The sequence below is a fragment of the Microtus pennsylvanicus genome, chromosome 2 (genome assembly GCF_037038515.1).
Source record: "Microtus pennsylvanicus isolate mMicPen1 chromosome 2, mMicPen1.hap1, whole genome shotgun sequence".
Taxonomy (NCBI): domain Eukaryota; kingdom Metazoa; phylum Chordata; class Mammalia; order Rodentia; family Cricetidae; genus Microtus; species Microtus pennsylvanicus.
The window spans coordinates 8,820,956-8,890,736 of NC_134580.1; the positions used below are offsets into that span (position 1 = coordinate 8,820,956).

General features: G+C 54.9%; 1 protein-coding gene across 7 annotated transcripts; it reads left to right on the top strand.

The window, feature by feature from the left end:
• The first annotated feature begins 4,217 nt into the window (after window positions 1-4,217).
• Window positions 4,218-54,824, top strand: Elfn2 (extracellular leucine rich repeat and fibronectin type III domain containing 2). Of its 7 annotated transcripts, none has more exons than XM_075959947.1 (3): window positions 4,218-4,753; window positions 36,810-41,171; window positions 47,636-54,824. In XM_075959947.1, exon 3 carries the CDS (start codon window positions 48,034-48,036, stop codon window positions 50,494-50,496), a length of 2,463 nt encoding a protein of 820 aa, XP_075816062.1. In that variant the 5' UTR covers window positions 4,218-4,753; window positions 36,810-41,171; window positions 47,636-48,033; the 3' UTR covers window positions 50,497-54,824. The 7 variants fall into 7 exon arrangements, with proteins under 7 accessions (XP_075816062.1, XP_075816065.1, XP_075816063.1 ...); XM_075959948.1 differs by lacking the exon at window positions 4,218-4,753 and adding an exon at window positions 4,981-5,174; XM_075959949.1 differs by lacking the exon at window positions 4,218-4,753 and adding an exon at window positions 12,432-12,557.
• Window positions 54,825-69,781: the final 14,957 nt, after the last annotated feature.

Consider the following 69,781-nt stretch of genomic DNA (forward strand, 5'->3'; position numbering starts at 1 on the left):
CCCCAACACCTGAGTGGCAAGCTTGATTTTTGTTTTTTGCTGATTTGGCTATGGAGTTGGGAGGTGATTCATTACACAACACCAGATGATGGATATGGCAAACATGCAGGCTTTCCTGAAGGAAGTAGGGCAGAGAAGGTGGGGAGCGGGTAGGAGAGGGTGGGAATGGAGAGGGCCTTAACTTCCTGGGGGGCTCCCATCTTTATTCTCTTCCTCCTAGTGACTCTCCCCAGCCCACCCTCAAGGTCTCTCACCCTTCTTAGGACCCAGAAGCATTTGATACCTGACCCTGGTCTTCAATCTTGCTTCCTGGACCAGCTACAGTATCCAGGAAAACAAGACAGCTCTGATCTGAAGGCCCCTTGCTGAGAAGGCTTTCCTGTCCCCTGGACTCACCTCCTTCTGCTCTGTGACTCTTGCGGGAGGGCACCCATGTTGGGCACAGGGCAGGTAGTCTCCTACGCTCACACGTGCTCCCTAGACTCCACCCCTCATGGTGGGTCCGTCTTCAGTGAGCGAAGCGTTCTGCCCCAGCACCGGAACAGAGGCCCGGCAGGACTGTGACACCTTCTGCTCTGTGTACACGTATCTGTGATTTGAGAATCTCCTAACCTAATTTCTCAACCCAAAATGGCATGAAGACCAGTGACAGAAAAGTCATATATGTCTAAAGGATGTATCTTGTGATGCAACTAAGTGCACCTGGCCATTGGCATTCCCGTGATTCCCTTCCCACTGTTTCCCAGGCTCCCAAAAGAAGACCTTCTGGGGGAAAATGGCCTCATGATATGGCTAAGCTAGTGGGGTCATTAGAATGTGAGCCACATTCAGTCAGCTCAGGAATGGAGGGCACTTTGCTGGTGGGCTGTGGGGACCACTCCTCAGCGTCTTGAGAAGACCCCAAGGTGGGTGGAGGTCTGGGATGTAAGACAGGGATCCAGGTAGCTGGAAGTGTCCACCGTGTTATCTCGGACATTGGGATTTTGGGATGATTCTCGTACAGCTGTTCCTTCTGCCCACATATCACTCCACCTGTGAGCTATTAGCTCAGCTTGGGGAAGGGGCGCCTTTATTCATATCCCATTAAGACTGCCCATGGCTGTGAGAAGAGAAGGAATGAGGGTGTTTTGGGAAGCGGGAGAGAGGCTGGTTGCCTAAAAGATGAGCCCTTAATGGCTATTTTTATAGCCTGTTAAACGCAGTGACATATAAAAGAGTGTTGGGCTCCTGGAGAGAAGTGAATTGGGGAAGGGCCACGGACGATGATCATAACAGGGAAGGCCTCTCCAGTGGGCACAACAGGAGCGAATGACAGCATGGTGTGCTGTGTGCTGTCACTATGGCCTCCGGAACGTTCTGGGACCTGAAGAAGGGGGAAGTAGCAGAGTCGGCTCAGTAGAGGCTATCAGGGTTCCTGGGGGAGGTGGGCCTTGACAGTCTGGCAGGAGGCAGGGAGGAAGGCTTCTAGGGGGAGGGAAGTTCTCTCAGGCAAAGAAGAAGTCTGGAATGAGAGATTCCTGGCGTGTTCTGGGAAGGGCTGACCTTGTGCTGCTGGCTTCTAGAGCATGTGCGGGTGTTGGGAGAGATGCTGAAGGGTTGCCAGGGTCAACTGCGAAGGACCAATGAGGATATCTTAGTTAGGGCTTCTATTGCTGGGATGAAACACCATGACCAAAAGAAAGTTGGGGAGGGAAGCGTTTATTATTTTGATCACATTTCAACAAAACAATCCAGCAGCAGCAGCAGCAGTGAGGGCAGGACCTAGAGGCAGGAACTGAAGCAGAGGCCATGGAGGGGTGCTGCTTACTGACTTGCTCCACATGGCTTGTTCAGCCTGCTTTCCAGAACCCTGATCACCAGCCCAGGGGTGGCTCCCGCCCACAATGGGCTGGGCCTGCCCCCAACAACCACTAAAGAAATTGCTAATGGATCTTATGGAGCACCTAGGCAGCTGATGCCACCTCCTGACCTTGCTGTGAGAAGTCAGTCCCACACCTGCCTGGGCTCCGGGCCACCTCTGGAGGGTGTAAACAGATAGGAGAAGGGGCCGTTACAGGAGACCAGGTGTAGAATGGAAAGGCCTGGCCTAGACCGGGACATGCTGAGGTCCACCTTTGCCTCACCCCATCCCCATGTCCCAGTATTCAGGATCCTAGTGTGCACACACGCACTGAGCTAGGAGGTTGCTGTGTACCCAGATCTTCACTAACATGGTAGCCACAAGCCACACGTGGCCGTTTAAGCCTAGATCAATCAAAATAAAACAGTTAAGTCTGCACTTGTAGAAGGCCTGGTTTTAACCACACAATAGCCACATGAGGTTAGCGGCTCCTTAAATCATTCCCACGATGGCAGAAAGGTAGAGTGGAACAGTGCTGGTGTAGAGAAAGCCCAGTCAAGGGGCCAGCTGGTGTGGTCTTCAGGGACCCCCCCAGTCCAGGCCAACACCATCATCTGCTGTGTGGGGCAGCACCTGAGCTCAGCGAGGGAAACCAGCCACCATTTCTCTGCTCTGCAGCGGGCGGTCTTCAAGGGGAATATGGGAATAATAAAAGCTCAAAACTACCGCTGAGTGAGTCTAGCCGGTTCTGCAGCCTCAGGAAAGAAGGGAGTGTCCAAGTTAAGGACGCATTGCCTTCAGGACTGGCCAGGACTTATCCGTTTCCTACAGGAGGAAACTGAGGCGGCGGGGGAGGGGTGGCTCTCACTCTGGGAAATTCAAACAGATGGAACCAGAAATGTTACTTTGCCGTTCGATGCCTGGTGCTCCCTGGTGCATTGCTCAGTCTCTTGGGCCAGAGCGGATTTAGTAGGCCTCTCCCAGGGCCCACCCCAGAGCACACGTGTTCTCGGCAGTTGCGCGTGAGATCCGCCAGAGGGCGCAGGGGCAGCTGTCTCTGCCAGAAGCCGGGCTGGCGTCGGGGACCGCTCTACTGGAGCTGGACTCAGCTTGGCGCCCAGTCCCCCGGTGGTGGGGGACCCTGACTGAGCTCTTCAGCTCCCTCTTCGGGGAAGGGATTTGGTTAGAGGGTGGAGGCAGCATAATGACTTCCTTGGTATGCAAGGAGGGACCTGAGGATAGGTGGGTAGGAGTGTGCCTGTCAACCAAAGATACAGATTTGGAGACCCAGAGGTGAGACATCCAACAGTTTCTCTGTACCATAATAAACAGGTGGCCTGTATCTCAGCGCTTGCCTCCCTTTCTGGTCCTATCCTATCCTGAGCCGCTTTCCTGTCCTCAGATGGCAAGAGGGAGGTGTTTCTGAGAAGCAATTTTTTCTGCTCTAGTAATACCCAACTCCGTGGGTCCCTGCGTACTTAATACTCCAGAATGCTTTCCGCCTCTGCGACGTTTGCACGTGCTGTTCCCGCAGCCTGGGATACCCTTCTCCATTTCTTCAGCTGAGCAACTCCTATCCATCAATCTCCATTCAACCACTCAGACTCAGCCCAGGCCTGCATGAGATGCCCTTGTTAGGAGTTCCAGCCGCCAAGATGAGCCGCTGTGCACCACCTGAGGACAGGCACTGGGAAATGCGGCCGGAAAAGTGATTGCGAAGCACAAAGCCTGGCGGCGGCGGTAGAACTCAACTGTCTGGGTTTGCCGGTCACAGCGGCTGGAGGAGGCTCCTGACACCAGCCCAGACTCCCCATCAGCTACTCATGTACCCAGTTCTGGGCGCAGAGCCCCACCCCCCTCAGCCTTGCAGGGAGACCCTTTGCAGGTGGTGTGTGTGTGTGTGTGTGTGTGTGTGTGTGTTTGTGTGTGTGCGTAGGAAGCACAGCTTGAAATGGGGCCAGGAAGGCTTTAAGAAGTTTCTTAGGGTAGCCGCAGAGTTCAGTATCCTCCAGGGAATATGGGGTAAGGCACACACACACACACACACAGAGAGAGAGAGAGAGAGAGAGACAGTCAGTGCCCTGGTTGGAGGCAGAGAGAATTGGAGACTTTGCGAACTCGCTGGGTTACCTTGGGGCAAGCACTCTGCTGTCCGGCCTGCAAAATGGGAACGCAGAAGCCCCACCGCAGGGCTCGCCAGCAGTTACGCACGAGACCCCAGATCAGGGCGCAGGCAGAAAGGGGTGCACCTGGGGGAGGTGGGTCAAGGATGGGATTGTCCTCTAACGGGCGCTGCACCCGGGGCAACTTTGCCTCCAGCTGTTGAATGAGCTGGCGGAGGCGGTGGTGGGGTGGACCGAGACACAGCCGGGTGCGAGGTGCCGGGGCGGGGCGGGGCCGGGGGGCGCGCTCGGCGGGTGCCCGGGGCTTGGCGGTCCGCGGTGCCGCCGCCTCACAGGGCGCCACAGCTGCAGCAGCGCCGGAGCCCAGCGCGGCCCCCGCCCGGTGGCGTGTGTCTGGGAGCGCGCTTGTGGCCGTGGAAGCAGCCGGCGGAGGGGCTGGAGGGTCTGCAGCGGAAAGGCCTGTGAAGGGAGCCGGGGAGCCGGCTGAAGGGCCGGACCGACAGACAGACACAGTGATCTCCAGCCCCTGAGGCACCCCGCCCCGTGTCCGGGCCCTCTGCGGGCGGCAGCCCTGCGCGGCGGGAGGCGGGGGTGGCAGTGTCTGCGCGCACACGCACGTTCACAGACACACACGCCCGGGCCACGCCACAGACACACGACACGCACAGAGCCACGGCCGGCCGCTGCGCACACTCGCACCCGCGCTCACGCTCGCTCTCCGGCGCAGGCCCCGCAGCAGCCGCTGCCCGGAGGCGGTGGCATCCTGCTCGGATCCCAGCCGGGACTGGAGGTGAGTGAATTCCTCTAGATCCGAGAGCTGCCCAAGGCTGGCGGAGACCCCGGGAATTCGGGCTGAGCTGAGAGTGCCCTGGCCGCCAGCGGGGGTGGGGCTTGAAAAGGGACTCGGGAGGGGAGGATGAGCCAGGGAGAGTCACTCCGGGTTCCTCCTGGTCTGGGGATCCCTGTGAGACCCCCAGGGGACCACCCTGCATGAGGTGGTGGGGGTGAGGCTGGGCGGAGGCGTGGTGAGAGGGCAGGGAGGACCAGCGTCGAGGTGAGCATTTTCGGAGTGGTGGTGCAGAAGCTTGATGGAAGATGGTTTTGCTAGCCAGTGCCACACCGCACCTCTCTGGCCCCCATTTTGGCAAATCAGAGGCTCTGATCTCCCTTTCACTGAGTCCTGGCGGGTCAAGGAATTCATTTTCTCACTGGTAAGGGGGGTTGACGGGGTGGCTAGGTGGCTGGCTCAGGGTGAGGGGGCCTGGGTGCGGCTTGTCCCCCTTCCCCTTGGGAGCACTATGAATTTAGTAGGTGGACCAGAGTTAGGTACGTGGGGGGACCCTTGCAGGGGGCTGGATTTTTTCCTCAGAAGGGCTGGTGTGGGACAAGCCTGGAGGCACCAGCATAAACCGACATACTGCAGCTCTGACTGGGCTCCGCCACTGCCGGATGATGTGTGTGTGTGTGTGTGTGTGTGTGTGTGTGTGTTCGCGTGTTTGTGTGTGTGTATGTTCAGACTGCAACTGGCTAGGAGGGGGCAGAGGGTGGGTGTGTTGGCTGGTGGGGTGGTATATGCACGTGGGAAGGGGTGTGTATTGACTCAGGATAGACCCCCCACCACACACACACACACACACACACACACACACACACACACAGTCTGTGGCCCAGCAGGGCCTCCTCCGAATGTTTGGAGAACTGGGATGTGTGTGTGTCTGCATGTCTCCCTGTGTGTGAATCTGCGCACTTGGGGAGACTGTATGGAGGATGTAGGCTGCCAGGCCTCGGTGTGTCAGGCATGACCAAGGAGAATGAGCCGGGAACATTGCTGGGAATCTCAGTCAGTTTTGGAGATATGTGGTACTAAGGGCACTTTCCAGGGCTCTGGACTCTTCCTGCCTTGCAGTTGCTGCAGAGGCACTGATCCCTTGTTGAGTTGTTGAGAGATACAGGTGTTGAACTGATTGTGTGTGTGTGTGTGTATGTGTGTGTGTGTGTGTTTGGGTGTTTGAATGCTCATGCATGTTTGTGTGCATGCGTGCTCTTGTGTCCGGCTGCGGATGTCACTGTCAGCAGGCCAGGCTGTGGGAGGAGAAGCTGGGGGGAAGGAGCAGCTGCTGGCGGTACCTGGAGGAATGTGGTGGAAGCTGCAGCCCTGGCTGTTGGCTTCAGTGAGGGAGGAGGGGCATCTCAACACCAGGAGCTGCACCGTGGGGGCTGGGCATGTTTGCATGTGTATGTGTTGCTTGGCTCATGCTGTTTCTGTAGCCTATGGACACCTGTGGGACATGGCATGTCTAGATCAACAGCAGGGCATGTGGGCTTGCACATGCCTGTACATGTTGTCTGGTATGTGGGTGAAAGCACACTGGGGGAACACACGGTCTCAGCTACCTATGGGCACTACTGTGATACATGGTGAATAGGGGGACCTCTGGACCAATATCCCTTCAGCAGGAAAAGAAGAGTAGGAAGACACTGGGGAGAAAGAAGTGTGTGTGATGTCAGTGAGAACCTTGGGCTATGACATCAGCTTCTGGCTGTTGGTGACGTCACTGGGACAGCAGTGTGAGGGCTACCCTCATGGGCCTGGGCATTTGATATCACTGTGTATGTGGGGCTGAGTGTAGTCCTGTCCCCTGGGAGGGGGAATAAGAAAGGAAGGGGATGGAGCCTCAGAGGAAGCAGTCTTTCTCAAGGAGCCCCCATTTCCCGGTGGTCCTCCTTTTCTTAAGACCCCTCCCAGCTCTCGGGAGGCAGAGGCAGGAGGATCTCCATGCCACTTGCTATCCTCTGAGCCTCTCAGGTCTGTGTTGGCCTTGTCCCAGAAGCTCAGGCACTGTGGGCACCTATGTTTGTATTTGTCCATGTAGGTGCATGGGCATATGTTGAAGGTGCCTGGGGCCTTGGGTTCTATCAGTTGGCCAGTTTCTGACTTTTGGGATTTGGGCAGTCTCTCCCCACTTCCCTGTCAGGTCTTTCACCTGTCACTTGTGGAGGAGGCTGGAGGTGAAGGATAGGGTCACAGGAACTACAGTGGGCCCTTTGGTGCCTGGCAGTGGGGTGGAGCTCAACCACGCCAACTCTATCTTCCATTTCCTAGACTAGCCCTCCTTCTCCCCCCACACCACCCACCTCCGGCAACTCCTGCTTGAACTTTGCAAAGAATTTTATTCTTTTCTTTCCCAGGGTCCTTGCTACCTTCCCATAGGTGGGTGGACTACTGGCTGCTGGTCACAGGGCTGCGCTTAGGCAAACTGAGGTCAATGAATTCTTTCCTCCGCAGGGTGGCTGCAGGGACACATCAGATCAGCAGGGAAGGGGACCTTTTGTGCCACAGGGGGTGAGGTGAGTCAGGGTGAAAGGTTGAAAGGTTACTGGCTATAGTGGAGCTTGCCTGTGGCTTTCACAGATTTGCATAAAGACAGGCACACCCAGCTGATGATCCTTCTCTGGTGGGGAGGGCCTAGGGTCTTTGATACCCTATGCTTTCTCCTCCACATGGCCTCCTTGTCACCCCAGTACTGTTCTGGAAGCAGATTGGAGTGCTAGGACCACCTCTGCCTGGTTGTGTGGCATTCTGTAAGTAGGAAGGACTGACTGCTTAACCTTAGGATTTGACAAGTGAGGTCAGGTCCTGCACATCACTTTCCTCTGCTAAGATTCTAGAGTCCAGGTCCTTCCCTTGCCCCAAACCTCTCCCTTCCCCCTGCGCTGTGCTAGCCAAGTCCACTGCTTCTAAGTTTGACACTCCGTACCCATCAGGCTGCTTGGGTGAGAACAGTTAAGAAGGCTAACACAGTTGTCTGCCTCCAGCTGTCCCAGCTGATCCCTGATCAAATTAACCTCCTCCTGGCTCAATGAACACCCAGGGCAGAGGCTCTGACACCATTCCTGGGCATCATGTCTGGGCTTGGGATAACAGAGCTCCCTTTCCTTCAGCCCAGCCCTGCACACAGTTCCTGGGGAAGCCCTCGAGGGGCCCTGAGGACTGGAGAGCCACCTAGGCAGGCCAGAGGAAGGGGTTGGCTTCAGAGAGCATTGACCAACACAGTGGTAATTCAGAGAAGTCTATCAGTGAAGGTCTTTCCAGCCCCTGCCTAGGCCCTGGTTTGAGATACAATCTATAACTCGTAGATATAATCTATGGCTCTTGCTTCATCCCACAGAATCCTTGTGTAGTAAGAGCAACTGTTATTCCTCATTTCACAGACAGGACACAGGGAGATTGCAGACCAGCTCAGGGCCACAAAGCAGTGGAATCCAGACTGGAACTTTACAGGTAGACTCTGAAACCAGGTTCTATTCATTGCTAAACACCTTTGCCAAGTGGGCCTGGGTCCTTTCATCTTGGCCTGTTACTAGCGCCCTCTCTGGGCCTTGTGGCATTCAGTTGTAAATGGGCACCGGGATCTGGCCGTATGGGAAGCAGTAGGTGGAGGGACCTTGTGTGATGGTTGTAGGGACAGTGGGGCCAGCCCCCAGGTCTTAACTCTTTCAACATTTCTTTCTCTATCTCCACCCCAGGCCTGTGACATTCCTGAAGGCTGTTCTTTGATTCTGGCCTTCTACGATGTCTCCAGCATTGTGTTAGTGGGTACTTGGTGGTGTGTGTGTGTGTGTGTGTGTGTGTACATCCTACCCTTTCCAGCCTGTACTTCTCATCCCCTGAACTGCGCAGGAACCAGTTCAGGAAGTGGAGAAGGGTCTGGGAGTTACGTTCTACCCCTCAGGGTTATGTCGTGAGCTGGGAGAGGGTAAGGCACATCCTCCCTGTCACCCCCTCTCTCTAGGGTATGTGGGAAGTGACTCCCAAGGGTTGCTGGTCTGTCTGTTCTAAGCCAGCTCCAAGACTCAGACTTGACTCAGTTTCCCTCTTGACTGTTGTCTCTTTCCCACTACAGTCTTCGTGGGGTCTTGGAGACACAGATGCGGGGCCCATTTGCCTGTCCTCTCTGCCCTTTTCACCACCCGGCAGGGATTTCACAGGCTTGCTTACTTGCTGTCTGTCTCCCACTGCCTGCCAAACTCCGTAGGTTCTCAGAAAACACTCATCAAACTCACATTGCTTTCATCTCTCTGAGGATGGTTGATGTTGTTCTCATTCAGACAGTGCACACATCTGTGCACTGTTCACCCAGGGAGAGCAGCAGGCCCCAGGGCTCAGACAAGCGCCTCTGGGGACGAGGTCTAAGCCTCTGGCACACAGTAGGTCTTGCTTGACAGACAGTTTTCATTAGTGAGTCTTCTGACCAGGAAGGGCTGGAGCTGCAGGCTGGGGGCAGGTGTTGTGCAGTCCCTGGCTGGCTGGGGGAGGCTGGGTTGCCTTCTGTTCTGGGCAACATGGAACTCCCTTGAGCCAGCACCTGCTCTATGCCAGAGAGGCATGAGAGACTCTTTTGCTTGTTTAATTTTGGCTGCCGACGTCTGGTGGTGGAAGCTGGGGGCTCGGCCAGGTGGAGAGAGCAGTGTAGGCCAGGGCCGTAGAGGCAGGGAAGCCGGGAGCGGATTTTGAGAAGGCAAGCCTAGACTTGTGGTTTGCCGCACAGGCCTGTGGGTGCCGGGTGGAGAAACCGGGAATCATGCATAGTCCATGTGGTTTGGAGCATGCAGATCTCTCGGGCCTGTTAAAATGCAAGTTTTGAATGCTTGGTGTGAGTTCAGTTCACATGGGGTAAGGTGAGGGTTCAGGAACCTCACTTCAACACTTTCCTTGATGATCAACTCATTCATGTTTGTGGTTGGATGACAGTGAAGTGAATGGGGGGTATGTTACATATTCCTTCGGGTTTCTGAGACTCTTCCCACACTATGAGGAGGCAGAAAGGCTATCCTGGTCTTCCTGAGGGACCTGAACTAAGAGCAGAACCCTGCCACGTGTGACGCAGGTGGATATGGACCGGCGATCTTTAGCGTGCTTTGGTTGCTATCCTGCATGGATTCTGAGAGCCCCTTACACAGCCCCTAGATGCCACTTGGTAGCACTCCTTGGCACAAATGATCAAGAGGAGACAGTCTGCAGTCCCGATTTGAGGTGAGCACAGCTGGTAAGGCTAGGTCTCAGAGGCAAAGAGCTGGAGAGGAACTGCCCAGCACCTTGGACAGAGTACCAGTTCCTCCACGGAGCTGGGCCTGAGGCTGCGCATCGGAGGGTGCTGAGCCAGGAAGGCATCCCAGAGGAGGCACGTATTCGGTGGGCCCGGGCTGGTCCCACGGGTCGACGCCGCCCCAGACACATCCTGCCGTTCTCGTCCCCGCCTGGCGTCGCCCGCCCCCGACTCGGCCGCCGCTTTCCGCCTTACTTCCCTGTGCTTAGAATTTGCAGCCACAGCCGCTGACGCTCTCGCAGCCAATTTCACGGGCTCTGGGCTCGGTTCGGTGCGCAGGATGGATAGCAGCCGGCGGGGGCGGGTCGGAGTGGGGGTGGGGACACAGTGAGGCCCGCAAGGTGGTGGGGCAGGAGCGTGCCCTAGTCAGACTGGGATCCAATGCGCATATCCTGGGAGCACTGCAGAGAGTGCAGGCATGGTCGTGAGTCCTGGGGTTGGGTGGCAGGAGTGCTTTGGTCCCCGCGCCTGGGAGGGGTTCCCTGTGTAGGCAGGCTTGTGGACATGTATGTGTTGGCGTGTGAAACTCTGTAGGGTGTTCTGTGTACGGGGGCGTGTTTGTCTGGGTGCCTTTGGCAAGTTTGAATGTGCGAGCAGTCCACAGTAGGGGGCTAGTGTGTGTGTCTGTTGGTGTGCTGATGTGTGTCTCTGCAGTGTTCCCGGGAGTGTTGACACAGCTGTGGGGCTGTGTGTTAGGACTTGTGCCTATATAGCCCCCTCCCCCCCAGTCCAGGCTCTGTGGGCGTGTTGGTTCTGTCTGGGTGCACTGTGTGGGTGTGTGTCTAGAGTGTGTTCCATGGGATGCAGCCCTGCTAGCCAAGGGTCTCAGTGGGCTCTCCGCTAGGACTGGGAGCCATTCTGTAAACCCCCAGTCTTGCTCACCCTCCCTGACTCTGGGTGGGGGTGAAGGAACCCAGGCAGGCAGGGCCTCAGTGTTTATGTTCTGGGTGCACTGGCTGCCAGTGCTGGGTGGGTCTACATATGTTTGTGAATGGCACTGGCGAGGGGGTGAGGTGTGAGCCCCTGCCTGCGGGGGAGGTCTGGGAGTGCCATCTGGGCTGATGGAGGATGTAGGACCAGACAGGCGAGGGGCCCGTGTGTGTGCACAGCACGTGTGTATACATTCGGAGACTGAGCTTGGCCTCTGTCATCCCTGTCCCAAGTATGTCTGCGCAGGTGAAGGGCAGACAGGTATGTCAGCCTGTGGTGAGAGGCTGGCAGGGCAGGACTGGGCAAAGGGTGTGTGTCAGTCATGTGAAGTTCTGAATGAGAGGGGGCATGCAGGGTCAGGGGGCTTGTCCTTACTGGCTGCAGTCCATGAGAGGAGCTAGGCATTGCTGGTGATTTGGATGGCTGACAGGAAGGAGACACAGGTGGGCACTGAGATGAGGTGAAGGCTGGATGTGTGGGCAGTGGGCATTAGGTGAGTATGTCCAGTGTGCGGCCGCAACTGTGGATGAGGGGATTTGAGAGGTCCATTCAGACTCGGGTGCCTATCGGGAGTCAGGAATTGAGCAGCAGAGTTGGAGACCCTCTGTTCTCAGAAAATCTTCCCATCTGTTGATCACTCTTCTGCCACGGGGCTTCGGAAATGTCTGGGGGCTCCTGGACTCTGGCTGCATTCCTGAACCCCGTGGTATGCCTTGGGGAGTCCCCAGCCGCCTTCTGTGTTTCGAGGCCCTTCCCCTCCGGTGCTTCCCCCCTCCACTGGCACTCTTTCTACTTCTGTCTCTAACCAGTTTGCCATATGATCCAGCTTTAATCCCCCATCTCTTGTCCCTGCTCTCGCCCCCTTTCCTGTCTTCCGTGTGATCTCTCAGTATCTCTCCATCTCTCTCCCCATGCCTCTATCTCTGTCTCTTGCCATCTCTTCCCATATGTCTCTTGTCTTCATCCCTTCATCTTTCTCATCTCTGACTTCTCTCTTTATCTTACTATCTCACCCATCTCTCCTCATATCTCTTCATCTCTTTCTCCTCTCCCCATCCTCCCCAGTCCCTTTCCCTCCCCGCCTCTCTCCATCTCTCTCCTCATCTGTCTCTCTCCGCATCTCTCTATCTCTGTCTCTCCCCGCGTCTCAGCCGCCACCTTCCTCCAGATCTGTCTCTAGATCTGTCTCCATCTCTCTCCCTTTCCCTCCACCCCTCCCTTCCCTCGGCCTCTTCTCTCTCACACTGATATCATTTGTGGTATATGCTGTTGCCATGGGAAACCTAAGAAAGAAGTGAGTGTACCCTTCAAGACTTCAGCATTTTCCCTCCTCCCTCCTCCTGCTGTCCCCTCCCTCTCTTCCTCCTCTCCTCCCTCCTTCTCTCCCCCTCGCCTCCTGGCAGAGCCGAGGACTGAGGAGCTGCTGCTGCACTGGGCCAGGACCCAAGACCCTATTGCCACCGCTGCTGCTGGGGCTGCCTAGGGGACCTCCTTGAGACCCGGGTCAGGGACAAAGCCTCACTGGCTGCAGGGGCCCCCTTTGCCGGCAGACATCTGGTAAGGACAGGGTCCTTATGACTGTGAGTGTGTGGCTGTTTGTGAGCACAGCTCACATGACCTGGCCTTGCAAACCTGTGATGTAGCCCAGCTTCAGCCTGCTGAGGTCCCTTCCTGCCAGTCCCAGGCCCTGCCCCCAGCCATGGGCACCCCAACCTTGCCTCTTCCTGGCTCCCTTTCCCTAAGGCCTCAGAGGCTCCTGGCAAAGTGGCAGGCTGTTGGGGGCTGGGACAGTCCTTCACTGTGGGTGAGAAGGAAACCCCCGCTTCCATCCTCTTTGCCTAGCTTAGAGGCTGACACTCCCTGGCCTGTACAGGGGATGTCTACATTTGCTAGGAGTGGGGGGCCAGCCTGGGAGAACACAGCCCCGTTTCCCTCCAATGGGGGCTTTTTACCAAAGAGCAGGCTTACGGAGGGTCTAGGTGAGAGCTGACTGCAGAAGATGCTTCCTGTATGTATGTGGGGTCTGATCCCCCTCGTCATTGAATTTTAGAGGTGGCAGGGAGAGCAGCCCGACTCCAGGAGCCTGCAGGCAGGCAGGCAGCCTGCACTGTTCCAGTTGAGCTATGGTTGGTGGCTGCCCCAGAGAGGAGAGGCTGTCACTGTCAGCAAGACTGTGTTGGTGGTGGCCACGTGGAGGGAGCTGTTGTCCAGGCAAGCGGGCGGGCGCTGAGTGATGGCAGTTGCTGTGGCATTGTGGTCTCCATGGAGAGAGGAGGAGACAGTGAGGAGGCTGGTTGGCTGGGCTCAGTGTTGGTGGTTGCTAAGCAGAGAGAGATGCTGTCTCTAAGGTGTGGTGGTCTCCACGTGGAGGGCTGAGGCTACTGAGATGTGCAGGTCCCAGAAGGGGCTTCCGCAGAGGGAAGGTGTGGTGGAGGGTAGCAGGGAGGAGGCTTCAGGGAACTCAACGTTGTTGTTATGGGGTGAAGTGGATGTTTTTTTGGGGGGGGTGCTTTCCCGTGGGTAGGCCTGAGCTTCTTGTCCCTTCTACTGCCCTTTCAAAGCTTTCTTTTGTTTTCTGAGGGGACCATGGTCTGTCTGGGACTCTCTTAACCCTCTCCCCTCAGGGCCTTTTCTCTTCCAGGTCCCCATCTTGACACATGTTCATTTTCTGTTCCTGTGCATACTGGAGACCCGCCAACCCAGTGCAGTGCTCTGGGCATCTGGCATTATTTCTGCCTTTGAGGTCCGAGCTGAGGCAGTTCGTTGTCTGAGATCACCCGAGAAGTCCAGGCCCCTGGCTGCTGAACACCCAGTTTTCCAGCACCCTCTTTCCCTGAGGAATCTGCCTTTGTCTCTCCTACTCCCTGGAATTCCCTGGAAGCAACATTTTCTTGAAATAATAACAGGAAGTAGTTGAGAAAAATGCTGAACTTCTGGGTTTGAGTCCTGTGACCCTGTGCCTTGGTTTCCTGCTCTGTACAATGGGAAAGAGGTTTCTGTCTCCCAGGGTGGCTGTGTTTGGGACACGACATGGATACCTAGCATGTTTCTGGGTCATAGCTGACTCACAGCAGGTGACACCATTACTGTCCTCTTAAAGGTGACTTCAATGTGATTTCCTGCTATTCGTAGGAGGCCAGTGGTCTTGTCCCTAGAGATCTGCCTCCTTGTGTCCTTTTCCCCAGTTCTCTAGGAATGGGAGCAAGGTTTCTTGGTGGCCAATCAGCATGGAACTCTGTGTGTTTGTAGGCTCTGCAATCGGGTCTTCTGCTGCCTGCTTCATGTGCACTGTCCCCAAGGGGTCCCAGCTATTGCCCAAATCCCTGTTTTCTGCCTTCCTTCTTGGGGTTCTGTGTTCTTAGACTTCTAAACCAGTCATGGCCTGGGGCACTGCCCACCTAACTCACTTAAGGAATGTCTATCCTGTCTACTTTTGTGGCACCACAGGGGTACTAAGGTAAGGGACTGCGAGGGGGTACTAAAGGCGACACTGGACATACTTGAGGAACAGGCAAGATGACTGTCTTCAAGGAACAAGGATCTTGGTTCAGGCTCTGGTCTAGAAGGGTGACCTCGACAGTGAAGAGTCCCTTGCCCCTTACCTCTCACCCTTTCAGACTTCTTTGCATTGCCTGGGGGAGGGGACAGAGGACTATTGTGGGTGACCTTAGCTGGTTTTAAGAGGTCAAAGCACCCCTCGACTTTAGCTGGGCACAATACCAGACAGGGTTCAGCAGATGTGAGGTGGGCAGGGGGGCCTGCAGGAGCCCAGAGCTGGGGACAGTCAGGCTCACGTGGTCCCCCTCTGTAGAATTTTGGGAGCTGCAGTTTTCTTGCCTGTAAAACAGGAGCCAGGATAGTGCAATGTGGAGAACTTTAAATGAACTAGGGTACAAGGAAGACATTCCCAACTGATGGGGCCGGTGACCTAGCTCCTGGGTGTTGAGCACCTACTGTCCCCATGTCTCTGGGTTCTGAGTCTCATCTCATTCCTGGACTTTAATGGCTGGTCCTTTTGTCATTGCTGCTTCCTGGCTGGCTATTCCAGTTGTCACTTCTATGGGAAAGGTCTCCCTACAGCCTGGTTTGTCTCTCTGAACCTCCTCACTCTCTTTCTACTCATGGCTTTGATCACAACTAATAGTGCTTTTTTATTTGTCTTTCTTTCTTTCTTTTTTTTTTCGAGACAGGGTTTCTCTGTAGCTTTGGAGCCTGTCCTGGAACTAGCTCTTGTAGACCAGGCTGGCCTTGAACTCACAGAGATCCGCCTGCCTCTGCCTCCTGTGGTGCTTTTTTATTTTTTAAAGTCCTTATTACATGTGTATGTCTGCGTGTATGTATGTGTACCATATGTGTGCCTGATGCCTGAGGAGGCCAGAAGGGGGTGTTGAATCACTTGGAACTGGAATTATAGATGGTTGTGAGCCACCATCGATAATTGGTGGTGCTGAGAATTAATCCCTGCTTCTCTGGAAGGGCAGCTGGTACCCAACTGCGGACTCATCCCTCTAGTGCCTATTAATTTGTCTTTTTGTGTGTGTGTGTGTGAATGTGCCTGTTCGTGTGTGTGTGTGTGTGTGCATGCGCACTGCACACACGTGTGTTCTGGTGTGGGCATATGTGTGGAGAACAGAGGATATCCTTGGTTGTCATTTCTCAGACACTGTTCAATTTCTCCCTCCCTCCCCCCTCCCCCCTCCTTCCCTCCCCCCTCCTTCCCTCCCCCTCCCTCTCTTCCTTCCTTCCTTTCTTTCTTCCTTCCTTCCTTTCTTTCTTCCTTCCTTCCTTCCTTCCTTCCTTCCTTCCTTCCTTCCTTCCTTCCTTCCTTCTTTCCTTCCTTTTTCTTTCAAGACGTGGTCTCTCACTGGCCTAGAACTCACCATGTAGGCTAAACTGGCTGTCCCGTGAAGTCCAGGCTCCATCTATCTTTACTTCAATAGCAGTGAGATTGCAATTAAGCACCTTTTAATCTGAAATTTTAAAGAAATGTATGTCCTGGGGGTTGAACTTAGGTCTTCCTGCTTGGAGGCAAATGTCTCCCTGTGAGTTGTCTCTCTAGCCTGAGACACTGACTGTGGCAGGGTCTTGTGTAGCTCAGGTTTACCATGAAGGTGAGGATGACCTTGAACTCCAAATCCCCCTGCCATCATCTCCTTAGTACTGGGGTCATGGGTGTGTGCTGCCCAGCTTTGATACCTTTTTTTTTTCTTAAAAAATGATTTATTTATTCTTATTTTATGTCCATTAGTATTTTGCCCACATGTATGTCCACGTTAGGGTGTCTCCTGTAACTGGAGTTACAGAAAGTTGTGAGCTGCCATGTGCGTGCTTAGAATTGAACCTGGGTCCTCTAGGAAGAGCAGCCAGTGGTCTTAGCCACTGAGCCATCTCTCCAGTACCCTTTGATACCTTTTTATTTATCTGTTTACTCTCAGACCTACTAACCCTGTGGTGTATGGGCTCCCCAGAACAAGTTACTGCCCTGTCCCAGGGCCTGTGGGGGATCTGGCACACAGAACACCATTAACTATGTGATGAATACATGGGAAGGCAGCTCAGTCTTTCCAATCCCATTTTACACAGGGCAGGAGTGACTCTGACTGGGCCTGGGCAGTTGGTGACGGGTCCTGTGTTTGAGCCCTGGGTTGATGGGCTTTTGTCTGCTACACTGCAGCAGGGTCTTGCTGAGAACCTTTATGTCCCAGGGTTAGGACTTGATCCAAGCTCCAGAGGCAAGATCACAGAAAGCTCTTGGATGAAGAAGGCTTAAGATGAGAGGGAGAGTTGGTGGTAGCAATTGGAACAGTCAAAAGCAGTCAAGTCAGCAGTCCATTAGCTGGGTGACTGTAGGCAAATTATGGAACCATTCTGTGCCCTCAGCCTATGTGACTGTAAAATGGGAATCCTCCCTCAAAATCTTCAGGGCACAACTACTTTTGGCTTTAATCTTTAATGTGCAGGTTTGGCTTTGAGACCACCTCCCCAAAGCGAAAAGATAGTATCTGTGAGCCACCCAGTCTAGCCGCCCTCACAGTTAGCTTGCATGGAACTGAAGCTTTGATTTCTTTTGTGTGCACGTGTGTGTGTGTGTGTGTGTGTGTGTGTGTGTGAGAGAGAGAGAGAGAGAGAGAGAGCGAGAGAGAGAGAGAGCATGCGTGTGCACATGCGGGTGCCAGAAGGCAATATCATGTATCATTCCTCAGGTACCATCCACCTTGGTTTTTAGAAGGGTTCTCTCACTTGTACCTGGAGTCCCACTACTTTAACTAGGTTAGACAGAAAGGAGCCCCAGAGATCTGCCTGTCTCCTCATTCCCAGCCCCGAAATCATAAGCCAGAGCCACCATGCTTGGCTTTTTGTGAGGGTTCTGGGCATTGAATGCAGATCCTCCGGCAGCAAGCATGTTACCAGATGAACTATTCCCCCAGCCCAAGGTGTTGACTTCTGAAAAGGGACATTGTAAGTGTACGGGACAGGCCACACTCTCCCCTGCCAGCTTGTGCTTAGTTGCACCTCATCACATCATGATGGGGAGGAGGTGAGAGAATTTTAAAGAAGAGAAAGAAGGAGGCGGGTTAATTTTATTTTAATTATTATTGTTTTGTCTTCTGAGACATGGTTTCTCTGTGCATCCCTGGCTGTCCCAGAACTTGTAGAGATCCATCTGCCTCTGCCTCCTGAGTGCTGGGATTAAAGGTGTGCAGACCACCACCGTCCAGTAGGAGGCTGGTTTAACTGAGCTGCTGCTGTGTGCCAGGGACCTTCCCCTGAGTCCCTCCCATGGCTATCACAGCCCAAACAGCACAGGGGAAGCATCTGAGCCACTGAGGTCTGAGCACTTCTTTACTAGGGCATGGAGTTGAACAATGCTCAGAGCTTCTATAGGAAGAGGAGAGAACAACCCAGGTATGGGAAAGGCCTTTCCTGCTCACCTAGGCCATGGAGAAGTCTATCCTGCTCACCTGGGCCATGGGATGTGAGGTTAGTGCTGTTAGTATGGGTTGTTGAGCATCTAGCCCCATTTTAGAGCCGGACAAGGGGTGCTGAGACAGACAGATGGCTCCCTGGCTTGGCTGCCCACCCCACTGGCAGCCACGCCGGGCAGGGAATAGATCTGGCCTTGTGTGCAGCATCCTAGTGTCTTGCTCAAGACCCCATTTGTTTGGGGAGGAGAAAGGGGGGTCTGTGGTACCCAACAGAGGTGGGATTCATGGATGGGGCCTGGCAAGGAGGGTGGCCTGCCTGGTACTGGCCGGCCTGGAGGAACGCCAGTAGGGAGGCCGAGAGACGAGGGAACTGGGTGTGGCATACTGCACTCAAGGAGGGGGCCATGTGCACAGAGGGCCCAGGCAAGAGGTGGGCGTCCCACTCTGGCTTTCTCGTCTGAGGAAAGGGAGTTCCCAGTGTGAGGGGGTAGGGCTTCCTCTTCTAGGATCCCTAGTCTGAAGGCGGAGGTGCTGGGGGTGTTCTGAGCTAGGCCGCTCTCTGTGTGTAGGAGAGGCTGGCCCCCTTGCCTGTAGGCTTGCTGGATTCTGGGAAGATTCCTTGCAAGAAGTGGGTCCTAGGGACCGGAAGGGGTGGTGGAAGAAAGGCCACGGGTAGGTTTTCTGCATTAGGAATAAGACACCATACATTAGGTCCACTTTAGAGATGTCACATGCCTTAGTTTGCTCATCTGGGAAATAGGGGCCTGAAGGGATAAACAGAGGTAGAGTTGGAGGGAGACCACACACACACACACACACACACACACACACACACACACACACACACACGGTCCACAGGGCTGCCAGGGCCTGCATCTGGCAGCTTCTAGAAGCTGCTGCAGCTCTACCCTCCCACCTACCTGGTGGCCACACTGAGTCACAGCCCAGTTAATTCTGCTTTAATAGGCATCGAGAGAGTGGGGAGGGACTGTAGGCCTCCTCTTCCACCTTGTGGTGTGGCCCTGGCTAGCCCCAGTGTCTCCGGACCTCAGCATGAGACCCAGCTCCTGCCCTTGAGAACAGGGGCTGAAGTGAATGGGTAGACATGGACCTTCCCCTCTTACCCAAGGGCTGGGCTTTGGGGATTGGGTGGGGAGGCAGAGCTCTCCCGGAACAGCCCCATCGCAGATGATTGACAGTAGATGAGGGATGATGGCTCGGGAGCCCCGGATACAAGCAGAGCCGCCACGGGTGAGCCTTTTCTGTCCTGCCAGACACTCAGAAGGGCTGGCAGGGGTGACAGATTAGAGCTGAGAAACTCCTGGGCTATGACGTGCGATGATGCAGGAGGAGTTAAGCACGTGGGCCCACAAGTCAATTTCCTGTTCTACCCGTAGCAGGCTGCCCGGTTCCGTTCCTCGCTAGCCCGAGGGGATGCTCTTCAGTGCCCAGCCCCACCCCTGACCCAATAAGTCCTCCCAAATGCCAGCTCTGTACCCAGATTCCTGTTGGGGGGAGTAAGTAAGGCTCTGAGGTTGTTGGAGATGGGCATAGTCTCTGGTGGCCAGGGCCGGGAAATGTGGGCGGGCATGTCTGCCTCTGTAGCTCCTCCCACCCGCCTCACTGCCTTTGGAACAGGGCCTACAAAGGTTCTGCCTTTGGAATAGACGTGGGGGTCTGTTCTAGCTTTGTGCCCCTCTGTGGCTCAGGGAAGATCAAGCTCCCAGCCTCAGTTTCTCCACTTGTAAAGGGGATTAGTGTTGTTTGGACTGATGGCCTCTGCTTTGTCCGCTGGGCACATGCTGGACACTCACCTGCCATTCCCTGTGACTGCCTGCTTCTCCCCTTTCTGATTTGGTGATGGAAGAGGCCTTGAGCAGTGTCTGAGCTGGGCTACGGGGGCCTGAGCAGAACTTCTCTCCTGGGTTCTCCTTCCTGCTATATCTGGTCTCCAGCTCTCTGCCTCAGCCCCTCTGGGCCCCACAACCTTCTCTCTGGCTCTTGGCCTGGAGGAAGCTGGGTTGATCTGTGATGCAAGTGTGGCCTGGGCAGTTTTGTCATGGGGCAGGCTTGGGTTGGAGGGTATCCTGACCAAAGAATGTATGGGTTTGCAACCCCGTTTAAGGGTTGACACCTGCTCATGGTATGTGAATAGAAAGGACCAGGCTGCTGTCCCCAAGACCCACCTGTCTTCAGTCCCTCCAAACACGTGCACAACAGCCTTTTCTCTGGCTGCGACACACCACAAAGCTGGCTGGGTACCTGCACAGCGAGTCTGGCAGGGTTCCTGTTCCCCTCAGGCATAGCAAGAGCTTCCGCACCCCCAACTTTCGTGGGCCTGTTTCTCTCTCTGCAGCAGGTAGCCAGGCATTGCTTCCTTCATAGAGCAGGCTTCCTGGGTGCACCCTGAGACCAAGGTGGTGGTTTGTGGAGATCGGCTTCCAGGTCTGAGTGTGGGCATCTGGGCTCCCTGGTACCTTTGGCTGAGCATATGCAGGAGCCCATTCTAGATGGGGTTCCAACCTGTCTGCTTAGGCAGAAGGGTAGCTGCGTAGAAGCAGAGAGCTCCCGAGTGCTGGATGTCCCTTGCAGTCCCTGCCTGCCTGACATAGGCTCATGGGTGCCCAGGGGAGCTTTTGTGTGGTGGCAACAGGGTGTGCCTAGAAATGTGTTGTGGTCTTCCACAGTTGAGGTGGGATTAGGGAAGGTGAGTGACAGTCCAGAGGAGGGAGTGCAGGAGGCTGGAGAGGGTCTAGGGACTTTAGCCCCATGCTGTTCCCTGCCTTGTCTACCACAACTGTCCTCAGGTTTTCCTTTCTTCTTGGGGTCTGAATGGGTGGGTTCCTGGGAATTTTCTCTGGGCAGGGAAGCCAGAGCCAGGATTTGAGTTGTCACACTGGCTCTCACCCCCTGTGGGACCCAGTCCTCGGGTCACCCAAGAGTCAGAGGGGATCTATTATTATTAAAACCTCTTCAGGGCTGGAGAGATGGCTCAGTGGTTAAGAGCACTGCCTGCTCTTCCAAAGGTCCTGAGTTCAATTCCCAGCAACCACATGGTGGCTCACAACCATCTGTAATGAGATCTGGTGCCCTCTTCTGGCCTGCAGGCAGAGTACTGAGAATACTGTATACATAATAAATAAATAAATCTTTAAAAAAATAAAAAAAATAAAACCTCTTCAATAATACCTGTGCCAGGCGCTAATCTAAGAAGGTCCCAGGTGTTCATTAAGCCTTCAATATCCCAACAAAATAGATACTATTATAGCCCTACTTTACAGGAGGGGAAGCCAAGGCACAGAGAGGTTAAGGATCCTGCCCATCACCACACAGTGAATGAATGAATGGTGGAATTAGGATTTTAACAACCTAATCTCCAGCTGCTGCCTAACTACCTTCTGTTCTAAGTACCCTTGGTGATCTTGAGAGCTGAGAGGCCAGCCCAGGCCATGACCCAAGCTTTAAATGTCTGGGAAGAAGGCCCTACCATGGGTGGGAATGGCCACTTGCAACCAGGTTGTGTTTGAGTCCTTAGCTTACCATTTACCAACTTAGTGGAGCCTGAGTTTCCCCGTGTGTAAAATGGGGTAACAGTGGTCCTTTAGTAGGGCTGTTATGTAAATCTGGCACAAAGAGGCCTGCCGCCCCCCAGGCACACAGTAGGTGCTCAGCGCATAGTGGGCACTGTGCTGGTTCTGTGACAGGGTGAGGTGCACACGGCAGAATTGAGCATGCGCTGCAGTATTAGACATAGGGCTGCAGCTAGGAGTAGGGGGAGGCTAGTGGACACACTGGCAACTCCTCCTCAGGGCTGCCCACCTGCCCACCTGTGCCTCTGCCGAGGCTTGGCCTGGAGCAGAGCCTGCTGTTTGTGATGTAGGTATTCCACCAGCAGTTGTAGATAAAGAAGTGACCCAGGGTTGGGGATATCGCTCAGCTGGTAGAACAGTTGCCGAGAACACAGCAAGTCCCGAGTTCTGCCTGCAGCACTGCATAGACCAGATACGGTGGGGGAGGACTCTAACTCCAGAACTTGGGAGGTTAGGCAGGAAGATCAAAAGTTCAAGGTCACTCTCAGCTACATAGACAGTTCCAGGCTAGCCTGGGGTACATGTGACCCTGTCTCTAAATAAGTAAGCGAACAAACGGTACTCTTAAGGCCACATGTCAAGTGATTTTACCTTCAACTCCCTCCTGGCAGAGCTGGTTTAGAAGAGCAGGGGCTTCCCAGAGTGCCAGCAGGGGTTGACCTGGGACATGTCCCTCATCTTTGTCCAGTACAAACGTGAATGTGCATGCAGAAGAGAATGCTCACACACTGTGCTGACGGGAGGGCTTCCCTCGTTTTATTAGCCTAAAAGGATTCATCTCTCTGCCAAGTCCATGGGCTGGGTACCAGCTGTGGTACCTGCCTCCCCTGCGGCCTGTGACTTTCTGGGGATGGGGCAGGAATCCTGGGGGGGGGGTCTGGGAAGGTGGAGCAGAGGAACCCTCACCCTCACCCATAATCTGTTGGGTGCCTGACAGCTTCTGTCTTTGTCCTGGCCACGTTATCCAGAAATCCCACTGGCCCAGACTCACTGCTTGTTTCTCATCTCTACCCTGCCACCTCTGCCCCTCATAAGCATTTTTTTCAGGGGGGGGGGCGATGATATTCCCCAGGACCAGTGCCCCTTCACCATGCCCTAGGACAGCATTTCTGATGCCAGGGAGGAAATTAATAAACATGGAAGGCAGAAATCAAGTCTTTGTTTCTCTCTCCCTCCCATCCCCTGAGCAGATGCAGAGGGGAGAAGGGGAACTGTGGTTGGTCCCTGAGGTAGGGAACTGGGCTGGGGGTGTGGCTGAGTGTGTCTGAAGGTAGTCAGGGGAGGGCAGGCATGGATGGGAGCGTGATCCCAGGACCCTGAGCAATCTGCCCTGTTCCTGGTGGTGAGATCCTGAGTCAGGTGCTTCTGGGGGGCACCATCAGCCCCACGATTGTGCATTCATTTGTTCCTGTCTCCATGGCCTATTATTGATTATAACTGCTATCACTTATTGAGTTCTTACTGTGTGTACTGAGAAGGGTTTTGGGTATCACCCAGTCTTCAGGACGATGGTGTGGGACTCAGAGAGGGAAGGTGACCTGTCCAAGTCACACAGCTAAGAGGCAGGGCAGAGCTCAGATCTCTGCAGCCTTGTAGCCTCATCCTGTGAGCTGCCAGGAGGAGACATCAAGGTGAAACTCGCGACTGTAGAGTGAGTTAGCGCTTGCTGTGTACAAGACAGGGGACAGGCTTTTTTGAGACCATGGTCTGGAACTCACTGTGTAGCCCAGGCTGGCCTTAAATTTACAGCCCCCCTCTTGCTTCTTCCTCCTGAGTGCTGAGGCCACCAGCGTGCACCACCGCTTGTGACTCGCATGCTTTATTTCATGCTCGCAGTGACCCTGTGAGCCCTGTGCGCCACGCCTTTGCTTTCTCCACCTGGTGTTTACCAAGTGGCGAGTGGTTCAGGGAGGTGAGGGAGGTTATTGATGAGCTCTGGCCATTTTTTCCTCTATGCTTCCTGTGGTCAGGTCTGGGACACAGGCGAGGGGCCTGGCACAGAGTAGGTGTTCAGGACATGGCAGGTGCCTGGTATACAGTAGGTGTTCAGGACATGGCAGGTGCCTGGCACACAGTAGGTGTTCAGCACATGGCAGGTGCCTGGCACACAGTAGGTGTTCAGCACATGGCAGGTGCCTGGCACACAGTAGGTGTTCAGCACATGGCAGGTGCCTGGTACACAGTAGGTGTTCAGCACATGGCAGGTGCCTGGTACACAGTAGGTGTTCAGGACATGGCAGGTGCCTGGTACACAGTAGGTGCTCAGCACATGGCAGGTGCCTGGTACACAGTAGGTGCTCAGCACATGGCAGGTGCCTGGTACACAGTAGGTGCTCAGCACATGGCAGGTGCCTGGTACACAGTAGGTGTTCAGCACATGGCAGGTGCCTGGTACACAGTAGGTGTTCAGGACATGGCAGGTGCCTGGTACACAGTAGGTGCTCAGCACATGGCAGGTGCCTGGCACACAGTAGGCGCTCACCGAAGTTTAGTATCTTGCCTTTTCACTGATCACGAGGCACCTGGAGCTGCCTGGGGAACTGCGATAGAGCCTGTGAGCCATCCCAGCCCCCAGTGCCACTTTTCCTTGCTTGTGACACTGGGGAAGGCAGAGCTCAACATCAGGACGCTCCACAAGGGTTGGGGGAGGCTGGGAACGCGAGCAGGAGGGGTCTGGCTCGAAGAACTGTTACATAACAGGCGCGAGGACACCAGTGTGCTCTGTTGCTGTGCCTGTCTCTAAGAGCCCTCCCCTAGCCTAGTCCCCATCCTCAGCCACTGCCTAGGCACTGCTCCATGCTGTATCCCTAGAGTTTCTTACAGCAGAGTGTTGGGGACGCCCAAATCTCCATTCTTTATCCGGAATCTGCCTCTGGCTGTCAGGCAAACTTGTGGCCACCTGCTGATTGAAAGTGACCTCTGGGGAGGTGTCTCTGACACCCCCACACATCAACACATCCCTTGCTGGCCTTTCCCTCTGCACCCTGTCCTTTGCCCCTTCCTGAGGCCTGTGACTCCAGGGTGGGCACTGCAGCTTCTAGCCTGCACCCTGGCAAACATCCAATCCCTGCCCTCACATCCTCTCCGCTGCCTTTGCTGGCATTTCACCCCATCTTTCCTGTATCTTCACAGCAGCCCCCACACCCCCCTGCACCCTTCCTCAGTGCCTACTCGCCAGCATCTCACTGGGTTTTGACTGCTTCTGGGCCAAGACCCAGATGTCTAGCTGCAGCTTCTGAGACCTGCCAGGGTTTGGCTCAGCCTGTGTCTTTCTCCTCTCATATGCGCTATCTAGTATGGCCTACTAGCTCGCCCAAACTCTCACCTTCTGGGTACTATGATAGCCATGGTTCCCGGGCCGGATTCCTCCTGGGTGACATCCTCCCTGACCCTAGGGTGGACAATGCTCACAAGTGACCCTGAAGAGGCTTCTTTTGGCAGGCTGTATCTGCCCACTCTGCAGATGGAGAAACTGAGGCTCAGGTATCTGAGCACAGGGACGCAAGCCTTTGCCGTTTTGTCCTGAGTTCTCCTTGGGTACGTGTACACGTGTGCATTCGTGTGGTGGTGGGGGGGGAGGTTCGGGCTGCAGTCTACACAAGGCCATGTTTGGGCTGGATTGCTGAGCCTCCTCCAGGAAAGGAGGATTGGGGCTGTCTCTGGGGACCCAGCCTGCCTTTCCTGTGGTTGGTGGGGATGCTGTGTGAGAACCTGGGGGAGTGTCACAGCCCCCCAGGAGCCCTTGGGACCACAGCCTCCCAGCTTCTCTCGCTTTTCCCCTTCTCTTCAAAACAAACACCCGCCAGCCCAAACCGCCCATCCAGCCAAGGCACAGATGGAGCCCAAGTTGGAATTAATTAGTCCTGTTGCCAAGGCAACAGGGACCTGGACTGGGATCCAGTCTTCTCCCTGGGCCCGCCCCTCCCTCCCCAGACCCTTCTCATGTTTCCACCCCTTGTAGCCCTGGCTCTGGTCCTCAGCCCTGCAGTAACTGGGGTGACCTAGGGACCTCTTCCAAAGTCATGGAGGCAATGGTGAGGGTGTCTATGAACAGTCTTGGAGTCCCTGCTTGGAGTTGCTCTTGGTTTGGTGGGACCTTGGGCAGATTCATGGACAGCTGTCAGCCATATTTGGTTTGGTAGGGAATATGATGAAAAAGCTGAGTCTGCTTGGGGGAGGCAAGTGTCATGGCACCGACTGATGGATGGGAATAGTGGAAGTGGCCTACGTTTGAGGTATCACGGGATACAGTAGGTTCTACAGTGACACCCAGGCAGCAGGCCATGATGGGTACTTCTCAGGGGCTAGCATCTTCGTGGTCTGTGACAATTCTGGGATGCCCTTATCCCTACCTACTGGCTCTCACTATGTTCGTCTATCCAGACCTCGCTCCTTCTCCGTGGGGGAGCCCACCTCCTTCCTCTTTCCCTGCTTCTCCTGGAACCTCTCTGGACTCTAGTCCTCAGGCTGTATTCTTCATCTCTTCCCATGGTGTGCCCAGCTCTGATTCTCCCTCTGGTCACCTTGCAGGGTCGCAGTGAGTCACCCAGTCCTGACCTTAGTCCCTACTAAGGACAATGGATATTTCTTGTGCCCAATCAAGGAGTGGGTATTCCAGGAGAGGGGCCCTGGAGAAGCTGAGACATATCGTAGTCAGCTACCCCTCATCCACTGTTCCCCTTGCTGGAAGGTGCAGGTTCGAAGTACCCAGCCAAGACTTTGAGGGCCAGGCTCCTGGGTCCTCTCAGTGGCTCTGTGAATCTGCCTGGACCTGTAGCTTCTCCTGAGGTCTGGAAGATGGAGGAGGATTGTTGTTGGAGTAACAGAAACAGACCAGGCTGCGAGGAAGCAGGCGCTGTGGGTGGTTGCTGTCGTGGGCTGTTTGTAGAAGTCCACTCAGTGCTGAGGCTGTGGGGACCCTAGTGAAGGGGCCGCCTTTACCCACTGCTCTTACCTGCTAAGTCCCCAGTGGTGGTCTGGGCATACAAATGTCACCTTGAGCTGGCAGGGCTGGTTTCTTCTTAGCCACCCTTCTGGCCCCAAATACTCTGAGCTGCTGGTGACCACAGACCATATCCTTGTTGCCTGCCTAGCTCCTCTGGGTACAGGGAGGCACCTTTCCACCTGGCCTGGTGAGACAGGGAGAAAATGAGCCAGGTCTGGTGACCATACTCTCCCCTTCATCCCCTCCCTCGGGACCTGTGGATTGGTTACCATCCGCCTTCTGAGCCCTGTTTTCCTCATCCTTCTGGGCTTCCTGTGGTTTTTGTTTTTGCTTTTTTTTTTCTGACTTCAAAACTTATTGTGCAGCCTTGCACTTCAGGCAATCCTCCTGCCTCAGCTTCCTGAGTCCTAGGTCCACAGGAGTGGGCCACCATGCTCAGCTGTAAGCTTGCATTCTGTGACAATGAAATTACCAAGATGAACACACATATCACTCCCTCCCTCTCTTCCTCCTTCTCTTTTTTTCCTCTTTCCCTTCCTCCCTTGCTTCTTCCTTTCTCTCTCTGTCAGTCTTATATTGTAGCCCAGGCTAGACTCAAATGTCAAATCCCCTGCCTCAGCATCCTGAGTGCTGACATACATCACAGGTATGGGCTACCATTTTGATCTTTATTTTTTTTTCCCTTGAAGTAGAGGTATCATGTAGCCCAGGCTGACCTTGAACTTGCTATGTAGCCTGTGCTAGCCTTGAACTCCTGATTCTCCTGTTTCTACACCCGGGTTCTAGGATTACATGGCATGCATGCACACTGGCACCTGGCTCTGAAAAACCTTTTGAGATGCATCAATGAGTGACAAACACTGTTGTCCATAGAGGCTGTGCCACGTGCAACTGCCCGTGGGGCCTGAGTCAGGCAGTAGGGTGTGGTGGGGCTTGTAGCCAACTCCAGCAGCCAGCCAGCTCTGCCTAATGGCATGGAAGCTGGAGTTTAAATCCACAGAGCTAGCCAGCACAACCAAACTGCGGGCTGGGCTGTGTTTGGAGCTGCCAGCCTGCCCCAGAAGGCAAACTCTACAAATGGATTAACTGGGGGAGGTATTTAGCTATCCTTTACATAATAACAAGGGCTAACATTTATCGAGGGCTTGCTCTGGGCCAGGAGACTACTAAGCACTTTACTGGGATTATCTGCCTTGATCCTCACACCCACCCTGAGGCGGGCAGGGTGCAACCACTGTTCATACTTTGTCGTGGAGGCAATTATACCACAGAGAGGTTAAGTCTGGGGGCCGAGATCACACAGCAGCAGGGAGGTGGTAGCACCAGCCCCCGGGGCCTTCTGATTCTGTGTGTGTGTGTGTGTGTGTGTGTGTGTGTGTTGGGAGGGTTCTCCCCTGTACTCTCCCAGGGCAGGGGCTGAGGAGGGAATGGCAGACCCACTTGGCAGGGAAACACTGGAGTCTGCAGCTTTTCATGTGTCTCACTGTCGCTCGCGGATGCTGGGGGAGGGAGGAGAAACTAAATTAAACTGACTCAGGGTGTTGTGGGGCGAAGGAAAGATATTTGATTTTTTAGGAGCTTGTTAACATTCGGCAAATTAAGTGCTCAGAAATGCATACCCCTTGTTTGCATGTGTCAAGGGGACACAGGGACACAGAAACACCCTCCCTGTGCCTCTGGGTAAGGCTGGTCTGTGCTCTTGCCCAGTGTTGGCTTGCTTTGACTGATTTCAGGTGTGGGCCCGGTACTCCCTCACTATGGCTGGACCTCCTCCTGCTCTGCTGGTTCTGCAAGCCTTTGGCTTCGATGCCACCAGCAGTGACTTGGCCCTTAGATCAGAGAGTATGTTCTGGTAACTGTCACCAGCCACTTCAGAGACCCTAGGACATAGAGGAAAAGCCTATAGGCCACCAGCTTTGCTGCCTGCGAGCGAAAGGGTCTGAGGTGGTAGCTTGAGGTCTCTGAGCCTCAGTTTCCTCATCTTTAGAATGGGGGCAATGACAGTGCACACCTCCTAGCTCTGTGAAGAACGTAGAGATGACACTGGCTTGTTGGACAATCATGCCCCCCTCCCTCCTTTGCTGGCTGATTCATGTCTTCTGCAACCTTTGTCTTCTGTGAGCTGGAGAAGAAGGTGACCCTTGCTCTGGAGCCTCATTCTGGCCTGGTCTAGGATGCTGTCCTGAAGCCCAAGGTGCCATAGCCCCACCCCCACCCCCACCCGCCATGTCCCACTCACAGTGTCTGGTCTCCTCCAGGTCTCCCCAGAAGCTGTGAGCTTCTTCAGGGTAGCACCATGCCTGTCTGTTCTCTATGGCTCCCTCACTCCTGCTCCAAGGTGTGGCCTAGAATAGGCCCGGAGGAGCAGACTGAAGCCACGAGTGACTTACCACGAGGACTTTCACTTTTGGAACCGGAAGTTCCTTGCAAGTATGGTGGTTTATGAGTTGAGAGCGACTCAGTCTTAGCCCTCACTGGATCGTCTCAAGATAGGAAGAAGCCAGGTAGGGGCTGGAAGCCATGGTGACAGGCCTAGAGATGGGCAAGGTGGCGGGAGACGGTGGTTTTGCAGCCAGCCCTCTCTGCCGTCTGCTCTGGTTAGGTGTGAGGCTCATGGCTTCCCACGAATGGGTGTTCTTTCTCCCAGGGGCAGCCCCGGAGGAACAGGACACTGGGCCCTTTGGGGGAGATGTGACAGGACCATGGGCCTCACTTTCCTGAAAGTCTGTGAAATGATAGCCACTCAAAAGTTAGAGTCATTTCTGGTGCCTCTGGGCTGAGGGCAGCTCAGACTTTATCACCAGAGGCCCTTACCTGTCCATGGGGTTCAGTCTCAAGAGCCCAGGTCTCCAGGGAGGAAGAAAGCAGAGTTCCTGCCAGTGCCAGCCAACCACGGGCCTTCCTCTGGGTTTCCACATGAGGGCCCCCTGGGGATAGGTCAAGGTTGCTGGCCAGGGAGGCCAATGACCCTCCCCTCTTACCATCCCTGCCCTCCCCACCCTTTCTTCCATGTGCCTGTCAGGGACCTGCTGGGTGCTGCCCCCCACCCCCAGGGTCTAGCTTTAGTAGGCAGGGAGGCAGTCCTGGTCCTCAGTGACTTGCTCTGAGCACTTGGAAGAATGTTTTTCTGCCTCAGTTTCCCTATCTGTACCCCGGGGCTTCTTTGAGGATTCAGTAGTGTCTTTAAACCCTTATATTTTTGCTCTGCCAAGGAAGGCTTTGGGGGTGACTGGGACCAGGGAAAGGTGAGGTAATGAGTCTAGATGGGAGGAGGCTTTTATTTTAGCCAGTGGCTCCAAGGGCAGGGCAGGAGCTTAGGTGTGTGTCTCTGGGGGCTCCCGGGGAAGGAGGAAACGATGGCTAAGACGCTCACTGTAGACCGAGCAGCCCCCTCAAAGCTTAGGGCAGCATGAGAGACACAGCTATGGGGGTTCTATGTGGAAGGAGATAGTGCAGGGAGCTGGGTCTGGAGGCCGAGTGACACAGCCTGTGAGACTAGGTGGAGGGCAGACTCAGAGACCAAGCCTTCCGGACTGACTGGTGCCTGTCGGGCTGGAGGACTTCCTGGAGGAGGCAGCTTGGAGTCCCTGGTGGGAAATAGCAGTTACCAGCACAACGGGGCAAGGTCGCCATTGGACTATAGGATTCTCTGGGTAGGCCAAGAGGTGTGAAAAGACCCTAGGGTCAGGGACAGGAGGGAAGCCTGAGGAAGTTCCCGGGAGAAGCCTGGATTCAGGGTCTTCTAGCAGTGGGGAACATGGCAGGCATGCTGAGCTGAGCTGTTGGTGTGGTGTTTCAGGACCAAACAACCATGGGAAAAGCAGAGGAGAGGAAGAGAGGGAGAATGGTCGGGAGGGACAGGGTCAGGAGAGGGGTCAAAGCAAGGGATATATCCAGAGGGCCCAGCAAGAGAAGGGAGATGGTGTTCCTGTAGGTAGAGGTGAGCACATGTGTATGTGGCATTCCTGTACATGTGTGACATGTATGTGCACATGGGTACGCATATGCATGTGCACAGCACACACAGGCTTGCATGTCTGTATACATGGGTATGCTATGCATGTGCACAGCACACACAGGCTTGCATGTCTGTACACATGGGTACGCATATGCATGAGCGCAGCACTCACAGGCTTGCATGTCTATGTTTGTGTGGCATGTATACATGTATTCATGGTAATAAACATAATGTGTATATGTGTGTGTGCTCCTCTTTGTGTGGCGGGAAGAAGTTTGTGCTGAGAGCATACAGTTCTTCCCGGTTCAAGTCACGGGGGTTTGTCAGATCCCCAGGGAGCCAGGGATGGGGTCAGGTGGCTGAGGGGAGATAGGCTGAGGTTGGCGGTCAGGAGGGGGCAGCTGCTGTAGCTGTCTGCGTAACTGTTAGGTGGCACGGCACACAGGGAGGGAAGGTGGGTTAGATCCAGGAAAGATGAGGGCTTGCTTTCCAGGTGGAAGGAGCTGCAGTCGGTGGTTGGAGCAGCTGCTGGTTGGACAGCTCACAGGCACAAACAGTTGGGCTAGAAGCCGAGCGTCCCAGCTGCCTTTGAAGGGTGAAAGGCAAGGGCAGTCAGAGGGAACCTGTAGAGCGAGGTCATTGTGCAAGGCTTGAAGTCACCGTGCGCGGCATTGCACAGGCAAACAGGTCTGGTGTCCCAGTTCCGGCCGCTGGGCTCTGAGCAGGCTTTTGTGATGAGGACCCTGAAAGGGCCTGATTCACGAGGTGCTCCGCAGTGCGTGCTGCTCTGATCTCATCTAACATTTTATCCCTAGAGACCCACGAAGAAGCCAGCTCTGAGAAGCCGCACAGGCAGCCCAAGGTCACACAGCTGGGGACTTCAGAAGAGTGTGGGTCCAGGCTGCAGGGGCCTGCTTGTTGTCCTTGCCCTGGAGCCCGTGGCTCCCAGGATGCAACTGGGTCTTCTTTCCCTCTTCTGTCCAGAGGCCCTGGTGCCTCTCGGAAGCAGATGCAGGCAAGGGTTAGCGCTAGGCCAGCTGCTTGCCTGTGTATAAGTGGGGGCCCATGGAGAAGAGGGCAGCTGTGTGCTCCGACACGGCCAGCTGTGTCAGCTGCCTATGGCCGACAAGGCTCACATCAGAGGCTCTGTCCACATCCTTCCCTTTCCCTGTCCCTTTGTACTCACCTGGCCTGACAGGGGTCACATATCAGATATTTGAGTGACGATTCAGAGCAGTAGCAAGATTACTGTCATGAAGTAGCAACAAAAATAATTTTATGGCTGGGGTCGCCACAGCATGAAGGGTCTCAGTGTTAAGAAGGTCAAGAACCCCTGGGCTTGGAGAATGGCACATGTCAGACCATGGAGAGGAGGGGGCAGAGGAAGGTGCTGTGCTGCTGAGGGACCTGGGGACCTGCAGCGGTCATTGAGCCTAGGTAGAAGGCGATGGGGTGTGTGCTGATGCCTTGGTCCAGGCCATCGCCTTCTCTGGCTCCAGTTTTCTCCCCTCAGGGTTGTGGCCACTGATGGCTCTGACCTTCCCTGAGGTTCCTCAGGTCTGAAGACGGCTGCAGAAAGTGCCTGCTGCCTGATCTTGGACTTGGGGACACGAGTGCTGACAGTTGGCGTTGGCTGCTGCATTTACTGACCACCTACTGTATACCTGCCTTGTGCTGGGGGCTGGGGAGCTACAGCTGCCTCCACCACCTCTGTAGTGGTCACGGCGGGGGGTACAACACAGATGCACCCAGGAAGCCAGGAGGGCCACCTTGCTTTACCCAAACCCAGTCTGAAATGGTGGCTTTTCACAAGAGGACTTAGGATTCTTTACAAAATAACTTCCAGGAAGGTATCTTTAGACTCCCAAACTTGGGCGTGTTTGTGAAGGTTTTGATTTGCCTGGGCCTCACAGGCGTTCTAAGCTCCTGCCTTCTCCTCCTCTCTTCTGTTTGTCCATGTCCTCGGCCAGGCGGCTGCTGAGCTTGGCAGGTACTGTTTCCTGTGGACTGTCTGCCTCTGAGGTACCTAACTTCTCAGATTCACCGGCTCCTGCCTCTCTTCTAGCCTCCTGGTGGCCCTGTGGTGCAGGGCCTGTGCCCTGCCTGTCCCATGAGCTCCTTGTCACTGATTCCCTGAGTCCCCCATCCCTCGGCGATGGTCTACATGCTTTCCCCCTATTCCTTCCACTGTTGTAGCTTAAGGTCTGTGGCGAGTGGGTGGAGAAGGTCTCTTTTATGAAGTGTCCCCAGGCTGTCTTGCCCTGCACTCACAGAAGAAGGAGAAAGCTGATGTCTGCCGAGGGAGGGCCATGCTTAGGTCTCTGCTGTGTTTGTGACGACCTCCCCTTCTGCCAACCAGCAAGCTGAGCAGAGGTCCAACTTGGGGAACCTTGTTCCTGTTCCTGTTCTTAGCTGTGTGTCCTTGGACAAGTGACTTCACTGCTCTGGGCCTCTTTCCTCATCTCTGCAATGGGTAGAGCAACCAGGCCCATCCCTTAGGGTACGAGTGACTGAATGATACGGTGTGTGGTCAGGGCCTGGTTTTGATCTTATAACCAGATTCTTACAGGGCAGGGCTTGCATCCTGTGGCTGCTGTCCTGGCTAGGCCACTTTGTCTTTCTGGACCTTGTCTCGTCTGAGAAGTGGTCTCTGGTTAAGCAGGGATCCTGTTGGCAGGGGATGGCCCGTGGAATGACCCCAGGAAACAGAGCTGCCTGTTATTGGAGCTATGGGTTAGGTCTGTTTGCAATGTGGGGGAGGGGAGCTGTGACCATCAGGATGGCTCCTGGCTTCAACCCGAGACCTGAGACAGCTCTGAGGCCATGATGGGTGGTCCTTGGGCAGCCCAGCAGAGGGGGGGGGGGGAGAGACAGGGGATGCTGGCGGTCTTGCTGCTATCTACATAAGGGCTGCTTCTGGTTTGAATGGCGGGACAGCAGGTGTGAGGCCTGGGCAGGTGTCAAGACAGAGTGGGGATGAGGGACGAGGGAGAGGTCAAAGCCATGCATGAGGATGTTGGTGGAGCGGAGGCACCAGAGGTTTGGGAAGGAGCCCACGGCGATACAGCCAGAGGGTGGGAGCAAAGCTTCAGGCTGCATCTCAGTTTGGGGCGGGAGTGAGGGGAGGACAGCTGGCCCCGCTGATGTTGGTGACCCCTAGCCTGGAGACGCCTGGGGTGCACGCACAGTGGAGGCAGAAGGCGGGTGTAGCCAGTGGGGTGGGGGAGACGTAGACTGAGGTATCCTCACGCTTCATTGGAGGGCTCTCTGGGCACTGGGCATAATGGAGACTAATGTGATGTCTGCTGGGGAGCCAGTGGACGTGCAGATCCGGCAAAGGTGTGGATGTGGAAGGAATTGGCAGGGAGGGAGGCACTGGATGGATCAGGCCGGAACCAGGTGGTTTGTGGAGACCTGGGCTCACAGCCAGCTCTGGCCTTTCTGCGGAGACGACCTTGACCTCGCTGGCCCCTGTCATCCCACATCTGCCTCCCCACATCATGAAAAGTATACGTTGTTGTGAGGCTAGGGACAGTGCTGGACTTAGCATAAGACCCAGGGCTGGGAAGGGCTCAGGAGGTGCTGCGGGATATCATTATTTATGCCCTTATTATTATGTGACAGCCCACTGTGGGTGATCGGCAGGGTCTCTCCATTTCTAGAAAACAGGAAAGGAGTGCCTCCAAGAAACTGACAGAGCAGGGGCAAAGGGCGGGGCAGGACCACCTTGACCAAGCTGGCCAGTGGAGACTGACCTCGTCTGATTCTACCGGGTCAACAGGTGGGAAGCCCAGAGAGGGTAAGGGCTTTGTTCAAGGTCACACAGCAGCTGGTGATGAGAGCAGACCTGTTGGCTGGGGGTGGGGGTCTGGGTGCTGTGCCCCTCCTTTGTGAAGAAGAGATGTGATCATTTATCAGGGGAGTTTAATAATGAATGAAGTCGAAGTGTCTCTAATGCAGGCAGCAGGCCCGAGGTAATAAAGGACCCTGTATTAATTCAGAAGTTAATGAATATGCAGGTGTGTCTGGATGATTAATGGGGCTCTCGAAGGCCTCGGAGAGGAGGTGTCGAGCTGTTGCTGGCGGAAACATGAATATTGCACACATCTGGGAAAATGTGTAACCTGGGAGGAGGTGGGCATGAGCGAACTGGGGGACCGCAGTGGCCAGAGCACTGGAGACCCCCAGGCAGGCCCGCAGAGGCATGGCTAAGCCGTCTCACGGTCGTGCACAGTTGGCTTGAGCAAGTTAGTTAACCTTTGGGGGTCTCCCCATCTTTGATGTAGGATGAGACAAGCAAACACACTAGTGACTGGCTCCCAGGATCCGGAAGACCAATTGAGGCAAGCCTTGTGGGCTGAGGCAGGCTTAGGGGGCCTAGCTGATCCAAACTGATACAGGATTTTGTGAGGGGAGATAAGCAGGCACCTGTGAGGCCCTAGGTTCAAACCTGAGCAAGGGGAAAAGCTTAGGATTTATTAGGCTGGATTACAGACTGTAGACTAGATTACAGAAACCAGCGAAGAACAGTACTTCACAGTTTATAAACAGGCAGGGGCCCTCTGTCTACACTTTGCTTCTTGTAGCAGCTGTATGGGGCTGAGGTGGCCTTGGGGATGCTGAAATGCCTAGGTCCAGAGAGGTCTGGTTACTGTCCAGGCTGCTGGCAGCAAGGGGTAGAGAGTGAGAGGCAGGCTTGCACTGCCATCCTGTGACTCAGGGTACATGAAGACAGAACCCAGAAGGGCCTTCAGTGTCTGGGCCTAGGGAATGAGGGGGCCGTGAGATAGTCTTTGGGCTCCTCAGCTTTTCTGTCTGCTGTGTGAGTCCCTCCATCTGCGTTGAGATTTCCGTGAGACCCTGCTCCTTCCCCATGCGTGACTCCTAGACTCTGTAGCCATTGCTACTCAGAACCATGTTTATGAGTTCGTATGCATTTGTCTCAGATCCCAGAAGCGGTGGGTGTGGACTTTGCGATTCCTGCTCAGCCTTGCTTGTTTTCCCCTTCAAATATTCCTATTAGTGTGGCTGATATCCTGAGCATGCAGGACCTAGTGCCAGGAGGTGCATCTCCTTCCCTGACCCACGTCTGCCTGTGGGGACGGAGCCCTTGGCACGAGCCAGTGGAACCTTTTTCATCCTTCTAATCCAGAGGGGCATGGAGGCCACACTGGGTACTGTTGCACCCTGGGTTTTGCAGGGTGGTTCAGACCTTGGCTTCATTCCCTATAAAGCCCTGCCTCCTCCTCACGAAGTTGGGGTGGACCAGAGGACAAAGGGCAGCCCAGGAGTTGGCCCACCCAGACTAGCCCTTGTGACTCCTGGTTGTAAAGGCTGCTGGAGAGAGGACCAGAGCTCTGGTCCCCAGGCCTCTTTCACTATGGCTGCACACTGCTAGGCAATGAGCGAGTAAAAGCCTGGACACCTTTGGCTTCGAGAGAGCGAGGAGACCAGGGAAGCCTCATTTCTCTCTTCTGCTTCCTGGGGGCTCTGGCCTTGGCCCCAAGGGCCTCTCCCGGCCAGTCCTGGTGGGGTAGAACGGTTGACCTTGGTGGTCCCTGTCCTGGTGTAGCTTGCTGGGACAGACGTGGAAACCAAAGCCCAGAAGGAAGGCAGCTATGGGGCTGGGCTGGGGTTGGGGCCCCGTGGGGCCCACTTAGCTGTGTATTTATAGACCCCACTGATCTATATTAACTCTGGACCTGCTCAGGCTTTGGCAGCCTGGGATCTGAGGACTGCTTTGAACCCTCTGGGGGGCTGCTGTATCTGAGCTCACCCCCTGGGGAGAGGCAAACAGGGGTGAGCCCCCTTCTCACCTTACCCTTCTGCGCCTGGGAGTTCCTGCTGGGTCCTTGGCTTGCACAGTCTTTAGCTGCTTGGGCTGGGCTGGGGCCACCCTCGGCGGGTTTGGGGGGTTGGTATCTTTGTCTGAGAATTGTCATGCCTTGCTTCTTCCAGCTCTACAGGGAGACTGCCTATACAGCGTGGATCCAGGGCAGCCCCACAGGGCAGCTCCCAGGCCTCAGTCCTCACAGCTGTAGAATGGGCATGATTCCCAGGCAGTTTATAGGCATCAGGTGTGAAGCACTCACAGCTCCTAAGCTGGAGGCCACTATGTGCATGCCTTCTACATCTCTTGCGGTCCTTGTCATGTGCTTGGAGGGACCAAAGTGTCACCTCTAGATGGGACCTACAAGGCCCTAGGGGCAAGCATGACTTGAATTCAGACTCACCTAAGTCTGAATGTTCTCTCTCCCCAGGAGCCTCTCCAGGGCCCATGGGGTCCTTGGTGTGTGTGTGTGGGGGGTGACTGAACTCCTCCCCCAACGGCGTGGTCCAGTCCCTGGTTGCCATGGAAACAGCTCCACTAACTTTATGCTTCTCTTCCAGAGCAGAGACGACTGGCCGCCCTGAGTGCAATTCAATTCAACAGACATTTACTGAGTGCCTACTATGCGCCAGGCCTTAGGCTAGGCACTGGGGAGCACAGAGAGGAAAGTGGGGGTCCCATTCTCAGATAGTTTGGGTACCAAGAGAGAAGCCCCGTGGAGGGTTGAGCAGCAGAACCTGGGGTTCAAGTGCACCATGGGAGGGCTACTGTCTGTCTATGCTTCAGTTTCCCCACCGGTAACATGGGAGGGCAAAGTGGGGTGAGGCTTTTCCAGGAATCCATGGGCCACTCATTGGGGGTGGGGTAGAACAGGGAGGCCATCCTTCTCCTGCAGGCTCCTCAGAGAAGGGGCAAAGTTCTGGCCCCAGGGTGTGTATGTGGGTGGGGGGAACAGCTCCCTAGGCTCAGGAACACCATGGACAAAGACCTGGAGGACATGGGGGGCTAGCAAAAGACACAGCAGGGTGTGAGCTCAGAGAAGGTGAGGTTTGAGGGTGTGAGCTCTGTGTGGGGGCAGTGGCAGTCTTGCCAGGATGTTGAGGGAGTCAGGGATGCATCTTGCTTGGCCTCACCCTTCTCCTCCTGTCCTTGGAACTCCTCTAGAACCAGCAGCCACGTAGTTAGTGTTGGCATCTCTGCTGTGCTGGGCACATCTCTGTTAGTCTTTACTACTGCCTCGGAGGTGGGTATTCATGGGCCCAGCTCCCAAGCTAGCACACTGGGCCCAGAGGGGGAAGCTTCTCGTCCAAGGTCTGATCTGACCCCCACCTGCCTATGCTCCTACCACTACTTCTCGTTGAAGGGGTCTGCGCTGTGTGACTTCTCCCGTCCTGTCTATATCAACGTCCCGAGGTATTCCCAAGAGCCATGGCAGGAAGACACCCAGAAGCCTCTAGTTAGACTGTGGGCTTGGCAGCCATCCTTAGAGACCAGCCTAGTAGAGGTGGCTCCTTCCCTGCTTCACGAGTGAGTACCCTGAGGCTTGGATCCAAGGTTAGATGCAGGGAGGGACAGCCCGTGCTGAGATCCTGTCTCTTTAGTGGCAGCTGAGGCTTTGGAGATGCTGACGCTGCCCCACTCCTGACTGTGGAGGAGCTGCTCCCAAACAGCCTCATCAGGGAGAGAGAAGGACTCAGACCTCGGATCTGGGTTCAAGTCCTGGTGTTGTCTGGCATGACTGTGTGATGGTAGGAGACCATTAGCCACTCTGAGCCTCGGTTTCTTTGTTTCGGGGAGGGCTGGCTTTCCTATCCACTTAGCAGCGGGAGATATTTATTGAGCATCTACTGAGGCCTGGTGTTGGCTGGGTTGGTGGGGAGGCTCAGACTTGGGCCTTCCTTGGAGAACTGAGTCTAAGGGGAAAAGCCAGTGGCGATTAGGATCCTAGTAGAACTGGAGAAGGACAAAGCCCAGGGGCTATAGGGACCTACAAGGGGCACCCTAACCAGGTGAGGAAAGCAGTTTCCGGGCTCCCAAGGAACCACGGGGGCTGAGCTGTAGGTGTGCTGGAATTTCCCCAGATCATCCAGGAGCTTGGGAAGCCTTTCTGTTAGGGGAAGCCATGCTCAGATTTATGTTCTAGCAAGTTCTCCCTCTGCCAGATGGAGGATAGCTGTAATAGGTTGCTAATCCTGAAGACAGACCAGAGAGGATGCTGAAGGAGCAGAACTCAGCAGGCCCAGTGGAGCTGGTGGGCACACATTTCCCTAGGGTGGGAAGCTGGAGAGAAGCCAGACAGGGTGTGAGGGGGGAAGAGGGTCCTTCTAGGTGGCAGGGAGGAGACAGGCAGCTGGGACAGGGCTGGGGGGGGGGTAGGTGATGGTGGGCAGCACAAAGCCGTCTATAGGAACCACGGAGAGGACCAAGATGTGCTCTGGGACTGCAAGTAGGCTTGAGAGCACCCGAGAGCTGGCATGGGACCCCAGGAAGGGTTCTGAGGAATAGGGACACAGGGAAAGGCAGCCATGCGGGTCCTCAGGCTGGGATGGCTGTGTTTCCCCAGAGGGAGGCATAATGGATGCCAAGTCATGGGTGGCAGGAGAGCCGGGAGGGGCAGGGAAGGCAGAACCCTTGCTCACAGCCCTAGGAAGGGGAAGCTGCGGTGAAGGGAAGGTGTTTGGGAGTGGAGTAAAATATTTGCATGCGTAACAGGGCTGGGCGAGGAGAGGAAATTACCATACATCAGGATCTTGTTATTCAACCTAATTTTCAAAGGGGCACAGCTGTCGCGCTGAGATAATCCGTTAATTATAACAGCCATTGTGCTCTGGCAATGGGAGAGAAACCGAGGCTGGGTACAGGCTGAGGCTGGGGTGGGAAATGGCCTTTGAGGGTCCAGGGAGAGAGGCAGAGAGGGGTACTGGGCTCTCAGGACCAGAGGAAAGAGCAGGGCAGAGACCAGGCCGCAGCCTCTGCACAGCCACTGCCAGCATGGAGGTGATAAGGTCAACTTGCCAGCTGGCTCTGTGCTCCTGGAGCCAGTTGCTAGAACCTTCCAGAGCAGTTAACTTTATTGAGCAGTTACTATGTGCCAGACCCTGCTCCCCCTAGCTGTTACCTATAGCCAGAGCCCTTCCGGTCTCTCTCTCTCTTTTTTTTCCAGCAGAGGAAACACACAAGAAGGTAGTTTGCCAGGACCAGTGGGTGAGATAGATGTCAGGGCCCCATGTGATCTGAGTACAACCCTCAACTTCCAGGACAGCCAGGAAGACAGGACCCACTGAGTGGGGTAGACACAGGAGCCTCCATGGTTTTAAGCATCACCGCGGTCACGGGTGGCCCTCCCCCAGTGGTGTTTCCGGGGGCCCTGGGTGCGGACAGAGCCTCCTTGTTCTCTGGGCTGCAGCTGCAGGCCCCCTGCGGCCTCCAAGGCAGCCTTCAGTCTGGCCCCCAGCCCCCAGAACAACTGCCCTCAGGGCCAGGAGAGGGCGTTCCACATGATCTTGGGTGGCCCCCGTGCTGCTGTTTGCGACCACCTGCTTGGAGGTAGGAAGGATCCAGACAGCTGGCTCAGCCCTGGGAGGAATCCTCAGCCCAGCCTTGGTGGGGAGGTGTGTATCAGGGACCTTGGGTGCTGGGGCCTGGGAGAGGCAGGTGAGAGGCAGTGAGTCATGGCATAGTATCCTGAAGTCTGGCTGCTCAGGACCCCGCATACATTTGATTCAAACTTGGTTCAGGAGTCAGCCTTGGGCTTGATGTCCATGCAACCTTGACTAGGAACTCAGCAGAGGCCAGGGGGCAGGAAAGAGGGCTTATTCCGGAAAGTCAGCTGGAACTCCCAGTGTGACCCAGAGATCTAGGTAGCATTGTTGGAGGGCAGGCAAGAAGTTGGGGGTGCACGGAGGGGCAGCAGGTATGGGAAACTCTGAGGATTCCCCTGCTGAAAGCCAAGGGGAGGCCCAGAGAGGCTGGGGCAGTTGAAAGTCCTGGAGAATGGACGACTCATAGCCCAGACCTAAAAGCTGCAGACTGGTGGGACCAAAGAGCCACAACCCTAGACTCATCATTGGAGACTCCCAAGCTGACAGACCCATGCTGCTAACGTCCTAGAGTTCTGAGACCCAGAATCACTGGGGGTAGGGTCGGAGGCAAGGGTTGAGTATGTGGGCCAGGAGCAGTCTGCCCGTGGGTCCCCATGCAAGCTGGCGTGACTGCCCCCACTCTTGAGAGTCCCTGACTTGCTTGCCCTGTAAATTTCAGTGCCCAGGTAGGGGTCAGGGTGATAGTCAGGGAGGATAGTACCACCGCTACCCCATCTGTCTGAGGGTGCTCCTGGGTTCCAGAAACAGGAATGCTTTAAAGATAAAAGCCTCCCAAGCTTTCCACATTGCCAGCCAGCTAAAAACAAAATTTAATTACTGTCCAGATGAAGCAGGGCCCCTTGGCATTGCATGAGTCAGAGCCTGGGGCCGAGGAGGAGAAAGCCACCGCATAGCAGCTGGAGGCCTAGTCTCTGCCTCTGTATAGTGGTGGCTGGAACAGCGCAGGCCCAGAGGCTGCTTCCCAGGAAGCTCCCAGGCCCAACGGATGCCTTTTCTGCCCCTGTATTCCCCTGAAAGGCCAGGCTGCTCCAGTGGGCTGTATGCTCTGACCTGGAGCCTCCGCCTCTCCCCAGAGGTCCCCTGCTACAGTGCCCTGCCTTGGGACAAGCCTAAGGATATTGGAAGGCAGGAAAATGCCCACCCTTGGGACCCTGGAGGAGGAGCAGGCTGTGCAGGCAGAACCAAGAGGGTGGGCCTAGCCGGTGCCTGGTACATAGTAGGTGTTCCATAAATGTTTATTGAATGAATGAATGGAGGCCATGCAGGCAGAGGCAGCGTGCGCGCGCAGGCACTGTGCAAGAGCGGGTCCAGTGGAGACCGGTGAGTAGCGCCCAGGGACTGCCGCTGAGCCAAGTGGGGGAGGAGAGCCAGGCAGGAGAGGGCAGGGGCAGCAGGGATGGAGAGGTCAGGAATGATAGGAGGAAGAGACCAGGTGGGGAGAGAGGAAAGGCTGGTGGGGAAGGGATGAGTAGAGAAGGGGGGAGGAGAGGTTAGGTGGGAAGAGGGTAGCGTACAGTGGTGGGGGGTAGAGTCAGTCCCAGAGGTGGGTCCAGGGGAGGAGAGATATTACGAGGAGGGGGGAAAACAAAGACAGTTCCCTGAGTAGGGGGGGTGGTTCTGTAAGAGTCAGTGCTAGGATGGACTTCCCTTCAAAGCTTCCTTGAGGTGGGCACCTAAGGGCCCTTGGGCCCGGCGTCTTAAGTTGGTTGAGGCTCAGGTGGGAAGGAGCTGGGCCAGGCCAGGTATTACAGAACCGCTTACAACCCAGGGCTGGGCCTCTCTGGCAGGCTGTGGGCAGCAGCCAAGACCAAGGCCTTATAGAGGTCCTTGACTTCCTGTGTGGAGGATTAGTTGTGGTTTGTGCTGGGGTGCCTTGGGGACAGAGATGTAGAAGACCTATGAGCTCGGGGGGTGACAGTGGCAGAGCCCAAGAGACCCGTGCACACTGCTGTTCTCTGAGTTCAACAGGAACTGAGGCCCAGAGACGAAAGGCCCTGGACTGCAGGCTTTGCCTGAGGACCCCACCCACCGGGCCTCATGGCCTCATTGCCAAGACTCTTCTATGCCAGCTCCGATTATGGCAACTCCTTCTTGGTTATGTCTCTGGCCAAGAGCTCCATATTCCGAATGTGTGTGGGTCTTTCTAGGCTCTGGAGGCCCACCAAAGCTCAGAGATGGCAAGTGTGTCTACCGCAGCAGGACAGGTACCAGAAGAACCCCTGCAGGGTGTTGGAGACATGGCGCCTGACTGTGGCTGCAGTGCTCCCGGTGGCATGGCACAAGCCATGACTGCTCCCAGCGTGGGGGAACGCGGAGTGGGTGCCGAGGCCAGCTCCCTGGGGACTCTGAGCAGCTGGCATGCGGGCTGAGATTAATGAGACGTGATTGAACGGGGTAGATGAAACCCAGCACCTCGGGTGGGATGGAGATGGAATGGCCCCCAGCTGTCCTGGATGATCTGAGGGTGTCCGGCAGTGAACACACGGGGCCCGGGGCCCTGGGTGACATCTAGGACAAAGTGAGGACAACATTGACGCATGCAGGCAGGCCTAAGAAGCAAAGCATGGTAGATGCGGTGGCTCAGATGACACTGGCCTTGATGCTGGGTTCCAGGTAGCCCAACTATAGGAGTGACCTGGAGTGGCTGAACCTAGGGCAGGAAAGAGCTGGCACCCTGGTTCAGGGAGAGATGGAGAGAACACAGCAACAGGCACTGACTGAGAGTCCTGTGGTGGACACATGCGCTCAGGCTGGCCTAGGTTCCTGGCTGTATGACCTTGGGCAGAGTGCTATGCCTCTCTGAGCCTCTGTCTCTTTGTCTGAAATGGGAAGTATAAGGAGTTATAAGGCCAGGAGGCTCAGGGCATTTCCTGACACATGGTGAGCCTACTGGTGGTGAGCTCTGACCTCTGACACCCTGGCCCCGAGGGAGTCAGGGGTTCTAGCCCCTCTTCCTGCTGCTACTCCCCATCTCTCCTGCACATGGCAACCCCAGCACCTGGTGTGTCCGAGCCTGCAGCAAGCTTGGGGGTTACACCAGTGAGAAAGACAGAGCCCGGCTGTGCTGTGCTGGTGGGGGGGAGTCAGATGTCATGGGTGAGTACAGCAAGGGGGCAAAAGCTAGGCTGGGCAACAAGGGGGGTTCTCTCAGGTTTGGGGACAAAGCAGGGGTGAGGGTAGGGAGCAGTTCAGGAGAGATCTAAGGTAAGGCAGAGGGGCTGTGGCATGCTGAGGAAGTAGATACCAGGTAGACTCACGTGCAAAGGTTCTGAGGTTGAGACACACAGTGGTCTTAACTAAGGACTTCTTGATTGACAGATAAGTTAGCCTCCCGGGGGTTGGGGAGTTGGGGACAGCTCCTTCTGTTAGGTGGAGGTAAATGGGGGTCAGGAAACCCACAAGATGGTCAGTGTGTGTCCGTCCCACTGCCCTGAGAATAGCCTTCCAGTCTTGTTAGCGGAGGCATCCGTCACACAGGGTTGAGGTGAAAAGACTGGAGCCCAGAGAGGGAATGAGCCTGCCTATGTCACATAGCTCCGTGTTGACCCCAGAAGCTCTTATTTCCAGTGCCTGCACACTTCCGTCTCCCTTGGGGCAGGCACGTCACCCTTGAAACCCAGGTAACTTACCAGGTAGTTCAGTGGTGATGGCACAATGTCCCATGCTATAGAGGAGGAGCAAAGACCTGGGGCAGTTTGCCCTAGAAGACCTGGATGATGAAGGCAGCAGCAAGCCCTAGGGTCCGATCCTGAGGTCCGAGCCTTGGCCCCAGAAAGTAGCCAGGTTTGTTCCTGAAGGCGGAAGCATGGGTAGTGGCCTGGTGGTCCAGTGCTAGCTTCTAGAAAGGAATGGTGGTGAGTGCTGGGAGCTCCGGCTGGCCTAAGGCATCCCCGTCTTCCTCATCCAGAGTACCAGCGTGGTCTTGAGTGGTTATTACGATGGCGTTGGGGGAGGCTTGGCCCTGAGAGGAATCTGTCAGGCCTGAACTGCTACAAGTGATGCATCCCCACTGATTTTCTCATCTCTCATGGGTGGCCAGGACACGAACCACACGTTCCCATGTCTTGTCCTTGTCCCTTGAGCCGAGCGGTGTCCTCATGGGGGTGGAAGCCTGGGTTGGCACGGCTGAGGTGACTCTTGACTGACACGACAGGTATGCCCCACTGTGTCTGGAGGGTCCTGGAAACCTGGGCACTCATCATTTTGCCACATAAGAAACTGAGCTCAGGGAAGGCTGAGGTTCCCCAAGAGTCTCAGGGTGGGCCATTCCTATTCGGACCACCACAGGCTGATGCCATAGAAGTCACATCAGCTGTACTGCTAGGCCTGGATTGCCCCAGCCATGCCTGTGGGGTGCTTCCATTTAGCTTCTTGTGTGAGAGAACCAGGGTTCAGGTCAATGCCTGCACTACAGGGAGTGAGGACTTGCCAAGAAGAGGATCCCACTGGGGCCTTGGGCTTGACATTCTGGGTCCTGCATCCATATAGGACTCGGACCGTGTTCCCTCTTTCGTCCTGGCCCAGTTTCCCTCACGGGAAGCCTGGAACCCAGCTGAGCCCGGGCTCATCGTTTCAGTTTGGAGATACCAGGATTCTGAGTCCTTGAAGGTCAGGGCATAACCCCAGCTGGGCCAACCTGGCCACTGAAGCTAAGCCAGAGACAGAAGAGCACTGCCTAGGTGACTCAGACGGTCACCATCTCTGACCTACCCCCTCTACTCCCCAGTAGCCGGTGCCCACTGGTGTTGCTGGCTGTTCTCCTTCCTTTCCATCCAAGGATTCATGGGAAGGGACACCATCCAGCCTGAAGTCGGCTGGACGGCTCTTTGCCAATGCTGCACGGATTGGTGTGGTCTTGCTTGCGTTGCTGCATGGCTCCCAAGGGACTCGGCACTGTCATGATCTTAGGCTCTGGGCAGCTGCCCTTCCCTCTGACTTGCTCTAAGATGTGTTTCGGGGCTTAGCTGAGTCCAGTCTCAAGTGTCCCCTTGAGCCTTGGGGGTAGGCGGCGGGTACCTGGGCCACACTGTCATGCCCAGACTCATCCCCCTCGCCCTGTGGCCAGTCCTCTGTGGAGGGCTCTCCATTTGTCTCCCTGCTCACCATCGCTGTGGTTTTCTCCCTCCTTCCTCCCAGGTGTGTCTGTGTGTTTGAGGAGCACCCTCATGGGGAGCAGGGGAGGATGCTCTTGCCTGTCTGACCCCTGAGACCCCACCCTCATCCCTTGCACACCTGCACCTTGATTGGGTGAGCGACTGGGCGGGGAGCCAGGTGCTGCTGTCAGCATCTTTGTGGCCTTGTCCTATCCCTGCCAGTACGAGGCCTCAACGGGTGGTGGGCAGACAGCCCAGCATGAGGACAGGGCAACTAACACACATGGGACACAGTGATGGGAACCTCCTCCCCACTGTGCGTCACAGGGAGAGTAGGAACCGGGCCTCAGCCCAAGCCATCCCTGGAGCAGGGAAGCAGGAGAGGGCCACTGCAGGGTCACCTTGTGGGTTTTGGGGAACCATGAGCCTTCTGCCTACCCTGGCCTGTCTTGGAAGGGCAGGGCCGAGTGAGGCCAGCACCTCTCTGAACCAGGGCCCCCTTAAACCGATTCCTTCGGCCTCTTCCTACCCCCTACTTGCTGGTATCTTGCACAGCTCTAGCCAGCCTGGTCTTGGCTAAGGTGATATTGGTTTAGCTCAGATCTAAGCAGGGGGAGGGACTCTTTGTGTGGCTGGTTTTGTATGAGCAATACACATGTGCTTAAATGGCACTGAGGGGGTGGGTAATTGCTTGCCTTACCAAGGCCCCAGACATGCATGCATGCCACTCCTCCACACACCAGCATGGGTCCCTTTGGCTGATCATAGCTGCACATGTCCTGTGTGTGTGTGCACAAAGGACACACACACACACACACTCATGCTTATGTGCCTGCCTGCATGCTGTCTCGGTGCATATATCAGCACCCTTGTGTCTGCGTACTGAGTCAGCCATACACCTGTGTGTGCACCTGCATGCCAATGTGGTTCCCAGACCGAGGAGGACCTGCGTTACAGACTGAGGGCTCTCAGACAGACTGGTTCCTGCTTCTCAAGACGGCAAGTGGAAGGACTTTACCCCCTCTGGGACAATCTATCTGCTGGTGGGAGGGGAAACTGAGGCCCTGTGTCACAGGAGCCAAACTCTGCAGCTACGACAGTTTTGTGTGGTACGGGTGAGGACAGATGAGCTGTCGGCTGCCTGGGCAGCCTTGTGACACCCACGCTGGCCCTGCAGTGGGGAGGGAGAAAGGTGTGTCAGACTGGCCTCTAACCCAGGTTGGAACCTCAGCGTGCACTGCCGGAGCGTCCTCTCAATGTGTCCCCACCTCCTCCCTCCCTCTTTCCCTCTGCTGGTCACAGTTTTAAATTGGCTTCACTTTAACACAAAGTCTAGACATTTTTTTTTCAAAGCTCTTTCCTGGAGTCTCCCTGGGGGAGGAGCCGAGTTGGAGGTGGCTCTGTGGACACTATTTCAAGGCTTTCTTTGACAAATGTGCATTTCTCGGACCATCTTGTGTCCTTGTTGGAACACAACTGTCTAGGGCCTTTGCAGTTTCTGGAGTCTGGAGCACAGGGTGTGAGCCCGAGCCAGGTCTGGCCGAGTCCAGCTTGCAGGGGACCTAGCCAGATCTCCCCAGGGCAGACTTTGGGACTTGGTTTCCTCGTGGGAAAGGGAAGGATGAATCAGATGGGCTGTGGGCTGTGACCCCTGCTGTTGTCCTGTCCTCTGTGGCTCAGGGTGAGCAGTCAAGTCACCTTGCTGCTTCCCATCAAATTACCCAGGAAAGGGCTGGGTTCCCCCACACTGTACAGAAGAGCAGTAGCTAAGAGACAGTCAGGCTGTGCAGGGAGGGCCTCTTGACTCCTGACCCTGAGTGTCTCAGGAGCCTTGATCCTGGCCCAGGCTTTGCTGTGTAACTTGGGACAAAGCCCTGTCCTTCTCTGAGCCTCTGATTCTGGAAGGGGATGTAGGGATCCAATCATATTGGTCCCAAGTCCTGACCCCCCCTTTGGGCAGCATGCTGTCCTAGGGAGTACCCCACTAGGGAATGTGTCTAACTCTTGACCCTTCTCCTTTAGCTTAGTTATGCTAACAGGACCAGCCCTCCTGCTGCCAGATCCTGGCCCTTGCACCCCACCACACGGGAGGCCCACCACCAGCACGTTCTGCTCCCCTCCCCCACAGAAGCTGAGACAAGGGAATTATTTTTGGAACAAGAGCAGTTACACAACAAATGAATTATTTATCTTTGGGCTTGGAGAATGAGGCATTTTGCTGGGCTTCTTAATTCTCATCTGGATTTGGGGGTGCCCACTAAGATGTGTGGACATGTCTGTCATGCACACAGATGTTAGGGGTGTATGTGTGTGTGTGTGTGTGTGCCTCCCATGTGAGCTTTGATTTAGGTGTTGTGCAGGCCAGCAGTTGCCTGTGGACACCGTGTGCCGGGTGTGCCCTGGAGGGGGTCAAGGCACTCGGGCCCACCCGCTCCTCTCAGTTTCCCTTCTCTGTCTTGGAGCTCAGACTATCCCCACCCCTACTGTAACTCTTCCTTGATTCTCTCTTCCCTGCCTTGACAACCCCAGCCCTCCCTTGCTTTGAGGAAGCAGGGAACCTGGGGCACTTGCTGGTGTGGAGTCCCTGGTTCTGAAGGAGGATAAAAGAGGGATGGGAGCCTACACTGATCTGAACAAGAGAGGTTGGGCCCCCACACTGACCTGCCATTCTCTCTTGATGCCACCTTTCAGGAATTAGGTGACAGATGGGCTTCTTCCTCCCTGTCTCCGCCTCGCTCACCGTCCCCCAGTGTTGCACTTCTGGCTCCTGTGGGAACTACCTGAAGTTCTGACCCCTGAACCCAAAGAGGAGGAGGAGGAAGAGCAAGAAGAAGTCAAAGCCTGGGAACCTGCACTTCTGACAGTGACCTAGAGCCACAAAGCAACGCCTAGTGCCTGCTTGTAGCCCTTCACAACAGCAGGAGCCAGCTGTGTCCACCCTGCCCAGGGCTCCTGTGCTGGAGGTCACCCCCAAGATGGTGGCGGCTCCAGGGAGGACTGTGCTACCGGTCCCGTCCTCTAGCCGCTAGGTCCTTCTGTTCTCTGGCCCTTCACCCCAGCTGGGTCTATAAGGGGCCGAAGCGTGGGCCATGCTGCGCCTGGGGCTGTGCGCAGCGGCGCTGCTGTGCGTGTGCCAGCCGGGTGCTGTGCATGCTGACTGCTGGCTCATCGAGGGGGACAAGGGCTACGTGTGGCTGGCCATCTGCAGCCAGAACCAGCCGCCATATGAGACCATCCCCCAGCACATCAACAGCACTGTGCACGACCTGCGGCTCAACGAGAACAAGCTCAAGGCTGTGCTCTACTCCTCGCTCAATCGCTTTGGGAACCTCACAGACCTCAACCTCACCAAGAATGAGATCTCCTACATTGAGGACGGTGCCTTCTTGGGCCAGACGAGCCTGCAGGTCCTTCAGCTGGGCTACAACCGGCTCAGCAACCTGACTGAGGGCATGCTGCGTGGCATGAGCCGCCTGCAGTTCCTCTTTGTCCAGCACAACCTCATCGAGGTGGTGACGCCCACCGCCTTCTCCGAGTGCCCCAGCCTCATTAGCATCGACCTGTCCTCCAACCGCCTCAGCCGTCTTGATGGCGCCACCTTTGCCAGCCTTGCCAGCCTGATGGTGTGTGAGCTGGCCGGCAACCCCTTCAACTGTGAGTGTGACCTCTTCGGCTTCCTCGCCTGGCTTGTGGTCTTCAACAATGTCACCAAGAACTATGACCGCCTGCAGTGTGAGTCACCGAGGGAGTTTGCTGGTTACCCATTGCTTGTGCCCCGACCTTACCATAGCCTCAATGCCATAACTGTCCTGCAGGCCAAGTGCCGCAATGGCTCCCTGTTTGCCCGGCCTGTGAGTCACCCCACGCCCTACTCTACGGATGCCCAGAGGGAGCCCGATGAGAATTCAGGTTTCAATCCTGATGAGATTCTCTCAGTGGAGCCGCCGGCCTCATCTACCACAGATGCATCTGCCGGACCTGCCATCAAACTGCACCAAGTCACCTTCACCTCGGCCACCCTGGTTGTCATCATCCCACATCCTTACAGCAAGATGTACGTGCTGGTTCAGTACAACAACAGCTACTTCTCTGATGTCATGACGCTCAAGAACAAGAAAGAGATTGTGACGCTGGACAAGCTGCGGGCGCACACTGAGTACACCTTCTGCGTCACCTCGCTGCGTAACAGCCGCCGCTTCAACCACACCTGTCTGACCTTCACCACGCGGGACCCCGTGCCTGGGGACCTGGCCCCCAGCACCTCTACCACCACGCATTACATCATGACGATCCTGGGCTGCCTCTTCGGCATGGTCATCGTGCTGGGGGCGGTCTACTACTGCCTGCGCAAGCGACGCATGCAGGAGGAGAAGCAGAAGTCTGTCAATGTCAAGAAGACTATCTTGGAGATGCGCTATGGTGCCGATGTGGATGCCGGCTCCATTGTGCATGCGGCCCAGAAGCTGGGTGAGCCGCCCGTGCTGCCTGTGGCCCGCATGTCCTCTATTCCCTCCATAATCGGGGAGAAGCTGCCCACTTCCAAAGGGCTGGAGGCCGGGCTAGAAACGCCCAAGGTAGCTACCAAAGGCAACTATATTGAGGTGCGCACAGGTACTGCAGGGGACAGCCTGGCCCGGCCTGAGGAAGATCTCCCAGACATTGAAAATGGCCAGGGCTCAGCGGCTGAGATCTCTACCATTGCCAAGGAAGTGGACAAGGTCAACCAGATCATTAACAATTGTATCGATGCCCTCAAGCTTGACTCAGCCTCTTTCCTAGGGGGTGGCAGTGGTGGTGGGGACTCTGATCTGGCTTTCGAGTGCCAGTCCCTCCCTGCAGCTACTGCTGCCCCCTCAGCTGCCACCCCTGGGGCTCTAGAGAGGCCCAGCTTCCTGTCACCCCCTTACAAGGAGAGTTCCCACCACCCGCTGCAGCGCCAGCTGAGCGCTGATGCCGCCGTGTCCCGCAAGACCTGCAGCGTGTCATCCAGTGGCTCCATCAAGAGTGCCAAGGTCTTTAGCCTGGACGTGCCGGACCATCCAAGTACCCCCGGGCTGACTAAGGCCGACTCCAAGTACATAGAAAAAGGCAGCCCACTCAACAGCCCGCTGGACCGGCTTCCACTGGTGCCCACGAGCAGCAGTGGTAGCAGTGGTGGGGGTGGTGGCATTCACCACCTGGAGGTAAAGCCGGCCTACCACTGCAGCGAGCACCGGCACAGCTTTCCTGCTCTCTACTACGAGGAGGGCAATGACAGCCTGAGCCAGCGCGTATCCTTCCTCAAGCCACTGACCCGTTCCAAGCGTGACTCCACCTATTCTCAGCTCTCCCCCAGACATTACTACTCAGGGTATTCCTCCAGCCCTGAGTATTCGTCTGAGAGCACACATAAGATCTGGGAGCGCTTCCGGCCCTACAAGAAGCACCACCGTGAGGAGGTGTACATGGCTGCTGGCCATGCCCTGCGCAAGAAGGTCCAGTTCGCCAAGGATGAGGACCTGCATGACATCCTTGATTACTGGAAGGGGGTCTCAGCCCAGCAGAAGCTGTGACCCTCTCCTCCCCCACCGGTGAGGTGAGGGGGAGGGCAGGGGCACTCGGGGGATGGGCCCCGCCAGGGTGGCCGGGAGGCGGGGGACAAGCCAAAGGGTCCGGACCAAGGGGCCCGGGCCTAGGAGTGGACGAACACGCACACCCGCACGCACGCACACACACACATACACTTGACCACCACCTGACTGTGAAGCAACACCCAACAATAACGGGCAGGAAAACAAATATTTTCCTTAAAGTTTACAACCTGCTACCGAAACCAGTTGTCTCTACTGTGCTGCCCAAGGGACTCATGGGGCTGGGGAAAGAGACCAGAGAAGGTGTGGGGTCTGGGACTCAGGCGGGTTTGATGTAAAAAGAGATTGGGGTAGAAGCAAACCATAGCTAGCCCTCTTGTTCAGGGAGGGTATCCTCCAAGCTGGGGAACATTTCCCTTGAAGATCTGGCAGCATGTGGATGTTGGGCATCCTCTCCTCCCACTTTATGGATGGCCCAGAGAGGAAAAGCCCCAGGGGTCTCACCCACCAGGTTACAGCTTTGTCTCCCAGCTTCCTGGCCCAGTGCTGGCCCCGCCTCCAGCTGCTCCTCTGGGCCCCGCCCCCTCCACCAACTACTCCTTCCAAAGCTGTGGTCTCAGGGGGTCTAGGGACTGAGGTAGGCAGGTGCTTTTCTTCTCTATAAAGTTCATGGGCACCCACAAAGTGAAAGACTATGGTCCCTAGCCCTAGATGGTCAGGGGAGAGGAATGTCCTGCTGACCAGAGAGAAGCCGAGGCAAAGGGTGCCACCAAACCCCTTCACGTGTCTTCCAAGTAGCCCCAGGGAGCTGCCTGGGGTTGGGGTGGTGGGCCGACCTGCTCCCCACTGGTATCTCAGGTGCAGGCCCCCATGCCACAGCCCCTTAGTTTTTCTGGGTCTCCCAGACCCCTACCCACTACAGAGAGGCAACAGTGAATGGCAAGGCCTGGGGCCAGTGTGGAGGCGATCTGCACCCTGTACCTTCACTGGCTTGGCCCCTGCTGTGTGCAGCATCTTGGCCTGCCTAGGAAGGCATCTGCCTCCACCCCACCCTGTCTCACCCCCTGGCTAGAGGGGCTCCCATGTTTCCATGGCAATGACCACAGTCCTTCTTCTGACCCACTCCCAACACCAATCAAAGCACAAACAGTGAGGTGCCCCCTACGGCCCTGGTCAGGGAGCAGGCCAGGTTCCTGGCCCCTCCCCTTTCCTAGCTAGTCTGTTGCCACGGCAACCCAGTGCCTGGCAGTTGGTGCCCAGAGGGACTAACTGACCAACCGTTGGGCTCTGAAGTTCTCTCAGTGTGGGTGGTAGCAGAGGGTGGTTAAGGAGGCCTGGCCAGGTGGCAGCTCGCTCAAGAGCCAGCAGCTTCTAGAGATAAACTCTGGAGTTTCTTCTGGAGACCTGAGGCTAGCCTATGGCACCGCCTTTGCCTTTAAGTAGGCAGTGGGCCTATGGAGGATGGGGATAGTCGCACTAGGCAGTTCTACCCCCTGCCCGTGTGCCTTTTGGCTTGCCATTGAGATAGGGAGGAACCTCTTTGGCTCTACCTGAACCCTTCCAGAGACCCTCACTCCTGTCACTCTTTTGGGTTTCTTGAGATGGAGAGTGTGACTGTGGAGTGTGTGTGGGGGGAATGGGGGTGGCATCTCATTTGACCAGTGAGGACTCTGACCAGGAAAGCTAGGGCTATCCTTGGGGGTGGGGTACAGGGAAGGACTGGGGTGGGAGACTTGACTGAACGCCTCTATTACATCGACTTTGGGGTGGGCCGAGCCCAGGGCTCACTCAGGGGTGACATTTGCAAAAAAGAAAAAAAGAAAGAAAAAAAAAGAAAAAAAAAGACTGTTCTCCTGGGGAGAGGAGGAGATTGGCCAGCCTGGGTGTGAAGAGCAGCGCTCCCCCAGCCACAAACCTGTCCTCACCCCACCCTACACCCACCACCCCAAGAAGAGCAGGCAGGCCGAGAGGCCAGGGGTATGAGCGAGCAGACCCCTGTTATCTTTGCATGACGATTTTACTGTATTTTTCTGAGCAAACATCTGTCGTGTGTGCCAGTTTGTCCAGACTCCCCTCCCCACCCTTACTGCCCTCCATGTGATCCGAGCAGCTCTTGAAATCCAGGGAGGGCCAGCTCTGCAGAAGACCCAAAACAGGTGCCACCAACTTAGCCCTGCCTTCCCGTCCTCCCTCCCCCTCCCGTATCCTTCTCCCATCTTTCTGGGCGTTGGGCCCACAAGTGCTGCCTGCCTTCCTCCATCACCACCCCTTCCCGTCTCTGTCCCACTCCATCTCTGTTGGTCCTTTTCCTCCCTCTCCACCAGGGAAGGCAGTCTTGGAAGAGTGTCCCCAAGGCCACGTTCTTGCGGAAGGGGCTACAGGATTCTTGTCCACCTGTTCCCATTTGGAGATGAAGCTGGGGCCCTCTATAAAAAGGCACCTTATCCGGCAGCTCAGCCAGCCACACAGGATGGGGAACTATCAGCCATACTTAATATAGGAGGTCAAGAGCTTGGGGCTTCCTGGAGGGGCCCTGCAAGAGGGGAATGGGCCTTGTCATGCCCAGGGAGGGTCCCCACCGGGGATTGGGCTCTGTTCCCACTATTCAACCATCATTCCTGGTTGAAGACAACTTATAAAACCTCAGACGCCACTCAGGAGGACTTTAAAGAGAGGGTCTATTCCAACAGTGGGGCCCAGGTCACAGGGATCTTTGAGACAGAGCAAGGGTCCAAGGCATAGGCACTTCCACCGGTCTGGCCCTCCAGCGGCCCTGGCCAGTCCTCCAGGGTAAGGCCCTTGGAGTTTCCCTCTGGCACAAAGACAAATGCATACTTTCTCCCTGGGTCCAAGTGAAGCTCCTGGCTTTGTAGTTCTAGGGGCACAGGGAGGGGAAACACAGGGGGTTCATGGAGTCATCTGGGAGACATGAGGGTTGGAAGTTACAACTGGGCTTCCCTGTCCTGGCAGAGAAGAACCTGTGAAGCCGCCTTTGTTAGAACATGTGGCTTCCAGAAATAAAAAGCTTAGTCTTCGCCGGATTCAGGGGAGCCTGTATCAGCTTGCCACTTCCTCGGCCCTCTGACTCTCTTCCCTCTTGAGCACAGAGCAGGAAGCTTTGGGGCAGCCTATGCAGAGCGGGAGGAAAACCCTGACCACCTAAGGAGGACTTGGGCTGCGCAGAAGAGGCAGCTAGTGATGGTGGTGGTCTGGGCTGGCCCCTGGGCCTCCATGTTCATGATGAGAAGTCACCTGTGCTGACAATCCAGAAATTTTAAGGAGTTAAAGTGGGCAAAGGGAACTCCCTAGACAGGCCCAGAGGGGAACAGACAGGGACAGAAGCAACGGCCCTCTCAACCTCCCATTTCAAGAGGGGCTGAAACTGCGGGGGAGGGGGGAGATGCAGCTCCCCAACAGTGCTAGGCCCCTGCAGAGAATGAAGGGAGGGATGGGAGAAGGCGGGGCAGGCGGTCTCCCATCCCTCCAAGGAGATGATAGAAACAGGAGGGAGAGGTGTTGGACCTGCTGGCTGTCCCCAACCTCTTCTCTGGCCACTCTATCACTCTGCCCCAGCAGGTCCTGACATGGTTGGGGGCCTCTTCAGGGTGTGGGTGGGTGGGAAAAAGTATGGGAAGTTATGGGGTGTCTAGCTACCTGTGGGGTGACCTTACCCCCTTGATGCTTTTCCCTCTTGACAAGGCTTGCTCTCTGGGACCCCCCCTCAGCCCCAGGAAAGGGTATCTTCTCCCAGTCTCCTTGCTCATGTCACATACTGACACCTTCCATGACTTTTACATCCACTTCTAAGAACCAATATCTCCCCCTACTTGCCCCAGTGCCCTCCCCCAGATGCCATCTGCTCCCTGCTGAACAGCAGGGAGACCAGAGGTTCCCACAGGGGTGTCCTCCTCCTCTTCCCTCTTCAGCCAGGCAAGCACAGGGTTGCGGTAGAGGTCTGGGCATTGATGGCCACCTCTCCTCCCTGCTTCCCACCCCCCCCTCCTCAGGAGCTGCCAGCCCCCGGAGGCACGGTGGCCTGGCACCTGGTTTGAGCTCTGCGGAGCTGGGCTCTGGGCCCTGGACTCTGAACCTGTGACCCCTCGCTGTGTACGGAACTTGCCTCCTCCTGGGGGCCTCGGACCCTCTCCTTGTCTTCTTTTAGGGGGTAACTTCATTTATTTTTCCTCCTTCCATTTGCCTCTCCCCCCAATTTTCCTGTTTTAAACTGAATGGCACGAAATCATTTTCCTCACCTTGGAGATTCCTGTATGGAGAGAATCAATTTCTATATTTGCAATAAATTTCTTATTTAAAACAACAGGGCCGAGGTTTGCACTGACTGTATCCCCAGCGTCTCACGTCCTCTCTTCTTGGCTAACGGAACTGAGTGGGTAGTGCCATCATGGAGTGGCTAGCAGGGAACATGGGATGGCCGTGCATTCCCACCACCCCACCCTGTCACAAGAACCTGGAAGTCACTCAGTACTGGTGACCTGGTGCCTTGTTTGTGGTTCTGGCCTCCCTCGTGCACATCCCTGGGGAGGCACACGGGAAGCAGAAGGAAAACCATCCTAGACAGTGATCATGGAGCCCAGTTTGTTCCAGGCCACGTTCCCTGCTCTTGCAAGGTGGGATTCCTAGGCTGCCTCTAGACCTGGCCTGGGCACCCATCCCTGGACCCTGGTCACCCGCTGATCACTCCTCTTCCACGTTCTTTACCGTCAGCCACTTTTCCCTAATAGCTGCGAACCATCCCTGCCTTGAAGAATCAAGACTTCCTATGGGCTCCTGTAGTCAGGCAGAATGTGGGTTACCATGCTAGGTGGAGCCTCAGGCTTACCCTTTGGGGCCAGAGTATCCCCCACACTCAGCCCCTGCCTCCCAGAGGCTCTTCCCCTCCCTCAGGCTCCTCCTATTCCTCCAACTGCTTCAGACTCCCCCCGTCTCAAGTGTGCCCCACGTCCATTTGGGCTGGATTACTGAAGACCTTTTTAAAGTGGGTTCCCAGGACTGAGCTAGTCCCTGTGAGGGCGGTTGCATGGGAGTGTTGCTAGTGGCCATTGGAAGACAGTCTGCCGCCTAGAGCCAGAGGCGTCTCTCAGAGACCAGGCCTCAGGGCAGCCCCAACTCATTGCTGCAGAAGAGAATCACGGTGTGTCCACACAAAGCAGAGCCCGAGTCTACTGAGGCTGTGGGGCCTGTGGATGTGGCTCAGTTGGTAGAGTGCTTGCCTAGCACACAAGAAGCCTGGGTTCCATCCCTAGTAGCAGGCATGACAGACAGCACATGCCTGTAATCCCAGCACTCTGTAGGTGGAGGCCTTGGCTCTATGGGAAGTGCAAGGCCAGCCTGGGATAGACAAGATCTTGTAAAAGAAGGAGGAGGAGGAGGAGGAGGAGGAGGAGGAGGAAGAGGAGGAGGAGGAGGAGGAAGTTTTAGTATACATTTAAGCAAGGACATTGAGGGAGAAAGAGTCCAGAAAAGAATAGTACATATATTCTGAGCTTCCAACGAGAGTCCCACTTAAAAATCTTAATAACCATGAATATAGTTTTGGTGTGTTGCGGAGTTACATTGTTCAAAGGGTTTCTAAGGACCTTTCTTCTCTTAGTAAATGAGGTCCTCTGGTGGTTTCTGAGGGACAGTGTATTGGATAACAGGCTGATATGGTAAAGCCATAGGTCATAAGGGTCAAGGGAACTCTTACCATGCTAGTTCACAAGAGAAGCTGAGACTCATGCTTCATAATGTTGCTTGTGTGAGTCTCAAGCCATTCTCATGGGAGAGGAGGGAGGGAGGCTTTAGGCCTTAAGCATGGCTTGTTGCTGTTTTGTGTCATTTCGTGTATGGTTATTTGCCTGCATCTATGTCTGTGCACCACGTGCATGCCTGTTCTGGTGGTTTTATTTGGGGTATATGTGACTGGAGCATTGTCTCTTTATGGACGATCTTCACAGTAAATTTTATTGCATCAAATTCCTCTCTCGGCTGGTGAGAGGCTCTACCTTTTGTCTTTTTGGTGTCCCTGTATCCAGCTCACCTTTCTTTGAGGTCCATCCATGAGCAGGACCCCAAAGGCTCTCTCCTTCAGGAAAGGGTCTAGCATTTTACTCCTCCACAATGACTTTGTGGGTGACCTGCCAGGTCACGTTTTCTTCAAATTCTTCCCCATTGTGGGGTCTGGCTCTCTCTTGGACCTTGTCTATATTGTTGGTAATCAAGCCCTGCCCCTTCCTTGTCTGCGGCTCCCAGCCTGCTCTTCTGCTCTTACAGGTAGCACCTGGTGCCTTACCAGTCCTTTGATTACAGGAAGGTGAGCCTAGGTCAGAATGAGGAAGGGTCTGGACTCCCACCCATTCCTGCCTTTGTCTTTGCTATAGGCTGCCCTCTACCCCTCCAACTCCTGGCTCATTCCCACTCATGTGTCCTTGGGTCTTGCATTTCAGAAGAGCTCCCCCCCTTTTTTAAACCGGCCTTGCTAACCCCTACACAATGCCTAAGGGACTCAAGCTTGTTCCTATGGTCTCCAGGAGAGGCCTGGGCCTCCTTCCTGAGGTCCAAGCGACAGCCTGGGTAGGACACCAGGGCTGGTCTCTTCAGCAGCTGACCAGTCCTCATTGTGCTCAGCTGCAGCCATGTCCCCTGTCTTGGACTCCTAGGAAACAGACTCTGGGGGCCTGTCTTTGGTCCTTGGGGACCTGCCAGGCTCACGTGAGGATGAGTTTTAACAGTTAGAGCAAACACAGAGCGACTCAGTGTCCTCTGTGTCCTGACCTTCAGTGTCCTCTTCGACCTGCTCCAGCAAGCTCCCCTCCCCCACAGGCCCTTCTGTTGGGAAGGCACCCCCCTTTTACCTGCATTTTGCACATAGAGTTACAGCCTGCCCCCTGACCTACCTGGACACACACGACCGTGGGACTCCCCCCACACCCCCGTTCTGTTACAGCCAGCAAACTTTTCTAGTTGATTTGGCATGAGTAGAGTCAGAAGAGACCAGGTGGTAGACGGTTTGGCTGGGAGGCAGACACTCGCACAGAGGTCACATGCCTGGGCTGCAGTAGATACTGCTGTCTCTTTAGTCCATCCTGAGGCCCCTGGGTGCTGTCACCAGGATCATGGCTGTCACTACTCTTGTCTCATACAATACATCCTAACCACAATCTCCCTTCCCTTCCTTCCTCCTAGTCACCCCTCACTTTCCTCTCCCCCAAATCCACTGCTCCTCCGTTTCTCTTCAGAAAAGAGCAGACCTCCCAGGGATTAATCAACTAAACACGGCTTAACAAGATGCAGTAAGCCTAGGTACAAACTCATGTCAAGATTAAACAAGGTGACCCAGTAGGAGGGAAAGGGTTCCTCCTAGGAGCAGGCAAAAGAGTCAGAGATACCCCCACCCCCACTGTTGGAGTCCAACAAAAACCACAAGCTGAAAACCACAGCACAAATGTAGAGGGCCCTGCAGGCTTCGTGATTGCCTCTTCGGCCTCGGAGAGCCCCTATGAGCCCCGCCTGGTTAATTCTGTAGGCCACATTTTCCTGTTTTGCCTGCAAGACGTGCTGGAACAATGGTGGCTCAGAGCTGGTAGGTGTGGCCAATCAATAATGACTGGTCTAACTTGAGGCTCAAACTCAGCCCATGCCTGACACTGTCTGGATGGCCAGGATCTAGAAGCTGGGTGGCTTAGAGACTGAGGGTAGAGCCTAATAGTGCAGGTCTTACAAAGGCCGCCTGATCTACAGACAAAACACCCCAACCCTGGCCCTAGGAGGAGTGTGACAGGTCTGGCCAAGTTTTGTGAACCTCTGTGGTCCCAGGGACCCTTGCAGGATAGGGGCAAGGCCTCCTGTTGTTCAGTTCTGCTGTGCCTTGAGAGGGGGAAGGGAGACAACACTAGGCCAGAGGTTGCTTCCTTGAGCTAGCCCACCTCATCTGACCCTAAGGCTTTTCTTGTTCTTCTATATAATTTCTTTCTGGCATCCCTTTCGGTGGGGACGGCCTTACAGAATGCACCAATCCGGAGGCCAGCAACAAGTGGAGGAGTACTAGTCTGTGACAGCCCTAGGCCTTGGATTCTAGACCTTGAAATCAAGGTCAATTCTGGACCTTAAAATTCGTCTAAGATTAAATTCGTACAACAACTTCTTCATCCAAAGATGATAAGAATGAGACAGAAAACCCTAGGGGTTGGGAGGGCCTCCTTGGGTTCCAGAAAGCACCACAAGAGCTAACTGGCTTCTTCGCTGTTTTCAATGCGTCCAGACATGGCACCATGATCCTGAGATGGAAAAAGAAGGCGACACTGGGTCTCCTGGGTCAAGCATGGCCCTCACCCAGGCTGCGTACACAAGAAGGGATTGCATGGACCCAATCCCACCCCAGCTCCTCACCACAGCACCAACATGCGTGTTCTCGGAGCTTTCACACTTGGCCCATTCTTGAAAGACCAGGGACCCCGGGATGATCTCTCAGTTGGCCTCAGGCCCACGTCCAGGGTCTGTCCTCCCGAGGATGGCCTGTGTCCACCTGTGTGGGTGTCCTCTGCACGTGCAATGGTCCAGATGCACAGAGAGCTGCAGACAGAACTTAACAGGGCTGGGTATGTGTGTGCAAACACTTGTCCCCTGCGTTTTGGGATGTGTTGGGAGAGCAGGAAAAGGGTATGCTTCAGGCTAAGGGGTGGGGCTTACCTCTCCCTGGCCACTGCATCAGGGAGTCTGTCAATTTGAACTAGAGGCCTGTCAGGCCATGCTGAGGTGTATTTATCAAGAAAGGGTTGTGGACGAGGGGGGCGCTATAACAGGTTGTTAGCTTGATTTCTGACTTCTCAATATTTCCTGCCATGATATGCAGCCACCTTGGGGTTCGACTTGATGAGGAGACACTAGTGTGATGGCCTGGGTGGTCCGCACGTTGGAAGAGGACACGGCCAGAGGCTGGAAGCCGTCTTTTGCATTTAGGTGTCTGGTCCGGAGCAGATGGCTTTTGAAGGCCAAGCCCCAGGAGGAGGTGGAGGATAGTGGGTTCCCAGCAGAGCAGATAGTGCTAGGACCCAGAGCTGGATGGGACCAGCCTAAAAGCTGGGATGGGGGAGGGGCGAGGCAGTGGGAAGCCCAGGTAGTCAGTCCCTTGGCCCCTCTGTTGTCCCTGGGAATCACACTTCTGTGGCCACCTCTGAGCTCTTTGTTGGTCATACCCTCCGACACACTTCACTCGGGGCCCTGAGCACCAGCAGATGGCAGGACCCCGTGGGGTCCAGGCTCGGCCGAGAAAGCGACGGAGGAAGCAGAGTCCAGTCTCCTGGAGTCATAGAGTTGGGTGTTGTTGGCTGCTCTGCTGTAGGAAATCAGGGTTAAAGCCTGAAGCAAGGCATCTTTTGGCCTAGGCCTCTCTTCTTCTCCTCTCCTTTCCCCACATCCAGCCCTCCACCCCTTTCTGCCACCTCAACAGTCACTCTGGTCTCCCAGCCTCTGTGGTCTAAGGACTTTTCTGGGGCTACGACTGGAGGATAAAAGCTTCTACACTCAGGTTCAAGGCTGATTGCCTTGAGGTTTGGTTTGCAATGGGGCTCCTGAAGCAGGGCCTGTGCTGGAAGCCACCATCTCCCAGCAGCGTCTTGAGGACACTGTGCCCTTTGATTCTTCCCCAGGGACCCTGGACTTAGCCGTGGTCTAAGCCAAGTGCTGGGTTTCCTGACTTCTACCACACTAGACCTCCTCAGGCCTCACTGCCCCTCCTGTACCCACGCACACAAACAGATGGAGCCATCCACTAGGTTATGAACCAAGGGTTTGACTGACCCACCAGGATGATCTGCAAAGGGGAGTGTGAGGGTATGGATTGCCCATCTGAGTTCCAGAGCCTCCATTTGCACATCTGTGAAATGGAGCCAGCTATGTCGTCTGGCCAAATTGTAGTGTGGACCTGAAGGCCCGAGAGCCAAGGTGCTTGTCCCTAGGCATGGCTTAGCAGGCGGTTCCAGAGAGCTGGCCGAGGGCACTGACCACACGAGGGTTATGCCAACTTATCAAAAAAGAGTACAAAAGAGCAATACGGGGAGATGGGGAGGGCGCTGCTGCCTGATCAGGGAGGTGTCCCGGAAGGACATCCCTGGAAGGACTCCTCTCTGAGCTCTGAACCCAATGGATTCCCCCCAGCTCATATGGCTTGTGGCTGGTAGTTCACAATTTACTTCCACTGCATCTGTGCCAGCTCTGACAGCTAGGATTCGGATACCTGCTGTAGGGAAGAGAAAAGCACAGGACACTCAGCTGCCACTCTCTGGCTTTCTGTTCCTTAAGTCCCTGGGCTCGTGTTGATTGCCTTGGCGGGCCACTTAGTCTAGGGTTAGTAGCCCGCCTGGCAGTTCAGTTATTCCAGGGTCCCGGAGAGGCACTACCTGGAAGATATGGGCTAGGAGACAGGAAGAAGGCCATGCAAAGTTTGTCAGAGCCTCCGTTTATTACAGATGGGGGACAACTTATATAGAGTAAAGAGTTGGGGGATGGGCACAGGGTTCTGGGCTCTTGCCACGCGGTTCAAGTTGGTTATATGTTCCGAGTTGGTCACGTGGTTCACGTTGGTCACATGTTCCGAGTTGGTCACGTGGTTCACGTTGGTCACATGTTCCGAGTTGGTCACGTAGGCAGGAGGTTATCTTCGGTCAGGTCACTGTAGGCCTGGAAGTTGACACACCTAGCTCCCTAGAGAGTTTGGAATGTGGGGTGGGTTCCGCTAACAGATAGCTCTCATTAACAGCCAATTTGGGTGTGGGGTAGGCTCTGTCAATAGAACCATTCTTAACACAATTAGGGGTGTGGGGTTCTCTGCAGACTCCCCAGGGTGATGGTTCGCGTAGTGATTCTGTAGGAAATTCGCTCTTGACAGGCTCTAAACACCACCTATAGGCTGGCAGCTCTTGGGTCACCAGACCAGAGTGGCCTTCAGCTTTCTAGTGCTTGCTACCTTATCAGAAGTTCCAGCAGCTGCTGGGGGTCACCCTGTCTCTATTTTTCTTTCTCCCATTTCATGCTGCAGCATCTCCCAGGAGATTCTCCCAGTAAAGCAACCCCTATAGGGTCCAGTTGACCACTCTAGGAACTCCTGGATCCATGGTACAAGCCACTTGACCTTTCCCTAGGTGGCTGTGGAAGCCCCCAACTGTCTTCTGTGCCATCCCAAACACTAAGTCAGTCTCCATGGCCAAAGAGCAATACTGGATATGGCTTGGCTATCACCTTCATCTGTTTGTCTTTGTAGCCTCTGGGTACCTGCTCTTCTCTCAGTGGGGTTCCCTGAACCTCTGTTTCTCCTTGTACATCCCAGCAACACACTGTTGTGGCATTTGTGGCATTTGAATTGGCCCAAGCCCCACATGGTGGCTCTACCCTACCTTGCTAGTGATTGATTTAGGAATGGCTGCATGACCCTTGTCCCATCAAGGTATGGAAGGGGTACTGAGGGGAGAGGAGCCAGGGCTTCTTCTGGATGCCCTTGTATGTCCTTGAGATGTAGGAGCTCCTAGCCTTCGCTGTAGTGATCTCTGGGAGGCACCTGACTTGCTGCAATGACTAAGGGAGAAGGAAAAGAAAGCAAGGGTGGCCCTAACAACTCTCGGAGCTCACTTAGTGTGTCTCATGTGACTTACCTCCATGCCCCATCACCACGCCATCTGCATGTCATTCCCACTAGTGGAAAACTGGGCTTAGTGTAGGGGCCCAGAGCGACAGCACTGTTGCTAGATACGATGCAGTCATGGGTCACCTCGATAGAAGCGCAGGATTGGGGGGGGCAGTGAGAGGACTGCACTCCTCTGAGATGTCCCCACTCCACCTAGGGAGGCTGGGGTCCTCTAAGTGACTTCCAGGAGGGAAGCTGACTCCCTGGAGAGCAACTCCATTTAAAAGACTGGGAAACCCTGGTACACAAAGGACTCATGAAGAAAATGGGGGCCTTTATGGCGGGCTTAGAGGACACTCATGGAGATCTCACTAGTCTTGGAAGTTGCGCGTGGGGCTGCTGAATTGAGAAACGAGTGGCCATGTGTGGCACTCTGTCCGGAAGAAGGTGGGTGACAGACAAGATAGAGCCAGCATGCTGACCGGGGAGGGTATGATCCAGGTTAGCTTTTCATAAGGATACTGACACGTGTCAGGGCAGCCCCTGACTCAGACCCCACAGAGCACATACAGGTCCTGAACTGAACTGCTCTGTGTGCTTAGTTACTTGACACAGGCGCATCGAGCCAAGGACTGTGGTCCCTTCTCACAGTTCGCTGAGGCAGGTAGAGGGTTGGGTTCCCCTTGAGAGTGTTTGAAACCCAGAGGACACTGTGCGACAGAAGAAGGGAAGTCAAGCATGGAGAGAATTCTTAAGCAAAGATAAAAATGACCAAGAAACCCATGCAAACGTACTCCTGCATTGGGGCAGAGGTCACCATATGTGTCCCTCCAAAATCTACTTTCTTTTCTACATAGGAAAAAATGTCTGATTTTGCTGGCCAATTGGTCACCTAGAATAAAAGCATTTTCCAGCCTCCAATCTAGATGGTTGTGCCCAAGTTCTCTGATCAACGGGAAGCTTCCAGAAGCCTTCCTTAATGGTGGGTAGGTATTCTGTATTATTTTCTTTGTTGCTTCTTCCTTCCCATGACTAGGAGGTAAGGTGCAATGGTTGGATTCTCAGCCCCTACACTGGATGGAGGAGACAGGAGCAGAGCTGGCTTACAATTAAGAAATTAGCCTTGCTTGCCGACACAATGAAAACAGCTCTGAATGTCACCCTCCAGCTTTTCCTTGAGAGTACATTTCTGGCCAAGCATAGTGGCTCAGGCCTGTGATCCCAGTACTCTAGAGGCTGAGGCAGGAGGATTGCCGAGAGTTTGAGGAGAGAGGAGTGTATCTGTATGAGTGACTTTCCCCATAGATGTGACTCAATATCTGCCTGGAGGCAGCTTAAGAAAGGAAGGGTTCTGTGCACAATGAGGCTAGAGTCCCCCGCGGTGGGGAAGGTGTGGCAGTGGGGGCGTGTCTCTCTCCACAGTCAGGACGCAGAGAGCCCCGAATGTTGACCGTCCAGAACCCACGTTTAGGGCCCCCTGCTCTTCACACCTCAGTTAACTTTGCCAATAATTTTTTTCACATTTTCTCTGCTGTAATTCTAAATCCCATCAAGCTGACAAATTCACCCCTTGTCAACCTGACACCCAAACAGGCCACATTTAAGGTACAGCCTTCCATCCTCTGACTCTCTAAGGCTCACGGCCATTGCCTATGCATTCAGGAAAACTGTTTCCCGGTCTTTAACAGTTCAACATTGTTTAAGGTACCAAAGCCCAGGCCTCATCCAAAGCTCAAGGCAGTCTTTTAATTATGAGATTTGTAAACTACCAGTTACATAGATCTGATATACTATGGGACAGGATGCCCGTTCCCATTCCAGAAAGGATGACTAGGGCACAGCAAGAAATAATTAGATAAAAGCAAGGCTGAAACCCAGCAGGGAAAGCTTCAGATCTTGCAGCTAGCTCCATGTCCAGGATCTGGGACTCACAACGGAATCATCTGGGCTTTAAAGGGCTTGATGCTTAAGCAAACAAGGCTTCTCTCTTGGGCTAGCACCACTGGATGGCCGCCATTTCCCTCAGTGGATGTGTCGTGACCCTGGTGTTTCCCAGCATCCTGCAGTCTTCATTACCACTTGGACTTCACCTTCACAGCTTCATGCAGTGGCCTCTCAGGGTTTCTGTGCGGGGACTCTGACATCCTGCCATACATTGTCTGAGTGGCTCTCTGGAACTGTGGTGCAAGACTCCATGACCCTCTCAATCTTGCATCTTTCATGCCTGCAAAACAGGTATCACGTGAGCTATGTTGCCATGCTCCAGTGCCGGTCAGTTTGCTTGGACCAGCACCATCTAAATCATCTCCTGTGTAAGGATTCTGGGGACCATTTCTCTAGCTGTTGAGCTGGTGAGGAACAGGAAGCTCTCCAGTTGTGTTCTCATTGCAGGTTGTTTTTTTTTTTCTAACAAATTTTCATTTTCACAAGACAGAACCTATGATGGGTGGAGTTTTGCCCTCAGGGCCCCTTTGCTGGTTCCCAGTGCAGAGCACCAGAGCCAGATTTTCAATGACATTAGCCTCTTTAACAATTAGATACTTTTGACATTTGCTCTTCCTTTGTTGAAATGGTAAATTTGGGTAGCCATCTTTCCTCGCCAACTCTTTTCTCTGTCACTGTGAACCCCGATGGGAGCAGTGAGCGGAATCCATGTCGCAGCTGTGTGTTCTTCTGCCAACATTGCCTCTGCCAAGTGAGTCTAGTACCCACGCAGCCCCGTCTAAGACGGAGACCACGGTGTGTCATTTAGTAAACTATGGAGAGAAGAAATGACTCCTAAATGAGCTCTGTAGAGCTATTCCAGGTAGACGCTACAGAGGTCCAGATTAGAGAGAGAGGGGGAGCAAGTTCTGATCTGAGGGATCTCTGTCCCAAGTGAGGGAGACTTTAATACCTGGTCAGTTCTGTATGTTAAGATGGCCTGGTGTCTCCTGCCAGTGGCCTGGGTCCTAATGGATCAGATTCTACTTCAGAGGGCACAGAGAGTGAAATTTCCTTGGGGTAGCGAAGCTTGATTTTAAGTTCTCTAGAGCATTCCACTTGTAAAATACTGCAACTTCCTGGACAGGAATGCTACCGCTGTCTGTTAGTCAAGGCAGTAGACGTGAGTGAAACTCGAAAGGAGGTGGTGGCCTGATGAGTGTGTGTGAGGTAGACGGTCCCAAGGAGGGCAAAGTAGCTGGGCACCAAAGCCTTGAGGGTTTACCACAGGGCAATCCTTTGGAGACATGGTCGTGGAGCCTGCCAGCTTTAAACTCAACTCCAGGGGCTGGAGACACAACTCAGCAGTTGAGGGCCTGTGCTGCTCTCGCAGAGGACCCAAATTCAGTTCCCAGCAGCCACACTGGGTGACTCACAATCTCCCAGGGATCTGATGCCTCTGGCCTCTGTGTGCACACCCCCCCCCCCACATACCCCGCCATATAATATAATGTTCAAATTCAACTTTATTTGAATGCGTCTAGATTCTCTGCCTGAGTATCACATGAATGGCCCCATCTGAGTCCCTGACTTGTTCCTCCTGGACCCTCATGAGCCAGGCCTCTATTGCCCGCCTGCCTTTCAGCATTCCAGTTTCCCAGCTCCCCCAGAGCCCTGCTCACAGTATTCAAGGACATTTCTAGCCCGATTTTCCCAACTCTTCCACGTTCCTCCCACAGAGCAGTTCCACAAGCCTGAGGGCCACCGCGCCTTATCACAGCAGTGCTGTGCTGATTTCCCTTTCTGTTGCTGTAATAAAACAGAACGAAAGGCAGCCTATGGTTCCAGAGGGAGAAGGCGCCATGGTGTTGGAGTGGAGGCATGGTAGCAAGGAGCAGTCAGAGCAGCAAGAGAGAAAACTGAATGTAGGTGAGGCTTTTTCTCAAAGCCTGTCCCTTCAGTAAGGCCACACGTCCTAAACCTCCCCTGACAGTGCCATTAACTGGGGGCCGAGTGTTCAAATGTTGGGGACTGTGGCTATAGGGGACACTTTTTTAAAGTTATCAGTGTTTTGCCTGCAGGGATGTTTGTGCACTGTGCGCATCTCCCATGGTTATTTGAGAACCACTGAGTAGGTTCTGGAAACCAAACTCAGGTCTTCTGCAAGAGCAGTGATGTTTTGTTTTGGTTTGGTTTTTTTGAGACATGATTTCTCTTAGCCCTGGCTGTCCTGGAACTCACTCTGTAGACTATGCTGGCCTCAAACTCAGAGATCTGCCTGCCTCTGCCTCCCAGGTGCTGGGACTAAAGGCACGCACCACCTGGTGCAGTAAGCGCTCTTAACTGCCCAGCCAGCTATTTAAGCCCAGGGGCGTTCTAACTGCCATCCACCCCTTGGAACCGATTTCTGTGACACATTTCTCACCGATGTCTGATGAGATACAAGAGAGAGAGGGTTTTGGTTCAACAGCTTGTCGTGGGATGGGGACGCTGCATTTGGTGGGAGGGGCATAAGAAATCTGGTTGCCTTAGATACGCAGTCAGGGGCAGGGAATGGGAGCTTTCCTATGATCAGATTACTTTTTATTCAGTTTGGGACCTGGGCCCACAGACAGCTCGGTCTGATTCTAAATCCCAGCAAGCAGACAAGATCAGAGCAATGGAACACCTTTTCCCCTCAGGGTGAGTCACTTGTGCCCAGTGCCCATGTCTTATCTTGACTGGTAGAGGATGTCGAAAGACTGTGATCTGTCGCTTTAACTCACAAGGACTGGCAGACATTAAAAAGATTGTGTCTGGAGACAGCGTGTCAGGATGGTTAATGCCTTGCCTTTCCCCTGGAGTGTGTGGCACCTGTGCCTCAGTTTCCTCATCTGAAAGATGAAGGCAGAAGAAGGGAAGTTGCCCAGAGTCACCATGAAAAACAGAGCTAAAGTGGCCCAGAGTGGACCCGGTTGTCACTGGGTTGTGGATGTGGCCATGGTCCCTATAGGACTGCTATTTCAGAGAGCTCTTTGGCTCCACGGGAGTGTTTAGTGCAGTAATTGCACCCTAGGGACCTGCAGTCGTTGGGGGATGAGGACTGTCGCTGGTTACTCTCCCACTCTGAGATACTCCTGCAGCAGGCGCCATGGAGTCTCCAGCCTGGGTAGTCTGGAAGGAAGTACCTGTGGTGACTCCTGTCACAGAGAGACCTGCCTAGGTTGTAAGTGCCCAGTAGCCCACAGTTCCTAGGAAGCATGCTGCCACTCTGGATCCCCCCCCTCAACGCCCCGTGCCCCAAGGAGCAGGAAGCTCTCCACAATGACCTTTGTATTGGCATCTCATGTTCCTCTCTGTCTCCCCGGCCCCTTGCCCCCCCCCAGTCCCTTAAGATCTTCCTCTTGTTCCCTGCATGGCTACATCCCGCATGGCCTGAGTAAGTCTCTTTGCCTTATTTTTCCTGTGGCTGGAACAAGGTAACTTAAGGGAGAAAGGGCTGAGTTCAGGTCACAGTTCCATGTGGGGGTGGTCAGGGCAGCGGGAGCATCGCATCTGCTGTCTAAAGAATGCAGCGGATGCTGCCTGCATTCTGGTGCTCTGCTTGACTTCTCAAACAGTCCAGGGCACCCTGAAAATGGTCTTACCCACAATCGAGATGCATTTGCCAAATCCATGAACACAATCAATGTAATTCCCCAGAGGGTCATCTTCCCTTAACGCTTTCCTGGCCCTGGTGACATCCAGGCTCCAGTGACACAAGAAGGGGTATGGTGTGTGTGTGTGTGTGTGTGTCTATGGGCATGCATATGCCATGGCACACCTGTGGAGCTCAGAGATCGCGCGGCGGCGGGGGGGGGGGTGTTCCCCTTCTACCATGCAGGTCTCGGATATCAAAGGTTATGACGCTTGGCAGTGACAAGTTTACCTGCTGAGTCCAGAAAGGGCTTTGTAAGCTTCTACACCTGGGAAGTGAGCACTCTTTGTATAAGGAACAGACAAAAACACAGCTGAAGGCTAATCTTGGAGGGTGGACAGTACCACCCTGAGACAGACCTATGAGGGTATCTGCTCCTCCCCATCCCTTCCCAAGCCCAGCCCCACCCTTCCCAAATTCCACCCCTCACCGAACCCTACGGTTCACATCCCTTCGCCAACCTGGTCAGTCTCAAAACTCCAAGAGCTGAGGAGAACCAACAGCCATGTCCTTCAAGCCTCGCACCCTATTCCAACCCCCGACAGCCATACCTGCAAGCTGGTAGCCAGAACATCAAGGGGATTTAAAACTCCTAGCGTGAGGTTGAGGCCAGCCTGGTCTAGGTAATGAGTTCCAGGACAGACAGAGCTACATAGTGAGACCCTGTCTTGACAAGCAGCAACAAAAAAACAAAACTCCAAAACAGAAAGAACACCCTCTCAAAGAAACCCAAAACGAAAATTGGGACCTGTGGTCCCAGTAGGAGTCTGAGATTGCTGACAGGATGGTCCATCCTGCACTATCCAGTAAGGTGCTCCTCAGAAAAGAACACACACACACACACACACACACACACCAAATAAGAAAAAAAAGAAAGAAAAACAAAAGGAAACAACAACCCACCAAAAATAAATAAATAAAATAAAATGGAGGTGTGGCCGTCGCCTCTAATTCCAGTACTAGAAAAGCTGAAGAGGAAGGACCGTCTGAGTTCAGGGTCAGCCTGGGCTACATGGTGACACTGTCTGTCAAATAAAATCTCCTTCTGCCCTTTGAAGCCTGTTGGCACCTCTCAGGAAGTTCACAGGGAAGTGGCTTGCACAGGCGTCTCCTGGCGCCAGAGTCTTTCAAACAACTGCAGGTTCTGCAGCCTCGGAGCCTTTTCCAGGGTGTGCCTCTCCCCTCCCCTCTTTCACGTAGGTGGAGACCTACCTGCTTCTCTAGCCACTTGTTCGTAGGAAGCGAGGGAGGAGGTTTGGGTGAGGTTCCTCTGCGGTGTCCCCAAGTCCACACCCGATGCCGCTTGGGTGCAGATGGTACCTGGAGGTGCTGGAGTCACTGCTGGAACCCTGTGGCTCACACCGGCTGCAGATGGCATACTCGGGACAGGCCACAAGAACACTGCCTGTGGACCATGCTCCCTACTGCCCCATCCCAAGTCAGGAATTAAATGAGGCAGGACTATGGGGAGAAGACTGCACAGGCAGCCACGGGGCTTGTTTTCAATCCAGCCCACCCATGTCTTCCCTTGTGGCCAGCTCAGGAGTCTTAAGGTGGGATTAGGTGGCCCCGGGGCGTGGGTAGACAGGCAGCCTTCCCTCTCTGGGGATGGGGACTAGGCAGTCCAGGGCATTGTTAGCAGGGATACTGGCCGGGGGACCTAGAAGGCCTCCTACTCAGAGTGAAGCTACGCAAGGACCCTGGGCTGGTTTATTCTGTTTGTTTTGTTTCTGTCAACACAAGCTATGCCATCTAGGAAATGGGAACCACGACTGAGGAATTACCTCCATCACGCTGGCCTGCAGTCATTTGGTCAGTAGGTCATTTGCTTGCTTACTGATTTCTACGAGAGGGCCCAACTCATTATGGACAGTGCCAGCCCTGGTCAGGCGGTCCTGAGTCCTATAAGAAAACAGGCTGAATGAGCTATGAAGAGGAAGCCGGAAAGTGGCATTCCGCTATGGCTCCTGCTTAGGTTCCTGCATCCAGGTTCCCGCCTTGAGCTCCTGCCCTGCCCTCCCTTCAGGGATGGAGTGTGATCAGGACATGGG

What these genes read in the sequence shown, in the direction of transcription:
- Elfn2 (XM_075959947.1), top strand. Translation starts at nt 48,034, where the DNA reads ATGCTGCGCCTGGGGCTGTGCGCAGCGGCGCTGCTGTGCGTGTGCCAG.